The following is a 72,089-nucleotide window of genomic DNA, read 5'->3' on the forward strand; positions in this document are numbered from 1 at the left end:
GGTAGCTGTAATTAAACCTCTCCTAAAAAAGCCCACCCTGGATCCAGAGGTGTTAGCCAACTATAGACCAATATATAATCTTCCCTTTCTTTCAAAGATCCTTGAGTAAGTAGTCGCAGACCAGCTGTGTGATTTTCTCCATGACAATAATTAGTACTATTGTAATCCTAGGTATTCTTCTTCTTTCTTCTTCAGAGGAAATCATACTTCCCATGGGTGAAAACTCACCAAACTTTGCACAAAGGCACGCAACCTCAGCAACTTCTGCCCCAGAAATTGGACAACCCGCCCCTAAGACCCCCGTCTCTGTTTCCTCACTGGAATACGTGTTGGTGGGATTGAGGAGCTCCTCAAAGTATTCCTTCCACTGCCCGACAATGTCCCCAGTTGACGTCAGCAGCTCCCCACCCCCACTGTAAACAGTGTGAGCAAGTTGCCGCCTCCCCGAGGCGCCGGACGGTTTGCCAGAACCTCTTTAGAGCCGATCGATAGTCTTCCTCCATGGCCTCACCAAACTCCTCCCATGCCCGAGTTTTTGCCTCCACGACTGCCGCCGCTGCACTCCGCTTGGCCCGCCGGTACCTGTCAGCTGCTTCCGGAGACACACAGACCAACCATGCCCTGCAGGCCTCCTTCTTCAGCCTGACGGCTCCCCTCACCTCGGGTGTCCACCAGTGGGTTCGGGGATTACCGCCGCGACTGGCCCCAGCGGCATTGCAGCCACAGCTCACAACAGCTGCCTCGACAATGGCAGAGGCAAACAAGGCCCATTCGGACTCAATGTCCCCCTCTGCCCTTGGGACACGGTCAAAGCTCTCTCGGAGGTGGGAGTTGAAGATCATCTTGACAGCTTCTTCCGCCAGGCGTTCCCAGCAGACCCTCACTGCTCGTTTGGGCCTGCCAGGTCTGCGCGGCGTCCTCCCCTGCCATCTGATCCAACTCACCACCAGGTGGTGATTAGTTGACAGCTCTGTTCCTCACTTCACCCGAGTGTCCAGAACATATGGCCGCAGGTCAAATGATACGACTACAAAGTCGATCATTGACCTGCGACCTAGGCTGTCCTGGTGCCACGTGCACCGATGGACATTCTTATGTTCAAACATGGTGTTCGTTATGGCCTCTGCCTCTCACCCAGAGCAACTCAGCAAATGAGAGAGTCCAACCCCTCTCAAGGACTTGGGTTCCAGAGCCGGAACTATGTGTCGAGGTGAGGCCGACTATATGTAGCCGGTAGTGCTCAACCTCTTCCACAAGCTCCGGTGACAATCCATGTCCCAAGAGCCAACTTCCGTAGCCGAGGATCGGACCACCAAGGCCCCCGCCTTGGTCTGCTGCACAATCCACAAAGCACCGATCTCTTCTGGATCCCTCTGCAGTTGGTGGGCCTGCAGGGGGATGAGCCCATGTAGCCGGTTTGGGCTGGGCCAGGCCGGACCCCATGGGCGAAGGCCCGGCCACCAGGCGCTCGCCCACGGGCCCCAACCCCAGGCCTGGCTCCAGGGCGGGGCCCCAGTAACCCTCCGCGCCGGGTACACAAGTTCTTGTTGATGTCCATCATGAAGGGTCTTTTGAACCGTTCTTCGTCTGACCCTTCGCCCAGAACCAATCTGCCATGGGAAACCCTACCAGTTGCAAAATGCCCCCGACAGCATTGCTCTTAGGGTCATTAGGGCACTCAAACTCCTCCACCACGATAAGGTGATGGAGGAGGAGGAACTAGGCTTGTTGTACAGAATTTAAGGATGTCTGTCTTCCTCTAAGCATAAAACTTTTGTGCAGTCAACCTTTATGTCTGTCCTTGACTATGGATATACTCTGTATTGTCATGCTGCCCCATCAACACCTCAGCACTTAAATCCTTTGACTCATAGTGCTTTACTCTTTATCACGAATGACAAATTTTGTTCTCATCATTGTCCTCTGTATTACACGGTTGAACGAACTTTCTTACAGTCAAGAAGAAAAAGCCATCTCATGTTATTTATTCATAAAGCTCTGCTGTTAAAGCTTCCAAACAACCTCACATCTCTCTCTTCTGTTCTTCTGTCATTTAAATCTGGTTAGACAGAAAGGAAACTGACGTTGTTAAAAAAAAAAAAAAAAAAAAAAATCAAAGGGTGCATGAGAGAGAATGGATCCGGGGGGCTGGGGGGTTCACACACAGAGACTGGTGGTACCCCTCTGAATCTAGTAACTGCAGTACTTGACCCAGTAATATTACTGATGACTCTCCTGTACACAATAATGTCAGCAGAACTTATTTAAGGTACTATGCAGCTTATAACTGGAATGAACAGGAAATCACCCTAAAACTAGAGTCTAATGCCTCGTTTCTACTTACATATGTGTACAGAGATGAGTCAACAGTAAGCTCATTCATTCCTGAATCTGAAATTGACCATATTGAGACCATATGACAGTATGCTATCTTAGCTAACGGCCTGTTAGCTAGTTAGCAGCCTATTTGCTCCAATTCAGTTGCCTATGTTGATTGTCACGCAAAAAAAGAATTACTAAGATTAGAATTACTAATCTTGTTGTAACACATTTTGAATCTGAGTAATGTTATTCTGTTGAAATATAGTTATACGATACATACAGTCAGATTGTCATTATCAGTTTGATATGAAATACACACAGATTTATCGTTTACTATGAAATAGCCTAATGTTACAGTCAGGTTTATCAGTCTCATATGAAATACATTTATCATCTTTATCAGGTTGATATCAAAGTGCAGGCATATGACTCATCCAGCCATTCATACGTGTTTTTAATGAAATATTTAACAAAATATGCCAAATACCTGGCAGGCCAACATCTTCACTTATTTGTTGCCATGCAATATTGGTCCTGTTTTTGTCCTGGTAATGTTCAAAGCCAATATTCCAAACTATTCCAAACTACTGGATGGTTAAAAATTAGCCTCTCCCCCATGGCTACAGGCAGTTTCTATCAGGTGTCTATACATCCATAAAGAAATTCACTTCCTTGCATTGGACACTAGAGGCATCATCCCTGGGATCTACAGACACCAGTCACTATGTAAGTGGAAACGAGGCGTAACAGTGCCCTTATATTGTTGTTTCTCTTTTTTCTGACTGCATTCTTGTGAATGTTTCTTCTTCTTGGGTATCCTTGGAAAATAGATCTTAATGTAAATATCACTGCCTGATTAAATAAAGATTAAATTATATAAAGAAAGAAAGAAAGAAAGAAAGAAAGAAAGAAAGAAAGAAAACAGGTAGCACATTCATATCTTCCTCTCACCATTCACTCCAGAATCTATCCTCAGTCTATATATTGTTCATTCAGTATATATTCTGTACATTATTCTGCACTTTACTGCTTTATGCTATAACAATCAGTATACGTTAAAAGACTGGTGATAAGTTACATTCAAAAGCTACAGTGATTACTTTAATTTGGTGAAAGGAGGGTCAGCAAAATAAGGGTGCCTTTTATTCCCTTCTGACACTAGCATAGAGACTACTAAAAGGAAACTTAAATAAGGCCCAAACATGATTTATTTCAATATTATCTCCCTCCCGACAAGAAAAAAAAGCTAATTGGGGAATGTCTACTTTAATAATAATCCTCTTTGTCCAACGTGAAAGACTCTTTCTGGATGAATCCAAGCAAGGAAAGTAACGTTTAATGTCCATCCATCAAAATGCAACAATAGAACTGCTGCAATGCATTGCAAAAAAGAAATATATCAAGAAAAAAAAAAGGAAAAAAGAATCAAACTAACTGGGATGGAATCAGGAAAAGAAACATTCCCATCTTAACATGTTAGAAACACCATAAACAAGAGCCAACTGAGTTTTAATTTTTTTTTCACCACTGTCCTGTTTTCCCCCTCTGAAAACAAAATCAAAAAACCCTATGCGAACAATTTCTTGCTCCTTTGTTCCCAAAGGCCACGCCCCCTTTGCCTGTGTGCAGCAGCACACCTAAACAGAGAGAATTAGTTGGTGAGCAGGGGTGAGAGAGATACTGTGAGATTTTTGACTGCATATTAGGTTGTCCTAATTTAGAACCCATAAACAACACTAATAGTACTAGTTGTCACCCATCAAATTTTAGGGTAAGGAGGTCAGAATAAAGCCGCAGCTCCTTTCCGGGTATCAGCCAGCACAGTCATGTCACTGGTCTCATCGCCATGAAAAAGCTGAGCCATTACAGTGGCTCATTTCTCTGTGATGACAATAGCTCTGTTGAGCTGCCACAAATCTGCAGCCAAAGTCAGATGGTGTGTTTTTGGTACAACTGTGATGGAAATAAATAACCAGAAGGAATTTGATGAAGCAGTCTATATGGTCGCATGAGACCGGTGCTACTTAAGTCATAATTTTACAGTATTTTTAACTGTAAGTGGTTACGTCATGTTTGAAAGCGTGCAACAGCTGTGTTTGCTTCGTAATGCATTTGAAGAACAAAACAGGAACCTGACAGGAATCTGACATCTCTTGCATAAACAGACAGAATGCTGAGTTATACTGATTTTGTAAAGTGGTCATTTTATAGCAGCCCAGTTTAGTTGGCATGTAGTTTAAAAAAGGAAAACACAATGGACGACATGCATAACTGCACTGTGGTGTGGCTCGTCTTCCATCAGAGGCTGCAGATTTATCAACATATGTGTCCTGCTGCCTTCAGATGGCTGCAGGGTTTTAAGAACTTAAGGAGAAGCTTCACCAGCAGCTGTTGACAACAGTCACTGTAAGAATCACCATCATTATTATTTGTTGATCAGTGCAAACCACTCAGGGCCCTATTTAGATGGTCTAAAGCAGACGGCGGAGGGCGCATAATCCATGTCGCAAGTGTCATTGCTATTTAGATACAGGCGCAGTTGTCATTTTCACACCCTGCGCCCTCGTCGTCTATTTAGCAAATGAACTTGCGCTTCTCTGGACGTGTTCGTCTACAAATGAGGAGTGGTCAGGCGCAGTCATGGCGCGTTGCTAGTTAGATGAAGTAAAAAGCAAATGCGCTAGTGACCAACAAAAACCTGGTCTAAAGTCAACGGCGCAGTATTTCGCTGTTAAACAAGTTAGTAATACGCATCTCTAGGTGGGTGCACAACGCGCGTGCACTCTGCTCAGACACACACGGAGCAGCCACACATATGCAAAAGATAACAAATAAAAATATGATTACATTGTGAAAGGTTATTATTGTGCACATTGAAATATTTATCAGAATCACGCCTTAATGGTCAGTCATTAATCAGAATGATCTCATCGCAGTAATAATGATCATCATAATCTGTAATAATGACAAATGACATTGTGAAATTATCTGACCAATCAATCATTTCTTTGATTGAAAACCAAAGAGGGGCGGCACGGTGGTGTGGTGGTTAGCACTCTCGTCTCACAGCACGAGTGTTGCCGGTTCGATCCCGGGTGTGGGAGCCCTTCTGTGCGGAGTTTGCATTTTCTCCCCGTGTCAGCGTGGGTTCTCTCCGGGCATTCCGGCTTCCTCCCACAGTCCAAAGACATGCAGGTTGGGGACTAGGTTAATTGATATCTCTAAACTGTCCGTAGGTGTGAGTGGTTGTCTGTCTCTATGTGTCAGCCCTGCGATAGTCTGGCGACCTGTTCAGGGTGTACCCTGCCTCTCGCCCGATGTCAGCTGGGATAGGCTCCAGCCCCCCCGCGACCCTCAAGAGGATGAAGCGGTTAGAAGATGAATGAATGAATGAATGAATGAATGAAAACCAAAGCCCACACATTGCATTTATTTTAACATGTTATACTAGACTACATTATATTATATTATTATATTGTTATCTGAGTGTAGAGAGGACACACATGCAAATAAGAGGCAGAACAGGTCCTAGCTGCAGAATCAGCACCTTGGGGAGCTCTGCGGCAGTCCTGACAGCTGTGCTCTGTTATATGATGAAAACGGGTTTGAATAATATTCCACAGACATTTAGTAAGATCTTTCTTGTATTAGTGATCCCACGCCTGCTTTACCTCGGGGAGCTTGGGTGCCTGTCTGCTATCCCCGTAGATCTGGTTCTGACGGGCCTTCACCTCATGCACGAGGAGATCCGTCTCCTCAGCTGTAAAACACTCACTCTTTCCAGTTGGTAGGTCCACCATCTAACTAGCTCTCTGCCATGCGCTCCAATTGCGCCTCTTTTAAAGGGAATGAGAGGTGACACTCTGATTGGCTTATTGAATGATACGCCCAAAACACACCCATGACTAATTCACAGAGTAAGTCCAACCCTTTTAGACTCTCTGCCATGGCGCACAGTCTAAAAACACGCTGTCTAACTAGCAAGTGACTGGGACACGCCCATGCGCCGCATGCCTGGCGCTTCACATTTTAGACCATCTAAATAGGGCCCTTAACCTTTGACTGTATGAGAATAATGGACGTAGTCACTGCAATAACATCCATTATTTTGTGGTCTCTTGTTTTGAAGCCTCAAGTTTGGCAATTTGGCCATGACCAAGTTGGATTTTTTGGAGCCAGAATAATAATGACCATATTTGGACAAGAGGGTGGAGCTCTTGAGGAGTGAGGATTCGATCTGACTGAGGGCCCAAGGACACTATCTGCAGGCCTCCTCTTGTGGTCAACATTTGGTTTACTGTGAATTGTTATTCACAGTTAATAGTTAGCTGATTTCCAAAAGGCATGCAGGTAAAGAGTTACCGTGCTTTTCATCATTTTAAGCAAGATTATGTAAATATGTATACATATATAGTCTCTTTTTACACCATGCAAAAAGTGATGCAAACTTCAAAGCTTTATAAATACTCTGACTCCTGAAACCTTGTCCCAGCAATCAGCAGCCATGGGCTCCTCTAAAAGCTGCCTAGTACTCTGAAAACCAAAATAACTGATGCCCACAAAGCAGGAAAAGACTCTATGAAGATAGCAAAGTATTTTCAGGTAGCTGTTTCCTCAATTCGTAATGTAATTAAGAAATGGCAGCTAACATTACTGGTAAAGGTCAAGTTGAGGTCGGAAGACCGAGAAAACTTTCCAAGAGCTGCTCATAGGATTGCTAAAAAGGCAAATTCAAACCCCCTTTTGACTGCAAAAGACCTGCAGGGAGATTTATGAGACTCTGGAGTGGTGGTGCACTGTTCTACTGTGCAGCAACACCTGTACAAATATACCCTTCATGGAGGATTCATCGGAAGAAAACTATTCCTGTGTCATCACCACAAAATTTAGTGTCAGAAGTTCACAAAGGAACATCTAAACAAGCCTGATGCTTTATGGAAACAAGTCCTGCTTATGAAGTTAAAATCTAACTTTTTGGATGCAATGAGCAAAGGTATGTTTGGAGAGTTAAGAGTGCAGAATTTCATAAAAAAAAAGAGCACCTGTCCAACTGTTAATACATGGGTGGATTGATCATGCTTTGGGGTTGTGTCACAGGTAGAGGGAAGAATAGATTTAGTTAAATTCAAGCAAATTCTGGAAGCAAACATCACAGCATCCAAAAAAGATGAAGATGAAGAGAGGATGGCTTCTACAATGGGACAATGATCTTAAACACACCTTGAAATCCACAGTGGACTACCTCAAAAGGAGCAAGCTGAAGGGTTTGCCATGGCCCTCACAGTCCCCCGACCTAAACATCATGAAAATTCTGTGGATAGCCCTCAAAAGAGTAGCGCATGCAAGATAGCCCAAAAATCTCACATAGCTCAAAGCCTTTTGCACGAGGAATGGTTGATGATCACGCTAATGATCAGGGATTTCACTCTCAGCAGTATGTTACTGCGCATGCGCATCTACTTCCAAAACACAGTGGTTGGGAAGCGTTTGATTTATTGTACGGGGACGTTTGATTTTTCCACAACTGGACCACGGATGTCAAAAAATATCGCTTGCACTGGGACAGGACAAACAATAAATTAAACCAACAAAATTCCACACATTCTTGTGGTTGGCTCAAACGCTGTCAGTGTGATTTAAATATCTGTGATTGTTTTAGAATATCGTCAACTGAGAGAACGACATCAAAATAATAATTTTTGGTCAAACGAAAAGAATGAAAAATCATAATGCAGAGAAAAATAACTCATTCAAAAGAAAAGACACGGATACTGAAGATGATTATTTACTACAGAAAATCAGAAAACCAGCACCCAGAGAAGAAGCTGAGGGTCAGAGTGAGGCACAATGTTAAGAAAAAGAAGTGGCAGTTGCAGGACCCACAGAAACAAGCACAGGTGATGATGCTAGGCCTACTGCTTATCCCTCTATATGAACAAAGGAACAGTATGAACAGTTTAAAAGCAAAAATGAATGGTTGTATGTTCAAAATGGAAAACCGGGATGCACCCCATGCCATGATGTGAATAATCTTGGTCTCATGGCATCCCATGGTGTCAGTATTGCCAGCCAGTGGGCTGAGGGAAAGATTGCCCCATTTGGTAGTTCAAGGTATGTCCAGCTTTTACCACTGTGCAAAAAAAAATCCATGAGCACAGAAACTCAGCACATAATGGAGCAATTAAGATTGTTCAGACAGCAAAGAAAGACATACTTCTTAACATGAACGCCACCAGTCAGGAGTCTGCATTTGAGGCCACTGCCAGGGTATTCAGGACAGCATATTATGTGGCCAAAAACAATAAGCTGTTCACAGACTTTGAGTCTTGACTGAACTGCAGCAAGCTAATTCTGCTGATTTAGGTCATGTTTTGCACAGCAAAACTGTCTGTGTTGATAAAATTGATCACGTGTCATCACAGATGAAGAAGGAACTACTGAGGAAGATAACAGAAAATAGGTGTAAGATCACAGTATTGGCTGATGACTCAACCAGTGTGGCGCACAAATCAGCATTAATTGTATTTTTGAAAGCTAGTGCTGATGGAGATATGGAGTCCATTGCCTTTCCACTGGACCTGATTAAGCTGGATAGCCTGTCTGCTGCTCATATCAAAGAACAGCTTATGGACTGCTTGTTCAAGAGTGGCTTCACCACTGAATTACTGGAGGAAGTCTTCGTTGGATTTTGCAGTGATGGGGCCAATAAGATGCTGGGAGTGAAGTCAGGTGTTGGTGAGCTGCTCCAGGATGACTTCCCAGGCATTGTACTGTGGCACTGCCTTAATCACAGACTGGAGCTTGCTTACTTACTACTTACTGCTTGGATCAGGCACTGGAGGCAACATGGGGAACAAAAGACTTCCAGGCCTTCCTTGACAGCCTTTATTCATTGTATAGCCAGTCACCAAAAAACAGGTGGGACTTAAGTGAATGTGCTCTCAAATCAGAAGGATTGGAAGGGTGTTCAGTGTTCGCTGGGTAGCTTCTTCATGCAGGGCACCTGCGCTTCACCAACTGGGTGTGGCCAGGCGGATTTTGCAAGTTTGGCACACCATGCGCGCTGGCGCAACTACTCCTCTTTCCCACCTCCGTCCCTCCTACCTGCGTAATTCGGAAAGAGGGAGGAGAGAGAAGGCGTGGAATGGGTTTTACACTGCAGATTCACATCACACCAATCAAATGAGACCCTCTCCTCGCCCTTAAATGCGTCATGCGAAGGCGTAATGAGATTTCCGTCTGGGCCCGTCCAGACAGGCCCGGGTGCAGCCATGGGACCAGCCCTTCCTGGACCTTCAGGCCGGGGGTTCAGGATGCTGAGAGGGAGCTGGGCTCTCTAACCTCCTAGGTCCAGGGGTTAGAGGCCCAGCTCCAAGGAGTGGAGGACCGGCTCCGGGGCGTAAGTGACAGGCTGCTCCCGCTGGCCTCGATAGACGCCAGCCTGCATCAGCTGGCGGATGCAGCCAAGCGCCTGCTGCCACAGGGTTTGGCCACGGTCCCTGCACCCAGGTGGCCATTAAGGCCACGGATGCATGGAGGTGTCGCTAACCAGAGGAGAGGAGGGGGGGGCAATAAATAAAATATATTGAACGTTGAAATAATTTGTTTTGGGTGATTTGTTGTAGCCTATATTTAATGTGATTGAGTAAATTTACACCATCAGTGTGTGAATGGATGTGCAGGGAAATGCTCACATTTAAGGACAGAGCTGTGCAGCCAGGTGGTCTCTCCTCTCCCGTGCTCCCTGATGCTCTTCCTGCTGATTCGGCACATGCAGTTCGGCCTCTCTCTGTGTAAGTCCTCCTCCTAGCAATAATGTACTCCATCTTTGTAGATCACGTTAAGCATGAACATTTTAACATTTGTATAGGCAATCACATGAAGCACGTAAACCCTTAAGACACCGAACATAACTTAAAATTTGTTGACAGTGTATGCATGCGTGCTCTCTCTTTCTCTCTCGCAGTCTCACTCTGTTTCTTTTCTTTTGACTTTTCTAAGATGACAGATGCTGAATATATACTCCCTATCTGATGCTGTGGCTGTTTGTGGTTGGCTGAGAGGGATGTGAACTCATTAGTTTGCAGCTGTGTTAATCAAATCAGGTTGGGTTTCCATTACGCATGCCAAACGTGCCAAACGGTGCCAATCCCCTTTATTCTGACATCATATGTGACGGTACAGTCGATATAGAGATACATTTATGTGCTGATTACAGATAGTTGCATTGAATAGTGGTTTCTGTGGGTATTTATTGCATTGTTAATGTGCCTGACATTCTGGAAACCTGCCTGTGAGGTTTTGGTGACGTGTGCACACTGTCCGCCGGTCAGCCAAACTTCCCCTACACCGGCTGCACTCCACCTGCGTTGACAGTAGACCTGGTTTCAGCTGGCGAGCTTTTAGTGCACATTTATGCACAAACTGTCAATGCGCCAAGCTGGATCTGTCGACACCTCCCCCTGCTGCGCTACCACACCCATCTCAGCACACCTTGGTCTGCCAAACTACCAACCTGAGCGCGCCTCGGGTTTCGCTGCTCGAAACTAGCTCTGCGTGGGGTTCGCTACCCTGCACTGTGCCGAGAAACTAGAGGCCAGACTCTTTACAACCACAGCAAACAAAGCACAGGGCAGTGTCACAGCCAACAGAAAAGAGGCGTACAATAGGTTCATAAATCAAATGACAGTCCTTAACCTTGTCCAGTGGGACCAGGACAATCCTTGATATGGAGAAGATGAGGTGAGGGCTTTGTGTCATGTCCTACATCAGGATGAACAGGAGGCACACCTTGGATTCATAGAATACAGGGCCAGTGGAGGAAGAAGCATTCCCAACAAGATGAGGAAGTTGCTCGTGGCAGTGAACACACTATCAGCAAGTAATGCAGACTGCGAGCAGGGGTTCAGTGCCATGAACAATATCATAACTGAGTACAGAAGCAAACTGACAACAAACAATGCAGCAAACCTCCTCTTCATCAGCTCAGTTGGACCACCATGCATCCAGTGCAATCCACTGCCTTATGTAAAGACTTTGGCTGGGCAAAGGAAGAAGAGCAGCTCACACAACAAGTGGCATGGCTCACCATCACTCAGAGGAGGATAACCACTTTAGGCATCTTTGGAAAATATTTTAAGTGATTTTTTTTATGAGGAGAACATCCATTTTGGGTTTTGTTCATGGCCATCTGTTCTCTCATTTATTTCTGTGACACTTATACGTCCGAAAGTCGAAAGACAGACTTGTTAACTGTTCAGGTGTTAGATTAAGATGTTGAAAATATTTTTTTGGGAAAAATTTTGTAATTTTTACATAAGCCTGTTAAAAGAGGCACTTTAACTGTATTTCCCGTGGGGATAGTGCCATGAAAAGCAGTTGTTTTTTGCAGAGACACTGCTGCGTTTCTAGCTGGGATTGTGCCACCAAAACTGTAAACCATGATCTTATCCTAACCATAACCAAGAGGTTTGTGCCAAAATCTAATAACCTAAAGTTTTAACGTGAAGTTTCTATGTATCTGCTACATTATAAAATGCAAATGTAATATGTCTGTGGTTTGCAGAAATAATACAATGTCAATACCAGCAACTGGGTTGAAATTCCACAAAGATGGGCAAAGAAACTTCAGTGTCAGAAAAGTAGCTAAACTGTCAGAGCATTACCTAGTCTAGCTCTTGTACTGCCACATGATAGAGCCTCATAATTGACACTCTCCATAAATAAAATTAATATTGCCCTCACTGGAGGAAAATAAAACAAAAAACAGTTGGTTATTTAAACAGTTACTGCAAACTATCTCAACATTTTCTTTAAAAGCTACATCTTTTGGTCTATCCTCTTTCAAAAGCAAAGGTGGAAGTAGTGTTGCGTTTTAGCACCACAGAATATCTTATCAAGACGGTTGGAGTCGATGGATGGCAAAAGTGTTGGACCACTCTCTGTGGCCTGTTTCCTACCAAAGTCAACTACAACCAGCTCTAGTAATGACAGATCTCTTCTAGCCTTAACCCAAACCCAAACCATTCAATGTCAACACTGCAAACTTCTGTACATAGGTGAAACAGGCAGAACTTTAAAAACACGCATAACCGAACATGTGAACAACATCAAAAAAGGTCACACTTACATGGTTCTATATACTCATTTTACAACTCATGGTATCCAAACCTTTAAATACATTGGTCTAGAACATAATCCACTTTGGTCCAAGAACCAAAGAATTAGAAGAGAGAGCCAAATTATCATTAGTCTGGCCATGGTTACACTGGGCGGTCTAAACGAAAGAACTTGATACAACTCTGTTTAAATGGACTGTGTGTTTGAGAAAAAGGACAAAACTCTCTCTCGCTGTTTTTCAGACCACAAATGAGACATGAATTAGCAAGCTAATACTAGCTTGGGAGATGTACCTTCGGTCAGTGGCTGTAGTGGCTTGTCTAACTTGTTAGCTGATCCGGCGACGAGTCGGAAATATGTAATACCCTACAGCTGGGGTTTGTTCAGGCTGAGTTTGTGTTGCTGCAGCTGCTGACTGGGGGTCTGTCTCTGGAGCTGTTGCCAGCTCTACTCCCGGTGAGGTGGTCTGTAGTGGCAGGGAGTGAGGCGGAGGACACCCTTCGTGCTTCTCAAAGTCAAGGACAGATGCTTAAATGGCTGAATTTCAAGGAGTCTACATCATCATGTCCCGCTGAAGGATTGTTACAATGTCAGGGATCCTTCGAATTCTACTAAGGACCGAGTCCTTCCTTAAGAGAATTTTCAAGGATGCACGTGTGTATGAAGTACCTACAGTTCTTTGCATAGGATTTGCCGGACTAAGGCAGAACCTCTTCAGTGATGCACATGTGGGCACTTCCTAGCTTGTTCCAAGGTGTGCTCATCGAATGCCAGTGAGAAGTCTTGTCTAGCTTCTGTATGCCCGACTTGGAAGGATCCATTCTACTAAAGAAGCATCCTTGACTTTGAGAAGCACTGACTGTGATCCAAGGCTTTCGAAATGATTGGATGGGTTTGTTACAGGCCTGCAACAGCTACAGATACCAGATTATTTTCTTTTCTTTTTTTCAGAGCATTTCTTATGACTGATATCGGGATGTAAAGATAATTTCAAGAAATATGACAAAAAATGCTTCTAAAATAAGCCGCCTATCCAAGCTTTAACTATAGGTGTGGCAGATCGGGAAATAGCCACATGGATAATATTGGATGACAAACCAACTTGTTTAGTCATTTATGTATAGATACAATTCTACAATAAAGATGCAATCAAACAAGCTGTTTAACATCCATTTTGTCAGAAGTGAAAGGCCAGAATTAGATTTCCTAACAGCAGGCCCATATGTCGGGCACACTCATCTAACAGTAATCTTATCATTACTTGCTATATTTGCTTGTTCTAGACTGCACAGTGAGTCCACACAGTACAGTGAGTCGTGGCTTTTTAAATAGCGCTGTGTTGGAGTTCATCTTGTTGTTTGATTTTAGCCTGCGGGCTGCATAGGGCAGCAGAGCGCCCCGTCTCTATCAAAGGGGAAAGCATCACAAAAAGCAAACAGAGCCTCAGTCATTTGATTTGTGAGTCAAATGGACTGAGCTGCGGTGATTCACTGCAGCCTCAGCGGCTCACTGCAAGGTGATTCATGGAACAGGAACATGAGAGAGTCCAGACAAAGCTCTCTGACTTCAATCCAGGTCCTCCCTCCACCTCCCGACTCATTGAGAGGTACTGTCAGCCTTGACCTAAATTAGACCCCTTCCTCTCCTCTCGCCCTCCATCTCCCTCTCTGATTTCATCTCAGGCTCTGCTGGGTTTTGTCTCTCTGAGAGGCGGAGCGGTTTGGGAAAAAAACTGTCAGTTCCAGGCTGGCGTGCCACGAAGGGTAAGGAGAGAAATATGAGCTAATGAAGTCAGACCTGAGTGCGAACAGCAGTGCTTTCTTTTTTTTTTCCTGAGCTCCACTTCCACTTGTTAACATGACATGTTAGACCTCTGTAACTGCTCTTGTCTCTCCTCTTGCCGTCTCTCCATTTTGGTTTTCATTATCAATCAGTCTTCATCCACTGCCTCCCATTTTCTCCATTTTCCCCTCATGGCTTGCTGTGTTCTTTTTCTCCTTCCTTCCATTCTTCCGACCCTCGCTGTCAACCCGTATATACGTCTATCCCCGTTAATATGGGAACTGAAAAGGGCCTGAAGGTGACACTGTGACAGGCGAATCAAGCTCTTGTTGTTTGGCATCACTCACACCCGTCAGGGACTTTAATATGATTTCAAAGGCCATTTGCATTCCATTTGTGGCTATCGAAAGTTATCAATCTGCCTCTTTCCCTCGGCGATGTTGACTGACTACTGAAAGTCAGCCCGGAAAAAGAAAAGAGCAGCAGAGAAATCGAGCAATACCACTCTGATTTGAACAGATGATCTCCTCTAGAAATATACAATGTCTGGAATGCACACACTGTAAATGTGTGTAGTGTATTTAGAAGGACCTTTTAATGCATGACAAATCTGTAGACTCAGTAATGCAAGTACAACATGAGCATATAGAGGATTTTTCTTTTCCTCCTCTTATCTGTCTCATCATTAAAACAACTTTTTAGTCCTAAACAGAAACTTATGTTTGTTTGTTACTGCACATTAAAATATCCATTAGCATTTCTGATCCAATGCAACTGTGGTCAGTGTTTGTTACCTAAAGTTAAGGCAACTAATACTTGGAGAAGGTTAGGAACATATTGTGGTCATTGCTCCAAGACACAGCCATCTCCCATGCTAGCTTTCCAGGTTTGGTGACCCAGCCATCTATCTTGACCTCATTTGCGGCACTAGAAAGTCATCCTACCTCTATGTAAGTGATAGAGGGATAAAGGGTTTGCAGTGGGCGAGGGTGATGTATCAAATATACTCAATGAGTCGTGGCTCATTCCATGTGCAATGTATAAAATCACTTTATCCCAAACACTGAGTATAAACTGTAACGTCATATTGTTAAACCACTGGCATGAGACCTGTTTTTGCCTACCAGCTCTCTCTCCCTCTCACAGACACACCCACGAAGAAAGACTCACTAACATGATACGATATGATAACCTGGTCTCACTTTGAAGTTGTTGAAATCGGGCACTTGGTCAGTGACTTCTGGCATCAGACACAGACGAAAAAAGCTGTCCTTTCACGTCGGCATGATACGTGGGAGGTCAACATTATTGTTTAACAGTGTCCACTGGCGTAAGGGGGAAAATGCATAAGGACAACAACAAAAGTTAAGGCAGCAGAAGTCCGAGTAGGGTAGGTATGAGGGTGCATGGGTCCAACAACCACCAACTTTCATCCGGGAGGCCGGTGTTCACTTCTCATAAGACTGTAAAGCCAAACCCTGTTATTTTTTCCGAAACCGAACTACATGCTTTTCCTGCCTAAACCTAACCACGTGTGTGTTGACTTTAACATAACCAAGGGTCTTTGTTGTTAGAGAGAAAAAAACCAACTTGAATTTGTGGTGGTGTACCAATATAATACATCTATTTTGAAAGAGACTTTATGGAAACTGTACATTTCCTGTGAAAACGGAAGTGTATTTTGAAAACAGACAATGCATGTAACAGGCAGAATTTGACACAGTGTCCCAGAAGGTCAGCAACCAATGCACCCAAAGTACCTTCCACGTCATATCTATAAGTGGAAATTCCATGACTGAATGTCAATATGTGACGAGGTCAGAGTTAAATCAAATCAAATAATCAAACATTATTTGTATAGCACTTTTCATACATTAAAAATGCAGCACAAAGTGCTTCACAACAAAAATACTACATACATATTGAAAACCCGCCCCTCCCACCCCCACATATAAACACACACACACACACACACACACACACACACACACAATCAATATAGTCAATATAGTAACATGACTGGGTACTGAGGAACCAGGTGAGCAAAGAACCACCTATGGGGAGCTCATGCACACTGAGAGGTGTCACAGCCTACGGCCACAGGGAGCGCCGCCACAGAGACCACCCCGACCCAGACAGACCGCGGTAGACTCCACACATGGTGCAGAGCCTCCCAGTTCTCTGGACTTGAGGGATCTCCAGGACGACGTCCCTGCAGGCAGACCGGACACGCCTCTCAGTGTGGAGGCCCCCCATGAGGAAACACTGGAGCTAAAAACTAAAACTAAAAGACTAAAAGGCAGTATGATAAGATAAAACAAGTATAAGATAAAATAATGATAAAATGCATAAACATTTAAGGATTTAGAAAAAAAATAGAGATTTAAAGATTAAAAATCATAATAATAATAATAATAAAAAAAAACATTAAGATTGTGAAATTTAATAATAATAAAATGCATAAAGATTTAAAAATAAATAATTTAAAAGCATTAGAGATTAAAATAACATATAATAGAAAATAAAAAGAGTAAAAGAAATCAGTTAAAAGCCAAATTAAAAAGGTGAGTCTTAAGCCTCCTTTTAAAAACATCAATAGTCTCTGCAGTCCTGATGCTCTCCGGCAGACTAATCCATAAGTGAGGGCCATAATGGCTGAATGCAGCCTCCCCGTGGGTTTTTGTTCTGACATTTGGAACAATTAAAAGGCCGGTGCAGGAGGACCTCAGGGTCTGCGAGGGGGGACCATGTCATTGGTTCGACAGCCGATTGGTCCGACTGTCCGCGGTGCTGAACGGGTCGCGGCGGGTGTATAGGGTGCGCCGCGACCGGCTTGAGGCGGAGCAGGCTCATGGCTTATGTGTTTGCCACTTTCTTTTTCATTTTAACCCACACCATGATCTTTTCCTAACGCTAACCAAGTGGTTTTTGTGCCTAAACCTAACCAGACCTTAACCACAGGGCATCTTGATGATTTCGGAACGGACTTAGGAACAATGAGTTTAATATGGTCGGAACAATGGCATGTCGAACCAATGGGCTGTCGAACCAATGGGCTGTCGAACCAATGGACAGTTCCCCCGCAAGGGTTGATATGATAAAAGCAGGTCAGATAAATGAGATTGCCCAAGACCGTTAAGACATTTAAAAACTAATAAAAGAACCTTAAAATCGATCCTGAAGCGCACGGGGAGCCAATGCAGTGATCTTAAAACCGGTGTAATGTGCGACCAGACCAGAAAGCAGGGCATTACAATAATCTAAATGACAAGAGATAAAAGCATGCATCAGCACCTCCGTGTTAGCCTGAGAGAGAAACGGGCGGACTCTGGCTATATTCTTAATATGATCTTTGTTACATTTTTTATGTGTGGAATAAAACTAAGCTCAGAGTCAAAAATGACGCCCAGGTTCTTTACACATTGTGTTGGTTTAAAATCCTGTAGTTTTGGTAAAAGTTTCTCTCTCTGGCCTTCAGGACCAATGACTAAAACCTCTGTTTTGTCCTGGTTGAGCTGTAGGAAATTTGCTGCCATCCAAGACTTGATATCTAAAATGCAGTTAAAAAGGGCATCAATTGGCCCTGTGTCATCAGGAGACACGGCAATGTACAGCTGTGTGTCATCTGCGTAACTGTGGGAGCTGATGCCGTGCCTCCTGATGACGTCCCCCAGAGGAAGCATGTAGAGATTAAAAAGAGTTGGACATAAAATTGACCCCTGGAGGACCCCACACTTTATTTCATGGGTTCCTGAGGAACATGTATCCATACTTACAAAGAAACATCGATCTGTGAGGTAAGAGCTGAACCAGTTAAAAACAGTACCAGAGAGGCCCATCAGGTTTCTGAGTCTGTTTAATAAAATGTGGTCATCTACTGTATCAAAGGTGGTGCTTAGATCCAGTAGTACCAAGACTGTGAGTTTTTGTGAATCTGCATTAAACCTGATATCATTTAAAATCTTTAAAAGGGCTGTCTCGGTACTGTGGTTCATCCTAAAACCAGATTGATATTTCTCTAGAATATTGTTTCTTTTTTAAAAAAAATCATTTACTTGGTTAAAAACCAGTTTTTCTAAAATCTTAAAAATGGTAAGTTGGATACAGGTCGGTAATTTTTAAAAATGTTGGGATCTAAATTACTCTTCTTCAGAAGGGGCTTCACCACTGCTGTTTTGAAGAAAGTGGGGAAGACACCCATCTGAAGAGAGTAATTTACTATATTTAAAATCTGTTCCTCAAAGAATCCATAAAATGTTTTTAAAAGTGATGTGGGAATCGGATCTAAAAGGCAGGTTGTTGGGTTTACCTGGGAGAAAACTCGACCAAGTGTCCTCGCATCAACCAGGGCAAAACTCTCCAGTGTTAAAATGTGTTGGTGACAAGCACACTCCTTCGCCTATCAAGATCACTTTCTCCCAAGCTACAGTTTGTGAGCAGGGTAAAGTGTGTTTCTAATCTGCAGGGCTCCAGACCACTTATGTTATATTTAGTTGCATTTTGCAACTATGGTGCACAACTTGCAATTAATGATGATAAATATATGGACTGGAGAGCTGTTGGTTTGTTTCCAGCCCACAGTGAATAAATCATCGTGTTTAACTTAATGAGTTAAACAATAGCGTATGCAGAGTAATGTGTGTCTTTGTGCCTGTAGGGCCGTGAATATTAAGCCAGATTTTGCAACCATGGAGCACCAGTGCGACTTGAAAATATTATTAATATATGAACTGAAGAGCTGTTACTGTGCTTCCAGCTCACAGTGAATAAATCCTCATGTTTAAAGGTGCAGCAGCTTAACTTTGTACTAACTGCTAACAGCTGTTGAGACTTAAATTTCACAGCAAAATCATGAACATTTCCAGCCCCACACAAGCTGGTGCTTCAAAAGAAAAGCACCAGTGGTTCCGCTTTATTTAATTATAAAAATACTTTGAACAACTTTATTACAACAGTATTTCATTCAACTCTATTGTAACTGTATTTTATTTAACATTATCATAACAGTAGTTAATTTAATACTTTAGTATTTAAGTTGTCTACAATAGTTGAGAGGAGATTTCAAAATTTTGTGATATATATCGTGTATCATGATATAGCTTTAAAATGTCGTGATATTATTTTTAAGCCATATCACAGCCATGGCCACTGCAGACCACTGTTCAAGACTAACAAACAACAAACCTGATTGTGATATTTCCTGCAGCATTTTAGGGACCCATTACTGTTTTTCCAGTGGGAATTGTGCCACAAAAAGCAGTTGTTGTTTTTTTTACCAAGACATTGCTGCTTTTCCAGTAGAGATTGTGCCCCCAGTAGTATTATATCTACATAGAGAGCAGGTCCTCATTAATGGAGATCTCCCTGTTCACTGTCATGTTTCTACAGTAGTCCAGAAAGGACAAACCACACAGTGACTCTGGACAAAGCCATTCATGTTTTTGGCATTTTCCCTTAGTAGTTAGTAGTTTTATACTTTATTCGGTGCTTTTACTAGTTTAAATCACCTGGTCTGTTTGTTTCAGAGAGGAAGAGACCTCTGTGGATATATCGACTCCCTGTCAAAACCTCCTGAACAATGAACACTGAAGGAACTCTAACCAGAAACAGCATGCTTGATGCTTAATGCTTGATGCCACAAAATCTCCTTAAATCTTACACACTGCTCCTTTAACCACAGCAGTGTGAAAACATATAGTTCCAACGTATCTGCTACATACTTTTAAAATGCAAATGTAACATATCTGCCAACATATTTTCTGCTGATTGGGTTAGGTGTGCCTAATAAACTGGCAAGTGGTTGTACATAACCATTATTTTTTTGGGGTGAGTGGGTAGAAAGGGTTTCCCTTGATGGTGCGGTATCTGCAGTGATACAGACACTGCCCTGGACTGCCATGGTGAAGAGGAAGCTGAGCCAGAGGGCAAAGCTTTTGATTTACTGGTCCATCTACGTTCCAACCCTCACCTATGGTCATGAGCTCTGGGTAGCGACCGAAAGAATGAAGTCACAGACACAAGCGGCCATAATGACTTTCCTCTGGGGTTTTCCTGGGCTCAGCCTTAGAGATAGGGTGAGGAGCACAGACATCCAGAAGCAGCGCAAGTAAAGCCACTGGTCCTTTGTGTCAAAAGGGGTCAGTTGAGGTGGTTTGGGCATCTGATCAGGATGCCTTCTGGGCGCCTCCCATTAGAGGTGTTCCAGGCATGACCCACTGGTGGGAGGCTTTGGGGTAGACCCAGGAGGAGCTGGAAGGCGTCGCTGACCTACTGCCCCCACGACCCGGCCCCAGGCAAAGGGATGAAAATGAATGGATAGATGGATGTTTTCTGTTATTGATGTTTACTTTATGCAGCATCTGCTGTTCAGCCATGAGCTGCACTAACGCCATCCTAATCTCCTGAGTTAATCACTACCTATATGAGTTGAGGAGTTGCAGTTTCTAAACGCCAGATCATATTATTCCACAATGGAAGTTTCTTGCTTTTACCAAAGTAGGTTAATTTGTCTGACACACTTATTCATATCATCTTTGTGATCTAAATGTGCAAGTTTAACTTTTTATGTCCTAGATAATGTGCCCTAGCTATGTCCCTCTCCACTCTCCTCTGTCCTTTGGACCAAAGACCCTTTGTCTGGTTTTCTCTCTTTGCCAACTGGTGCGTCCTTGATTAGCCAATGCCCCATGCTGCTGTAAAACTCTGATGAATCTCTTCGTTTAGGAGCCTCTTAAACAAGCCTGGCCTCCAGAGGAGATCCTTAACAGACTCTTCCTCAATTACAGGATGGGGATAGAGTTAGAAAGCAAACCATTAAAAGCAGCCAGGCAGCGGCAGGCGCGGGCAGAACAACTTGTTAGGAGACAGTGTTGTAATGAGGAGCGTTTAAGGCTTAGGCGAGACGAGAAAGACTGTTAAAAGGATCTTTACTGGGTGCCAAGGCCTCTCTCCCTCTTTTTTTCCTTATATACACACCCACACATATATACACACGCACCACCAAAATTGTCCTTTGTGCTGTTAGAGGGTGCAGGCAGGCCTGAACAGCTTCATTTAGCTGTGTGCTGTACTGATTACTAGCTTGTCTCCTCGCTACCTATTAGAGAGCAGAACAGGGGAGAAAATGGAGGAGGATGCACACGCAGCATATTTTTCATATTATGTACTTCATACTTAAAGGACTATTCTAGTGGTTTTACATGCGCTGGCAAATTTTCATTTAAAGTTGATCTGCTGCTCGGCATTCATGATTAAAATAAAACCGTCAGATTGAGGGAAGGTAAATGCTGGTATGAAAAAATGTGAGCTGTGGGCTCCTACTGACCTCTTGTTTGTCCCACTGTCTGTAAATGGTGTGTATATGTTTATCAATTCAATGTTTATCTAGATTAAACACAAATAAATATATATTGAAATTATGACACCTTCTAACCACAATTTAGGGCCCCACTTAAACATGTGACTGAAATAATAATGATAATAAAAACAATAAAAATAGGACAAGAATAACCCAGTGACATCACACATGTCGTGAAATACGACCAGGGATGATTGGTCATGGACCAGTGTGTGGTCTCTCATGTCTGTTGCCAAGTCAGGACAAGACAAACTCCACAATCGTCTAAACTGACATAGTGACTGTCTGAACAGACAAAATTCTCGTGTACTGAACCCGGCATAAGGACAGAGGTTAGGGTGGTGGATAGATCACAAAACACAGGATTATCCCCAGACCAGTGTTTGAAACCGTGTGAACTTTGAGTCATTTTAAAGAATGTTCTCACTATGTTTCTCTTCCTAACCTCCATAACTTTATGTTAATTACGTAATTTAACATTAGGAATTTCACGTCATTTGTAGGGTACTAATTTGTAGGACATCATACGAGCCATTGTATGAGGATACATTGCTTGCCGCATTCACCCATTCATACACACTTTAATACACCAGTGGTCAAGACTACTATACAAGTACCACCTACTTGTAAACATAAACACACATTCACATGCTAATGGCACAGCCATTGAGAGCAATACCAGGCTTAGTATCTTGCCCAAAGACACTTAGACATGTGGAGTGGAGAAGCCGTGTATTGAACTGCCAATCTTGTCATTCCACACAAATTTGTTTGAATGGGTGTGCTTTCTTTGCCTTCATCTATGTTTCTCATAATATTTGCATTGATAATAACCTCTTTCATCATTTTTTAAGAGGTGCCTGAAAACTATAACTGTAAACCTACTGGCAAGCCAACACCAGCCAGCTATCTGAAAAGAGCTACATGTGGGACTCAGCTATGGCCCTGCTGAGGACATGATGCTGGTGTTCTCATTGGTAGCTACATCACATCCCTGTGGCCTACACCGGTGTCAGTCATACTTTCCTTGAAAAATGAAAACCACCATAGTGTCACTGTGTTTGCTTTGAAGAGCAAGAAGATGAATAAAAGTTAATAGACAATACACTGTGACAGAACAGAAGCTGCCAGGGGCTGCCGCTCTGCTAAGCACAGACTGTTTGTTTACGGTTGTTATACTAATGTCTCAGATTGAATATGGCAATAATTTATTGATGTTAAAAGATGATTTTAAAGTTTCATCTTATCTGAGGACGGGAGGAGATGTGAGCAGACGGGAGGAGCGCTGAGAGGAGGAGAAACAGTCATTGTGTGTGACCTGCTAAGCGTTCATGTCAGGTGAAAGGAGTCTTCTAAGGTGAGCTGATAGAAAAACAGCCTTCGGCTATGACTCTGTCAAAGCTGGGGATTCAACATCACTGCTCTCATGGAGAAAATGATCCATTCAAGCATTCATTAATGGGGTCACTTTAGATAAAGATGTAGGGGATGGGATCTGAGGGCACAGGAGTACAAACAGTGACACACACTAATAGCATGGGCAAGAAAAGGGAGGACTGTTACTATATTGGTATTTAAGTATAATTGTAGTAAAGCCGTAATAAATAAGAGTATTGTTGAGAAAATGATTAAAAAAGATTATTTTAAAATGCCAGGAAAGAGCTAGTACGTGGAATATGAATGTTGAATTAACTTATTTATTTACTTATTTATTTATTAATTTATTTTTAGTCAAAGTATAAAACATGTTTCTTTAATTACTTCACTGGATGAACAGTATGATTGCTAATATATTATTAATCCAACGTTTCCATGTGCTTTGATAATCAGTCAGACAAGATAATTAATTAATAAGTAATTCTCACCTATACCTGACCTAATTTTAAACCTTACATGTAATCCAAATTATTTCCAATTTTTTTTATTAATCTCAAATCTTGCTATGTCCTAAACCTAATTTTAATCTGAACTGTGAATCTAATTCTTAATGCATAACCTACTTCTCTAGAAGATTTGCTTTATCTCACCATGTGAGAACATTTGGTCCTTACAAAGATTAAAAAAAAAACCTCACACATGCACATGCCTCACTTGTCATTTATAGAAAGCACTTGGGGGCATGATGTCCAGAGAGTGGCAACAGATTAGTCACACCTGATCCTCTAAAAACTCAGGTGTGGTTTTATCAAAATGGCCGCTGGCCCTAACACGTTCCAGAACAGCCAAACCAGGCACGACAAGGAATCTGGAATCTGTGAGTCTCCTGGACCGATCCACCCGCGGATATTTTTTTTCTGTCTGTGTACGATGAAGGTGATGTGAGTATTTATAGAAACACCCACTGCTGAACTCAACTCTGTGATTTGAAGCTTTCTGGGCCAATTCTCTAATCTGCTCTTTGTCAGCATTTTGATTTAACCCTCAGATCCAGAACATGTTTAGGCGGTTGTTTGCTAATTAATACAGACTCTCTGGTGGCAGATAACACAGCGTGTCATTCATACAGACAGCCACCAGCGCTTTCATCTTCAAGTATAAAACAGGAGATAAAATGGAGCAAAGAGTATGCTTCCACTGAACTAATTTCTCATTTCTTAGAGTGTCTAGTCAAGGGCCTCACTATGCACTTCGTTAGTGAAGTGCGAGGGGAATGGAGAGTGTGGGTTTTTTGCCTTCCAATGAGCTAATACCACAAACAGATGATTGGTCCTGTGGATGACACTGCTGTGGAGTGGCTGGCAGTTGAAAAGCCAAGCTCGCTCTTTTTTCCCTTCACATTACTGATGACACGCTTAAAGCTTGCATCCAACTACAGCACAGACTTAATTAAAGGAATTTATGAACGATTATATAATGTGAGATTTTTCTGATAACTTTTATTATAAAAAACAGTTTACAACACAATCTCTATTTTGTCAAAAAAATGTTTGTGTCTTAATTACCAAATGCAGCTGCAATAAAGCAAGTTTGGATCGCTAACCTGTTAAAGAAGCAATGGCCCAAGTTTCACTGAATGTCACTGGGTTTATGGTGATTTTATTAAATGAAAACTCAACCAATTTTACACATCAAAGTCTGTTTACAAGAGTTAATAATGAAAATAAGCTGAAACACTTGGCATCTCATTGTCTTCACAAAGCCTGCTCATACACAGACTAGTAGACTAGACTACACAGACGAGTAATACAGGCACAGCCTCATTGGCCATTTGAGTGCTATATATTTATAAAGTCAGCTTAATGGAAAGAACAAGGTCTGAACCATCAAAACGTATGCCCTGCCAGGCATCGGATACCCTGCTGGTATGATAAGTGGGCCAAAGAAGGAGATAGAGGCCAGTAATATCAAAACAAGGTGGCTTCTCACAAGGCATGGTCCAGTCCAGAACCCTGAGACTATACACCAAGCACCAACACCAACCATACACACACACATATTTATATATACAGTACAGGCCAAAAGTTTGGACACACCTTCTCATTCAATGCGTTTTCTTTATTTTCATGACTATTTACATTGTAGATTCTCACTGAAGGCATCAAAACTATGAATGAACACATGTGGAGTTATGTACTTAACAAAAAAGGTGAAATAACTGAAAACATGTTTTATATTCTAGTTTCTTCAAAATAGCCACCCTTTGCTCTGATTACTGCTTTGCACACTCTTGGCATTCTCTCCATGAGCTTCAAGAGGTAGTCACCTGAAATGGTTTCCAGTTCACAGGTGTGCCTTATCAGGGTTAAATAGTGGAATTTCTTGCTTTATCAATGGGGTTGGGACCATCAGTTGTGTTGTGCAGAAGTCAGGTTAATACACAGCCGACAGCCCTATTGGACAACTGTTAAAATTCATATTATGGCAAGAACCAATCAGCTAACTAAAGAAAAACGAGTGGCCATCATTACTTTAAGAAATGAAGGTCAGTCAGTCCGGAAAATTGCAAAAACTTTAAATGTGTCCCCAAGTGGAGTCGCAAAACCATCAAGCGCTACAACGAAACTGGCACACATGAGGACCGACCCAGGAAAGGAAGACCAAGAGTCACCTCTGCTTCTGAGGATAAGTTCATCCGAGTCACCAGCCTCAGAAATCGCAAGTTAACAGCAGCTCAGATCAGAGACCAGATGAATGCCACACAGAGTTCTAGCAGCAGACCCATCTCTAGAACAACTGTTAAGAGGAGACTGCGCGAATCAGGCCTTCATGGTCAAATAGCTGCTAGGAAACCACTGCTAAGGAGAGGCAACAAGCAGAAGAGATTTGTTTGGGCCAAGAAACACAAGGAATGGACATTAGACCAGTGGAAATCTGTGCTTTGGTCTGATGAGTCCAAATTTGAGATCTTTGGTTCCAACCGCCGTGTCTTTGTGAGACGCAGAAAAGGTGACGGATGGATTCCACATGCCTGGTTCCCACTGTGAAGCATGGAGGAGGAGGTGTGATGGTGTGGGGTGTTTTGCTGGTGACACTGTTGGGGATTTATTCAAAATTGAAGGCACACTGAACCAGCATGGCTACCACAGCATCCTGCAGCGACATGCCATCCCATCCGGTTTGCGTTTAGTTGGACGATCATTTATTTTTCAACAGGACAATGACCCCAAACACACCTCCAGCCTGTGTAAGGGCTATTTGACCAAGAAGGAGAGTGATGGAGTGCTGCGGCAGATGACCTGGCCTCCACAGTCACTGGACCTGAACCCAATCGAGATGGTTTGGGGTGAGCTGGACCGCAGAGTGAAGGCAAAGGGGCCAACAAGTGCTAAACACCTCTGGGAACTCCTTCAAGACTGTTGGAAAACCATTTCAGGTGACTACCTCTTGAAGCTCATGGAGAGAATGCCAAGAGTGTGCAAAGCAGTAATCAGAGCAAAGGGTGGCTATTTTGAAGAAACTAGAATATAAAACATGTTTTCAGTTATTTCTCCTTTTTTTGTTAAGTACATAACTCCACATGTGTTCATTCATAGTTTTGATGCCTTCAGTGAGAATCTACAATGTAAATAGTCATGAAAATAAAGAAAACGCATTGAATGAGAAGGTGTGTCCAAACTTTTGGCCTATACTGTATATATATATATATATATATATATATATATATATATATATATACACATATATGTATATATATATATATATATATATGTATATATATATATATATATATATACATATATATATGTGTGTGTGTGTGTGTGTGTATATATATATACACACACACAAGAGGGTTGCCGGTTCGATCCTGGGCATGGGAGCCCTTCTGTGCGGAGTTTGCATGTTCTCCCCGTGTCAGCGTGGGTTCTCTCCGGGCACTCCGGCTTCCTCCCACAGTCCAAAGACATGCAGATTGGGGACTAGGTTAATTGGTAACTCTAAATTGTCCGTAGGTGTGAATGTGAGCGTGAATGGTTGTTTGTCTCTGTGTGTCAGCCCTGCGATAGTCTGGCGACCTGTCCAGGGTGTACCCTGCCTCTCGCCCGATGTCAGCTGGGATAGGCTCCAGCCCCCCCGCGACCCTCAAGAGGATGAAGCGGTTAGAAGATGAATGAATGAATATATATGTACAAAATACAATCTGCAATCTGCTGTAGCCACTCTATAACGATGCAATTGTTAAAGGCTAAAGGTTAAAGAGGGAAGAAGCAGTGGGTCTGTTGGGCAGCTGAGTGAAGTGAAGCCTGAGGAGGAAGGTTTCACTACAGGCAGATTCACTTGCTACAGGGGCGAGGAAATAAAACCTGAACAGCCAATCAGAGTGATCTCTCTCATGGACATGCTCCGCTGCTGATTCAACATGCTCAACCGGCCAAAAAAACGCCGACGCCGAAGTGCTGACGTGCAAACTAGTTTGACAGACGCTCACCGACGGCCTGACTTTGGTCGACGGCCGACCACCAGCTTGGTGTGTCAGGGGCAGGGCCTTTACCCATCACTCTCTAGCTGCACTGTAATAAAGGCAATAAAAGCCCAAAAATGATCTATAAAAAAAAAAAAAAAAAAAAAAAAAAAGTAGTGACCATATTTGGGTGAGAGTTTGGTGCTGTAAAGGACTGAAGACACTTTTGGCAGCCTGTCACTCAAAGTGGCCCACCCTTATTTATGCGTAAGTTTAAGCCTTAAAAAAAAAAAAAAATGTATGAGTTAAATAAAAATTCACCCCCTGTGCAATTGTCATGAAAGGGCAAAGTAGCTATAGAGTCCAAAACTGTTTTTTGTATCAAGTTGTAAACATGTAAACACATAAATTTGGGCATTTTAACATGGGATCTATGGGGAGAGAATGGCTTCTGGAGCCAGCCTGAAGTGGCCAATCAAAGAACTGCAGTTTCTGGCAATTCAGTGTTGACTTAAGTGCGATATGATAGGCAACTGGACTTGCTTGAGTTTTGTGAGGACATTTCACCTCTCATTATGACCCCCTTCACCGTCACCTCATTTGCTGTGTGAAACTTTTGACTCCACTCTCTAGTGCCATCTATTGGCTGTATATATCCCATCATAAAGGATGCATGGAACTATGAGTGTGGTGAAGATTACAACATTTGAAACAGACGTATCTATTTCATATGTAAGGGATTTATAAATAGGCCTTAAGTTGAAATAAAAAAAACAACAACATAGCAATATTGTAATATAAAACAGATGAATAAAAACCACCTCAGTTTGACTTTGAGTTGCTCATTCTCAATAACTCGTTGTGCTTTGCCCAGCTGACCAAGGCCTTCAAATATAATTAGGTTCCTAAAGTTTATTGTTAAACTTTTGAACTTGCTGATGCACAGTGGAATAACAGACCATGTGGGATCTTTGTTTCCTGTATAAAGGCTTTCCAGGAGTTGTGAGAAAAAACAGCATACTCTTCAACCCATCCATCATGTTCCTAATTTTTTTCCCCATCCCTTCCTAACCTGTGTTGATGGGACAGGTTAGCCTGGTTCAGCAGGGCTCCCTCCATTCAGCAGGTATGTCCTCTCTCCGCTGTGACCAGCATCTGGTCAGCCAAAGGTTGCCGTTATCATCCCAGCCAACAGCAGCAGTGACCGGGCCAAGCCCTGCCAGAGCTCCCTTCAGTGGCTTGGCTCTGGGCCGGAGAGGCTGCTGTACGGACCTCTACCTGGAACACTCAACACTTTCTACTGTATATCAAAACCTATGAGAATTTAAAATGTACATGTAGTATGGGTATACTGTATAACATTTATGCAATTGTGTTGGTAAAAAATGAAAATATGCAGATGAGTGACAAAGGTAATTGGAAACCAAAAAAGTTTCTTAGTGTCTTGCCGAAAGTGCACACTGCTCCACAGCAGCAAGCCTCATGACTTCCACCCTGCTGCACTCACCCCCACTGTCATAAAGTGCTTCAAGCGGCTGGTTCTGGCTCACCTTAAATCCTGCCTACCACCCACACTGGACCCCCTCCAATTAAACTACCAACAGAACAGGTGTACAGAGGATGCTATTTCCATGGCACTACACTACCAGCAACATCTACTGAATGTGATCAGGCTGTTCTCAAGCACTGTTTGTACATTTTCATACAAAAAGTAATGCAACAAAATCCATCCATATATTATGTAATCATGAGCAAGTAATTTGTGCATAACTCATGTATTTGCGAAGGCTGCGATCATGTCACCAACATGCTGATGGAAATAGAGAAGGAAGTGGTCCCATAAGGTGCAGGTTGGGGTGGTGGATGGGTCACAAAACACAGGACTTTCCCCCAGGAAATTCACGAAGAAACTTGTGTTCAAAACTGTGTGAACTTTGAGTGAACTTTGAGTCGTAGCCACATTTCTCTGCCTAAACCTAACCACAGAAACTTTGCTTCCCTAAACCTAACCTTTGTAATTTTATGTTGAGTAAATAACTTTATGTTTAGGGCATAATGTCATCCGTGCGGTGCTAATTCCTAGATCATCATAAGAACCACTGCACATGCCTTTTCGTAGGGTATCATAGTCGTTGTATGAGCACACGTTAATGTGAGAATGCTGAATGCTGCATCGGCTTCAGTTAAGCATTTAACACCATCGTTGCTATCAAACTGATCACCAAAGTTTGACTTCGGCATTAACACCTCCCTCTGCAACTGGATACTAGACTTCACAAAAAATAGACCCCAGTCTGTTAGGTTACACAAACACACCATGATCCTCACCCTATCGCCCTCAGCTGTGTGCTCTCGTGCTGAGTCCTCTCCTCTACTCACTCTTCACCTCCAGGACTCTCCATTCCAGGACCAGGAACACCTTTCTCTCAAAAACTATTCCAAGGATCAAAGGAAAATGTCAATGTCACTTTATTATCACTTTTTCGAAGATTTGAAATAGCCTTAGATCAAAGGAATACACAGAAAACAGGCATGTCAAAAAAGTGACTGTCAAGGCCATATCATGATTCAAACCAACTCTCCATTTTTCTTTTATGTTAACAGAGAAAGTCCAATCTTTATTGACACGAGGAATCTTGCTAATAGATTAGCAGTTTTAAAATAATAGACATTAATACTGCAGATGAATGATGTTTGTGATCAGCTGCTTCTGTAGTTTGTTGGATGAAGGTTCACTAAGCTTTTGTGGCAAGCTGGCACATTTAATTCCCAAAAAAGAGTTGGTATACTAAGTTTATATGTGTTAGAACCTTCTGCACTGCCTCTATGAAATCCAAAGGAACTGGAGCTGGTATTTCAAATTCATGAGTGTGAGCCCTTCACCCACCACATGTTTATGTCGATGATGAAAGTTCATCCAGAGGAGTGGTGTTTTATCTGTCTTTATATTAACTGAATCAAATTTTTATAGTGTTAGTAAAGCTGTTTTGTTTTCTTTAACTCCACTCAACTGCATCCAAGCATATTCCATGCACAATTGTTTTGTGAGAAAAAAATCTGCAAGCGGTTTAAGGTTAATTTATAATTATAAATTAATTATAATTATATTTATACTTTGATGAGAGATAAACATTATGTTGAAATTGCAAATGCTTGTAATGAAACATTCAGTTTTAAATACCTCAACTAGAACATTAAGGAGTTTGAATTAAAAATTGCAATCAAAATGGAAAATACAAAATCATGACCAGCTAATTAAATATCAGCTTCCTGTGTTCCTGTGTTTCAAATTCCTTATCTTTTTTCCATTCACCTGCTTTTCTGCCACTCATGTTTTGTTTTTTTATAATTTACTGGAGTTTGTAGAGGATGTGAATGGAGACATATCCAACATGTACTAACATCACCCAGATGTGCCAATCACAGGGACAAAGAAAAAACAAACCAGGGGCCAGCTCTTTATCCCAGCTACATTAAAGCAGTCAGCAAGTTTGAATGCTAGAATTTTTTGTGTTGATATTCATACATGTGAATAAATCGCTGAAATGATTAACTTCCACCGTTACGTCCTCAGCATCATACGTCCATGAAGTATCTCAGCGCTGATTGGTTATCATGGCATGAATCCGTTTTTGAAGTTTCGATTTTTCATCTCTTGCGAATAAGCGTATGATGCAAAATCGCACTACTCACGTCATTCCGGCTGCTTAAATCACGTATTTTGCATTAATGATGTCACGTCCATTGCAACCATCGTTCTGGCCAGCATGAATTCGCATTGACTTTATATGTAATTCTTGCATGTAAATTGCCTGGTGTGAACACAACATTAGGAAGCAAAACAGATATATGTATATCCCAGCAGAACGGGATATGTTTTAGACATTGCAGGTGTATTAATGTAAACACACTGAACATGATAATGCACAGTACAGCATCATCCAGATGTGCTGATCACCTGTACCCTGACAACACAACACAACAAAGCATAACAACACACAACAACCTTCAGGGGTATTTTTTTTGGTGGCACACTGGTGGAAGTGGAGCAATGTGGATCAGCATGCATGAATGAAATTTGTTTTGGGTGGTAACGCATTATGTAACATTGTAAATGTAATATTACCAGTAATACTGTTAGTAACACATTATATTATTCCGTTACTGCTAAAACTGTCATGCATTACTTTTGTACCCCGTAACCCCCAAAACTGATGATAACCACTCTATAAAGAAGAATAAAGAAGATTCCCAACACTTGTAAATCATCATTACATATCCCAGCCAACACTTGTATGTGGGGCTCATGTAGGTAGTAAATGGGCTAACAAAATGGGCCCTATATGGGATTGTCCATGGGTTCCATAATGGCCCCATTCCATTTGCCCACATATCAATCAATCAATTTTTCAATCAATTTTATTTATAAAGCCCAATATCACAAATCACAGTTTGCCTCACAGGGCTTTACAGCATATGACATCCCTCTGTCCTTATGACCTTCGCAGCGGATAAGGAAAAACTCCCCAAAAAAACCCCTTTAACGGGGAAAAAACGGTAGAAACCTCAGGAAGAGCAACTGAGGAGGGATCCCTCTTCCAGGACGGACAGACGTGCAATAGATGTCGTACAGAACAGATCAGCATAATAAATTAACAGTAATCCATATGACACAATGAGACAGAAAGAGAGACAGAGAGACGGAGAGAGAGAGATGCAGGACAGACAGTAATGACAGTAGCTTACAACAATATTATTGAAGGTAATAATATTATAGTTATAGTTCTGGCTACTGTGGTACAATATGTTGAAAGTATGTATTAATATCTGGCAGTATACATGTGTGACAATAGTCATATGTGTATAATAACAGTAGAAGTATGACTAATGACTAATGATGGCAGCAGCAGCAGCAGGAGGCATCTGGCAGGACCACGGCAGCAGCACAACCACACACGTCACGCTGGCCAGGCACCGCTGCGGACCGCAAACAGGAAGATGATTCCACAGGAGAGGAGCCTGATAGCTGAAGGCTCTGGCTCCTGATCTACTTTTGGAGACTTTAGGGACCACGAGTAACCCTGCGTTCTCAGAGCGCAGTGTTCTAGTGGGAGAATATGGCACTATGAGCTCTCTAAGATATGACGGAGCTTGACCATTTAGAGCTTTGTAAGTAACAGTAGGATTTTAAATTCAATTCTGGATTTTACAGGGAGCCAGTGCAGAGTAGCTAAAACAGGAGAAATATGATCTCGTTTCTTTGTTCCTGTTAGTACACGTGCTGCTGCATTCTGAATTAGCTGGAGAGTTTTTAAGGACTTACTAGAGCTACCTGATAATAGAGAGTTACAGTAATCCAGCCTTGAGGTAACAAAAGCGTGGACCATTTTTTCTGCATCTTTTCGGGTCAGGATAGGCCTAATTTTCGCAATATTACGCAGATGAAAAAATGCAGTCCATGAGGTTTGTTTTAAATGAGAATTAAAAGACAAATCTTGATCAAATATTACTCCGAGGTTTCTTATGGTAGTGGCAGAGGCCAGAGCAATGCCATCTAGAGAAACTATATCATCAGATAAAGAGTCTCTGAGTTGTTTGGGGCCAAGAACAATAACTTCAGTTTTGTCTGAATTTAACATCAGGAAATTGGTGCTCATCCAAGTTTTTATGTCTTTAAGGCAGTTATGGAGTTTAGTTAATTGATTACTTTCTTCTGGCTTCATCGATAAATACAACTGAGGATCATCCGCATAACAATGGAAATTTATAGAGTGATTTCTAATGATGTTACCTAAAGGAAGCATATATAGAGTAAATAGGATTAGTCCGAGCACAGAACCTTGCGGAACTCCAAAACAAATTTTGGTACGTAAGGATGATTCATTATGAACGTCAACAAACTGAAAACGATCAGATAAATAAGATTTAAACCAGCTTAGTGCAGAACCTTTTAGGCCAATTAAGTGATCCAGTCTCTGCAGTAGAATCTGATGGTCAATTGTGTCAAATGCCGCACTAAGATCTAATAAAACAAGTACAGAGACAAGTCCTTTGTCTGAAGCAATCAGAAGGTCATTTGTAACATAGTTGGGTTTAAGTAAGTAAAAAGTAAGTAAAATTTATTTATATAGCACTTCTCACAGAGAGGACTCACGAAGTGCTTCACAAGATAAAATACAAAAAATACAATAACAGAAACAATGCAAAAAACACAAAAACAAATAAAAAGTAAAGTGCAGCGAAATACAGAGATAATACAATGGACAATTAATGGAACGCAAGCCTAAACAGATGTGTTTTTAACTGCTTTTTAAAAGTGTCCACAGAAGAGGCCGCTCTCAGCTCATGAGGTAGTGCATTCCACCATTTCGGTGCAACAGCCTTAAAGGATGATCACCTTTCGTCTTTAATCTTGTGTGAGGGACAGTAAGTAGGTGGCCTTCAGCGGACCGCAGTGACCTGACAGGGCAGTGAAAGGACACCAGATCCGTCAAGTATGCAGGTGCTTGACCATGGAGGACTCTGTAAGTGATGGTTAGAATCTTGTGCTGGATCCTGAAATTAACAGGGAGCCAGTGCAGGGATGCCAGGACTGGAGTGATGTGAATGAACTTATGAGATCTGGACAGAAGCTTGGCGGCAGCGTTCTGGACCAGCTGGAGGCGGTCTAATGAAGTTTTATTGAGACAGGTGAAAAGAGAATTACGGTAATCCAGACGTGAAATAAAAGCATGGATGATCATTTCTAGCGGGGAATAAGTTAACCTGGATCTGAGTTTGGAAATGTTTTTGAGGTGGAAAAAGCAGGAGCGAGTGACAGTTTTGATGTGGTCATCAGAGAGCATGGCCTGATCAAATGTGACCCCAAGGTTTCTCAACTTGGGGCGCACATTTGCACTGAGGGACCCTAAGCAGCTGGCCACTTTAGATGCTGAGGCATCAGGTGCAATAATTAAAATCTCAGTTTTAGCTGCGTTCAACTGAAGGGAGTTAGAAGACATCCAGTCCTTAATTACATTCATACAATCGTACAGTGAGTCAATTCCATCGGTCCTATCAGGGTTAAAAGAAAAATATAACTGGAGATCATCTGCATACATATGGTATGAGATACCTTCAAAATTGCTGATGACATCTCTGAGAGGGAGCATGTATAGCGTAAAGAGGATAGGCCCAAGCACTGAACCTTGGGGCACCCCGCAAGAAAGGGGGGCAAACTCTGATTTATTAGGGCCAACAGCCACAGAAAAGGATCGATCAGACACATAGGATTTAAACCAATGAAGAGCGGCCCCTGAGATCCCTACTCTGTCCCTCAGCCTGTCTAAAAGGATGTGGTGATCAACAGTGTCAAAGGCTGCACTGAGATCAAGCAGAACCAGGATAGTGGATTTACCGGCATCGGAGACCATCATGATGTCATTGGAGACCCTGAGAAGAGCAGTTTCTGTGGAATGTAACTGACGATAACCGGACTGAAATTTATCTAAGGTATTGTAACTGTTCAACGCTGTCACTAACTGGTTTGCAACTGTTTTTTCTAGAATCTTAGATACAAAGGGCAGCTTGGAAATGGGTTACTAAGTTACTAAGAACATCGGGGTCCAGATTGGGCTTTTTGAGAAGCGGCTGAACAACCGCTTGCTTGAAATGGGACGGGACACGACCAGAAACCAGTGAGCTATTGATTATGGAGAGCAGAGATGGACCAATAGTGCTGAAAACATTTTTCGGCAAAGTTGTGGGCAGGATATCCAGCGGACTAGAAGAGATCTTCATAGTGCACACAAGATCTGCTAAGTCTTGTAAGGAGACAGGTGAGAAATTGTCAATAATTGACTGTTGTTTGGGAGGAAGGAAGGGAGGGAGGAGGAGGAGGGTGTTATACTGGCCTTGACACTGGCAACCTTATTCACAAAATACATTAAAAAATTGCTACAGTCCTCATCAGAGGACACAGGTAGAGCAGGCGGTTGCGCACCAGTAATGCTACTTATAGTGTCAAAAATGACCCTGGGATTTCTCTTGTTGGAGATGATGAGGTTTTTAAAATAAGAGGCTCTGGCTACCCTAACAACAGAATTGAATTCAGCTAACAGTTCTTTAAAATAAAGACAATGTACATGAAGCTTGCTTGATTTCCACAAGCGCTCAGCTCTCCGACATTTACGACGAAGGCAGCAGATGTCGTCATTCAGCCAGGGAGTGAGATTAGCTGTGGGGATAGTTCGAAGCTTTAAAGGAGCAATCTTATCAAGAATAGCAGAGCAGTGTGAGTTAAAAGTTAAAACTTGGGAGTCAACGTCACCATTAATACTATCAGGCTGCGCCACACTGTTAAAAGCGAATGAGAATTTCTCAGCAGAGAGGTTATTTAACATACGGGTGAGTTTTGTACGCTTGCTGGTTGAACAATCAGAAATAATAGACAAATTAAACAGGATGCAGTTGTGATCAGTGATGGGCAGCTCCTCAGAGACGATACAATCAATGTCCAAACCAAGTGTAAAAACAAGGTCCAGCGTGTTTCCCTTAATGTGTGTCAGGCCATTGACATGTTGCACAAAAAGAAAAGATTCGGTGAGATTTATAAAATTATTAGCAAAGGAGTTTGTGATGTCATTTACAGGCACATTAAAATCCCAAAGCATTAAGATTCTTTGAAATTTAGTGATGGAAGCCAAAAAGTCACTGAATTCAGCCAGAAAGGCGCCACTAATACCAGGAGGGTGATAAATTAAAATACAATAAAACGGGTTAGAGCGGCCAACTTTAGAAATAAGCAGTTCAAATGAGGTAAAAGAGGAGGAGGAGGAGAAACTGTCTTTGTACAACAAAGCAAGGCCACCACTGCGGCCAGTGGTCCTTGGGCCACATATGAATACGCAATCAGGCGGGCATAGCTCCTTCATGGACACATAATCTTCATCCCTTTGCCAGGTCTCGGTGAAAAACATGAAATCTAAATCTCCAGCGATGAAAAAATCATTCAGCGTGAATCATTTGTTGTTGATCGAGCGAGCATTCAACAATGCCAGCTTAAGAGACTTGGAACCAGCTGTGCAGACAGATTGTGATTGTGACAGTGGTTGCAGATACTGGAAATTGTGGGTTGTGTGGTTTTGACGTTTGTGATGTCTGTTCATTACTACGGGTATGAAGGTGGGAGATTGTGGGACAGCAGAGACTAGCCCAGTAGCTGGGGCAATAGGAAAGCAGGAGGGACTGTCTGTAGAGGTTAGTGGCGGCTGGAGCCTGTAGGGGGAGCTATGGGAGGCAATGTCTACAGAATGCTCCGTAGAAGAAGAGGCAGGCACTGAGAAGGGGGTGTAGCACGTAAACAGTCACGCATGTGTGAGTGGCGTTGTGTGTACGGTATGCTGTATGTTGGCTGCTAACACGCAGCTTCCTAACTTGCTCAGGTGAAGTCCGTCATGTCGATAAAAGGAGGGGCGGTTCCAAAATAAGTTAAAATTGTCTATGAAATAAAACCCGTGGATATTGCAGGCAGTTCGGAGCCAAGACTGGAGTTGGAGGAGCCGACTGAACCGTTCTGCGCCGAGGCCGAGTGTGGACTGTTTGCGGAGTGTGAGGAGAGGTCACAACCTCAGCGGTGGCTGGGGACTCACACGACCCTTCACGGCATGGAAGACCGCCGGAGTGTCTCGCCCTGAGAGCAGCCTCCTTCACGATCCTGCGCCTGGAGGAGGAGGTCGCGGACCTGAATGGGGGTCCCGAAACAGACCCCACAACCCCCCAGGCTGCTGGCAGTGAATCAGTTGAAGGGCAAACGGGAGGAGAATGGACAGTTTGCAGCAGAGGGAATTCCTCAACACTCAAGATGTTATATCTGTTCTCCAGTTGGAGCTCACAAGGTGAAGCATGTATCGGGCTGGACCTCGCTGGCTTTTTTCCATGTACTGTGGACCATGGCTCTTGGTTGGGAGTGGAGTTGTTAGTTCTGAACCTCAGATTTGGACTGAAGGTGAAAGTAGCTAAAGTTGCACTGCTGCTCGCCCATTTAGGCTTCGCCCCCAGCAGCGGCCACGGGTCCTCCGCCGGAGGATGTGGGGCTGCAGCTGAGGAGGCCGGTCTGGATGTCGCTGTGGCGGCTGGATCATCAGCTCGGAGCTGAGGAGCCAAGGCTGACCGCTCAGCTGGGGCCAAGCCAGTGGAGTTGGGATCTGCTGTATCCAAGTGGGCCCCACATAGATTATGCTAGGGCTACCTGGATTCCAAGTGGGTATGGGCCCAAAATTGGCATCTTATCCGGGCTCTTATTGGATAAACCCACTCATGTGTGCAACTGGCATGGGGCCAATATGGAACCTGAGGACAATCCCACATAGCGCCCATTTTCATATCCATTTATGACCCACATGGGTCCCACATACAAATATGTCACCACTGACAGGTGTGCTGGCAGGTCACTGCAATTTATATGTTTGTCATCCTTAGTGCAAAGGTGAAACATTGCATTGTGGGAAAGTCAAGAAGAACACTATACTAAACCCTTTTATGATGTGAACCCAAAAAAGAATGGTTGTTACCAGTGTAAACTACACTGCAGGTAAAATGGTTGCTACATGGTGTAATTGACCTATGGCTAAGTCCCACCCTCAAACACGATGAGTCAATCACAGTGCGTATAGCCATTCCCATACACTCGGACATTCTCTGCCTGGACGTTCATTGAAATGCATTACAGAAAGTCAGTTTTGTTCGGTTTTATGAGCTTTTTCGAAGATTTGAAGTTTAAAAATGGTCAAACGGTGTGCATGGCGTACATGCAACTCTGACACAAGGTAACCTGAGAGGCTGGGCGACGGGGTGTATTTTTTACACTTTAAACCACATCTCAACCGAGAAAAATGTCTCCTTTGGACCGAGAAAAGTGTCTCCTTTGGATAAAGTTATGTGGTAGACCACAACACCAACTCAACGTGAATAAGATTCATACATCGGTTTTAAGGTAAGACAACATCGTGTTTGAGGCAACATATTGTCACTTTGCTGGAAAGAAATATAAAGTTATCTTTGACATCTCTAGCTAACGTTAGCTACAGTTAGCCTAACGTTAGCTCCTAGCTGCGTTGTTCATCATGTCACCTTGTTTGCTGGGAGTTCATTAGCCTATTGTGTTCTATTTTTGTACTTTCGTGATCGTACATCATTTTTAGCTGTTGTCCATAGGGCTCTAGTTAAGCTAACATTAAGTTCTGGAGCTTAGCTTCATTAATTTATCTGCAGTCGCAGAGGTAACAAAGGTTGGCAAACGTTATGCTGAATGATTCAATGTAAATACTGTAGCACCAAACTAACGGAGGGACACTCTTGGTAAAGATGGTAAAAGGCCGTTATCCCTTTCTCATATTCTGAGCCAAAAACCTTATCTTCAGTGGCACTTTCACTTGCTGTCTTTGATGGCGACGGCAACAAGATGCGGTTTACAAGCATACACTGTGACCTGTAAATTTTGGCTTGTAATTTAAGCTTTTCATCGACCTTCTCAACAATAAAATGATGAATATATCCCTCCAATGTGTAGTTTAGGCCCTTTTGGTTACTTCTCAATGGCATCTGATCGTTATGTCTCCAAAAATAATCAATTGCCTCCTGCGAAATGCCGTGTACTGTGACAACTGCCATAGCACTGGTCACTGAATGTTGATAATTTGTCTGAGTGAGTGCTTAGCCATAGGTCAATTGCAGAACAGCTGTGTGCCGTGAAGAAAAGTTATCACAATTTCAGTGCAGATCTTTGATGATAATGACAATAACCTTCTTTTCAACTCAAGGTCCACTTACTAGCTTTTTCCCTGAGCTGTATATAGTGTTTGTAGCAGCAGATGGAGTCGCTCAGTTGTCATGGTGAAGGGGTTTGCTGACATTCACAATTTGTTGTTAAATCAAATCAACAAATGGCACTGTAACTAAAATACTCGCTTTCTACATTATCCTCTCTGAAAACCATGTGGTGATGGCAGAAATAGAATGGTTATGTTATAGTTAGTGACTGTGTTTACAAGGTCTTTAGTATCCCGGTTTTGACTGGGTTTTTTAAGTATCCTGTTTTTGTGTTTGTGCATGTAAACACCATATCCTGAATTCAGAAACCGGGTTATGCCCTTTTCCCGGTTTCAAGAAACCCAGTTTTGCCACCTGGAGTACTCCCATAGAAGCCGGGATACTGGAGCATGTATACGCCTTATCCCGGTTTCGTGAATGGTTCAACTACGTCACGCAGCCGGCTGAAGAATGCCCTGCTCATTCTGAAGTTTTCTCTCTACTCTGAATCTGTAAACTCCATGAGAACGATCCTATCCCACCAGTCACAGCTACGTATTTTCATCCACTGTTGCCTTGTACTGCGTGGTGGCAGTGACAGCCGAATACCTATCAAAGTTGGTAATCAAAGTATCAAATATTTGTTGTTGCTCTCTCCTCCCATTGCTGAAGATGAAGTGGATGAGCCATAGCTGTAATGCAACGTGAGTATTTACTAATGCTAAGCCCGCCAGAAGCCACAGAGGTCTCATTTTTGTCTTACTTCTGAATATAATAAATATATCACATTTCCCGCTCAATCTGTTGCAAACAAAAGACGTAAAAGACGTAACACGTAAAAGACGTAAAATGGGTTACTGGTATTTATCATGTATACAGGGACTGTGTTCCATGTAAACATCATATCCCGGATATGCTCAAAGCCGGGATAAGCCTCAAAACCGGGATACTAAAGACCTTGTAAACACAGTTAGGCAGCTCAAAGACGTACTTAAAGGGAAAGAACAATAAAAGCACTGAATGTAAAAAGTGAGGTGTAGATTTGTCCTACATAGATGTAATTCCTATGCAGAGTGTATCTTCAGCCATTTCTTAGTTAGGGATTCCTTAAAAGCCACCAATAGTTTTCTCAGTAGGATTTTCCTTACCTTTTTTTGAGTCCCTCCAGCTTGCTCAGGTACATTCATTTAAAATCAATCCCAATTTTACTTTGAAAGACTGTTTCCAGGAGGCTTTTCTCATATGTCTAAAACTCCAGCATATATTAAACTGGTTTGCATCCTCATTCCCACAGGATTTCCAGCTGACAGTCTGATTTGAAATAGGGCTATTTTGGTTAGAGTTACAGTGCTATCAAATGTGCTGGATGGCTTTCATTGTGGAACTTTTGTGCAAGAAGTGTTGAGTTTCATTGACAGTAATGTGGATAGAAATGGCAAAATAGATAAGAAATAGTGAAGAGAAACCCACAGTAGCAGAGAGGTAAGTATGACATGACATTGTGGTTGTACTGATGGAATTATTGTTGTGGAAATATACATTATACTAAATTAACACTATTATTATGGCAAATGTATTTTAACAATTTATGGTATCCCAAGTCCAAGCTTAGTCACATTCTAAGAAGAGACTTTGACATATGTTGATTAAATTGAAGTGTTAGTAATGAATGTCTGACATTTAAGATACCTGTTTGGTCTGGGCGGATTAAATGGGATATGACTGATTCCAGCCTGTTGGCTAGTACTTTGCTTATCATTTTAAGGTCACAGTTGATTAAGCTGGTTGGTCTGTAGTTGAAGGTGAGTGTCAGATCCTTTTTCAGGTTTGAGCAGAACTGATATGATTGTGGTATTCATGTGAGGTGTTATATTTTTTGAATATTTAATTCCGTTTACCACTCTGATAAACAGAAGAGACATGAGTTGCCAAAACCACGAATGATGTTACACACTTAATCTAAAGTTAGGTAAGTTCTTAGCGCCGTAGGTTGGGTTTGAGCAAGTAAAGTTACTTAGGTTGGGTTTGGGTAGGGAAAGAAACTTTGGAAAAGAAACATGGAAGGGTTAGGGAGTGCACTGTTCAATTTAAATAACTCAAAGTTGGTTTTGCGCCATTCTGAACACAGGTGTCCTGCAGGAAAGTCCCGTATGAACAATGTATGTGAACAGCTTGCATGAAGAAGAGAGCTTTATTGGGTTTGTCTGAGGTTATGGATTGGTCTCATGTGTTGGCCTGTTAAATGGACACACATGAGGTGCAGTATTCTTTATCAGAGTGATAGAGTTCCGTATGGAAATCACAGGAAGAAAAGGAAAGATGTTTAATGAAGTTCTTGTAACCCTTATATGTTAGGATTGAGGTTTTGAACCGCCAGCTAGGCTACTTGAAGAGGTTGGGTCTGTTACATGCACCAGGTCAAGGCTGACTGGCCCCTGGTCTGATATAGCCTAGCTGTCCAAAATTCATCATGGTCTGAAATAATAACTGTCCAAAACTCTCCATGGTCTGAAATAATAACTGCCAAAACTCTTCATGGTCTGAAATAATAACTGTCCAAAACTCTCCATGGTCTGAAATAATAAGTGTCCATAACTCTCCAGAAACATTATCCTACCAATATGTGCTGTTCTTCACTATTTCAGGCTGTATTATCAAACCACTGTGTGCTTATTAACTTCATCAACCTCCATAATATGTCTTTTTCTTCGGTATGTGTGTGTAAATGATTCCCTTACAATGTCTTAGAGAATGCAAATGGAAAAAATACCTTTATGTTCTCTAAATTTGTACACAATACAGTACATCATTGTCCAAAACTGTGATGTGACAAACATGAGACTCAACTAAGGTTGATCGGTATGGAAGGCAGAAGAGCTCAAAACGTTTATTTTGATGTTTGTATCAATAAATCAAATTTGTTCATCTTAAGAAGTAAAATATAACATCTTAATGCATCAAATGCACGTTAAGGCGACAGAAAATGCCCTGTTAACAAGTACATTTCTGACATTTTAAGAGGTTTAGAACATTAAATCTTCCATGCCATTGTGTCACCATAACCACCCCTTTTTGACATAGCGACTGTGTTGGCCATTGTGGGCTCCTGTTAGTGGATACATTTTGGCTATGTACCTATCACCTGTCTATAATCAAGGCCGTAACTACCATTGAGGACACAGAGGTCATGACCTCGGTATTTTTTCCCGACCTAAATGAACGAATAAAATGAAAATAAAAATAAACCATTTCATTTGTGCGGTGAAAGTACGTGGGAGGACTGATGGAAGGTGATTGAGTGACTCTCTCTTCTCTATAATAACAGTTATTTAAAAAAGAAATTTCTGGTACTCCTGTTTGATCGATGCAGCTTTCATACAGCTTTGCACACACATTATTCTTAGATGGATTATTCACGAATGCAGAGTCGCACAGAAATGCCACACATATCATATGAAAGTACAGTCCAGAGCTTTCCAAGGATACCACACACATCATTGTGCTGTCATCCCATCATGCTATAAATACAGATCAATTGTCTACAAAATAAAAACCTGACGAATTTCTTTACAATCCATTATACAGATCTTGTTATCAGTCACTTCATATAGTGAGGAATATCATATCTTACCATGTCTTAGGCTTGCGTGTGTTTCTCCCTGTCTATCCACATTTGTAGTCCGGCTTTCAAGATGCAAATATCTCCATATTGTCCAGTTGACACTCCATCAAACTTTGTATGACAAGACCAGCGCACTTCACCTTTGCGCACCCAGACAACTGTAGCCTAATTATGCATGCATGACAGGGCCGTAGTCACCATATACAATGAGGGGGACACGTCCCCCCCCCCCCCCCCCCCGCCCAATGCCCAAAATGTCCCCCCAATATATAACTGAAACTGAAAAACAACAACAAAAAACGTTCAGGTCAGGCCAAAGAGCAGCGCAGAGCACAGAGTAGTAAGTCAAGATCATGTCGACAAGAAAACGTTCAAAAATTTTTTTACTGCAAAGTGGCAAATATTATCTTGGAGAAGATCACTGCACTTGGTTGACTATTTTTCCATTATCTTAGATGTAAATATTGCATGTTTATTTCAAATGAAACACATTTTTGTCTTGTGAATGAGTCAATGGAATTTCTTGCAATAATGAAAAAATACTGGCAATCATGTCCACCTGGCACAAACCACATGGTTTGGACAGCTGTGAAGTGACAGAATGTTCCAGCATCATGGTTCTTATATTGTCAGATTCCAGAGAGTCTCCCCTCTTCATATGGTAGGAATATGTCTTTTTCCAACTTGCTATGGTGAGATACATGTAAAAATGTAAGAATTTAGGCACACAGATTTGTTTTTTCATTGATATAAAAATTTATATAACTGACAACTGACAGATGAAGAGAAGTAGTTCTTGCTAAAGAATAAATGGTTCCAACAAAATTATAAATACCCACAAACAAAGTTTGGTGTGGGAAGAGTGAGAGTGGGAAGAGAAACATGATAAGATGGGATTAATCTAATATGATGTGTGTAGTTTTTTATAGATGTAGCCTCTTAATTTGGCTGTCAAAGTACACCAGATTGAAGGCTTTTGATATATAATTGACAAAAATTTCTGACCCCCCCATGTGCACCACAACTAAATGACCTCGGTATTTCAAAAATCCTGCATACGGCCCTGTCTATAATGCAACATTAATTTAGTATTTGGTGGCCTCTGAAAGCTTTTTAAGCCACTGTGGACCTAACATAGCACAGCCTATGTGTGTTTTCATCCAATATGAATTTATTTAAAAATTTCTTCCGAAACACAAATGTGGTGTTTTACTCAGGAAAATAGAGCATTGTATCCACCTCATTCCAAGCCCACATGACACCTTGCGTGGACTATAGATGCGGCTTCCAGCGCTGAACCGGAATCTGCATTATATTATCTGCAATAGTATGGAACGATTTGCTACTGGTATGCTAATCTTCTTTCCTAGAGCAATTGGAAAATAAAACATGTGGAGCACACCACCTGTTACACCTCAGACAGTATAATGTGATTATACCTCTGTCATCACTGACAGCCATGTCAAAGCATTTGTTGTTTTTCTTTTTAAAGCTATAGTGCGTAACTTCTACAGGTCCGTAAATGTCCGTTTCACCCAAGCCACTACTAGAGGAGATGACACAATGCTGATTAAGCCGATGGGCTCCTCTAACATCTTGCAGTATTTTTCAATATATATCATTTTTAGTTTGAGTTCGAGTGTTACTCTGTGTACATGGAAGTGCCGCCGGCTTATTAGCTGTAATAACGCATTATCAGCTGGGAGGCGACAGAAGTTACGCACTATAGCTTTAACCAAGCATGTTATTTATTAGTTTGCTTTGTGTGTTAGCATACTGGTAAATTTAACAGAGCCCAAGCCAGCTTACAGTAAACATCTATTCCTAAAAGATGATTTATGATTTCTTACAGCTCAGAAACAGACAGTAACACATGAAGCAAACAATTTAGATAATTCTGTATTAATCTTGGCTCCATGTGAAGTGAATAAATGTGATATTTACCAGCTAATGCTTGTCTGCCTCAATGACACAGTTTACACATTTTTATCACTGCTGACTTATTAAATCAAAGCTCTACCAAGTGAAACATAATGCCCAGTTGACCTATGGCTAAGCCACGCCCCCCTCCACTCGCTCGGACAAAGTATCAACATTCAGTGACCGGCGCTATGGCAGGTGTCACAGTACACGGCATTTCGCAGGAGGCAATTGATTATTTTTGGAGACATAACGATCAGATGTCATTGAGAAGTAACCAAAAGGGCTTAAACTACGCATTAGAGGGATATATTCATCATTTTATTGTTGAGAAGGTCGATGAAAAGCTTAAATTACAAAATTTACAGGTCCCAGTGTAAGTGTGATAAACCGCATCTTGTTGCCACTGAAGTTAAGGTTTTTGGCTCAGAATATGAGAAAAGGATAACAGCCTTTTTACTTTACCAAGAGTGTCTCTCCGTTAGTTTGGTGCTACAGTATTTACACTGAATCATTCAGCATACCGTTTGCCAACCTTTGTTACCTCTGTGATTACAGATAAGTTAATGAAGCTAAGCTCCAGAAGTTAGCTTAACTAGAGCCCTATGGACAACAGCTAACAATGATGTATGATCACCAAAGTACAAAACTAGAACACAATAGGCTAATGAACTCCCAGCAAACAAGGTGACATGATGAACAACGCAGCTAGGAGCTAACGTTAGGCTAACTTTAGCTAACGTTAGCTAGAGATGTTAAAGATAACTTTATATTTCTTTGCAGCAAAGTGACAATATGTTGCCTCAAACACAATGTTGACTTACCTTAAAACAGATGTAGACATCATTATTAATCTTATTCATGTTGAGTTGGTGTTGTGGTCTAACGTTACCACACAACTTTATCCAAAGGAGACACTTTTCTCAGTTGAGATGTGGTTTAGGAAAGGGTAAAATACACCCCATCGCGTTGCATGTACCCCATGCACACCATTTGACAATTTTTAAACTTCAAATCTCAGAAAAGCTCATAAAACCGAACAAAACTGACTTTCTGTAATGCATTTCAATGAACGTCCAGGCAGAGAATGTCTGAGTGTATGGGAATGGCTATACGCACTGTGATTGGCTCATCGCGTTTGAGGGCAGGACTTAGCCATAGGTCAATTACACCATGTAACAACCATTTTACCTGCAGTGTAGTTTACACTGGTAACAACCATTCTTTTCTGAGTTCACATTTTACATGATAGAGTATCTTTAAAAAAAAAAAAAAACTTCATTAAAATCATCAGTTTTGGGGGTTACAGGGTACCAAAGTAATGCATGACCGTTTTAGGGCTGTACCCAAATATTTCAATATTCGAATATTCGTTTCTATGGGTAGGTATTCGTTATGAAAATCTGGTATTCCATATTCGTTTTTTCGTCTTTTTTTTTTTTTATTACATATTTCTTTTGGTGCTAAATGTAGTCTTTTTGTTGTTGGTAAATGTAGGTTATCAATAAAAATCAAAACTTTTAAATTGCATTGTTAAAAATGTGAAAATATAGTATAGCCTACCAACGGAGCTTGTGTGCACGGCACGCTTGAGCGCGTCCGTCTGAAGCTGTGGATCAATGCCAAGTTTTACCACTTTATCACTATTCCCTCGAACTTGTAGTTGTTTTTTCATTATCTTTTGAATTTCTTTTGAGTAACCAACTGCAAATCCATGCAGCATAGCTTTATAGCTAGCTGACTAACCGTAGCTTAGGTTACAGTTTGCTAGTTGGCTGCCTAGCTAGCTGTAACTTAGCTACTCTGCATTGATCAGATGTTGGTTGCTTTGTAACATTAGCAGATAAAGTGATTTGCAACCCAGCGGATTCTGGATGAATTTGCTTAAGTTATTCATTCAAGACATAATTTTGCCTCAGTAGCTAGTTATTAGTTAATTTGCTTTGGCAAGAAAGGTAACATTTGCCACATTAGCAAGCTAAAAATGCAATATCACATATTATTTTACATAGCTCTTCCTCTGGGATTTTTTCCAACACCCAGGGGGGCAATTAATTTATTGAGCACTGAATTTACTGTTTATCAGACCACAAATGAGACCTGAATAAGCTAGCCACTGTCCACCACATGGAGACAACTTTGCTAAGGAAGACCGCGGACAGCAGTTCCGGAGACAGACCTTCAGTCAGTGGTTATAGCAACTCAAATTTCTCCAACGCAAACCCCAGCACTTGTTGCGCACTGTTGGCGCTTGGGAGGGTGCAGGTGCATAAAATTACAATTAAAATTTTGTCAGAAGACAACTATGGTTAAATTTGATAAGACGTAAGGACTGAATGGAGGCGATTATTGAAAGTCAAAGTATTACTGTTGAGGGATGTGTAGTAAGGGTTATAATGTCCACCTAATCAGAAATTGGGGAGGTATTAAGAGGAATATTGGATTTCCAAGTGTCGCTCCCCTTTGTAAGACTGGCATAGTTATCAACCACAGAGCCGGCCATCCCACCTTCAGCAATCCTGTCAAATAATCCATCCACTGAGTGAGAGCATACGGGTCGAATTGTTTAAGTGGAGAATTGTTTTGAATGAAGCTAAGCTACGCCCACCAAAAACATCAGACTGTTAACTAACAGTAAAAATATCTATACAGATGTCAATATGATGATTGCACCACAAAGATTGCAGGTGACCAGCTCTTCATTTGATTAAAAACAATAGATTTCAGCTGTGAGATATCTGGAATGATAGAGCAAACATTAAAACATATGAATGACAAATAATAATAGATCAGTATCTTACAGTGATATTTAAGACAATGGTGTGCTACCAGCTTTGTGTCAGCAGTTTCCGTACGACCATTTGTTATTTCAAAATGACAGTGCCCCAGCAAAAGACCACATTAACAGGTACAGAGCCTATCAAAGTGTTCGTCTTTGTTGGACATCATTCAGCTAGTTAAACATCAGTACACTTTTACCTAGTGGGCTCTATAGTTAGTATTCACAAAACAGAACCAAAACAGAAAACTTGGCCAGAATTCTAGCTTTTATTGTTTTATTACGAGAAAATTTATTCTCCAGCATTATTTTTTGTTATCTAGTTTTAGCTCTCTTTCTCAGGCCTGCATTGTTCACCCCCCCAGGCCTCCCACCAAACCCACTCCTACGACCACTATTGCGCCTCAACCCCCCCACCCTTTACCACCCCACCCGATGAGCAGAGAAGTGGAGCTAAATACACTTGACCTTGGCAGATCAGCAGGGGCCACCCTGGCATCTTGGGTCCCTGGCTTGGCGCCAGAGCTGACGGTGCTGGGAGGGTTTGGCAGGGATTATGGTCTTTGGGTGAAGATCACTATGGCATGTTCAAATAGGAGAAGAAGCTGCCAAGAGGAGAGAGCAGAGGCCTGGGCTGTTTATCTGAGGCTCTGACACAAGCATCCACACACACATACGGAAATACACATTCATAGTTACACACAGACACAACAAAAATACATATTAAGTATTTATATGAATGCATGGATAGGATGTCAACCATTCACTGAGCAAACACAGTGAAATCTAAAGGGCAACATACTGGTAACATGTAAAGTACATCGAAAACAGCCACAAAAGCTCGCAAACTGCTGGCATCTTGACACAAGTTACATCACTATCCTATTGCCTTGCAATGATGTCAAGGCTCACCAGTGCAGATGAGCTCTACCATAGCGCCTGATATACTACATGCGAATCATTCATAATCTTTTTTTCATGATGGCTGCAGGTGTAATTACAATCCCTATCCCAAAAAAAGTTGGGATGCTGTGTAAAGCATAAATGAAAACAGAATGCAATTATTTCAATTTTTTTGACCCATACGCAGTTGAAAACAGTACAAAGACATGATATTCATTCAGAATTTGATGCCTGCAACACATTCAAGAAGTTGGGGCAGGGGCATGTTAACCACTGTATTACATCACCTTTTCTTTTGACAACACTCAAAAGAAACAGTATTTTGGAAATGAAGACACACATTTTTGAAGTTTTGACGACTTCAGTTGTGCAACAGTCCGGGGTCTCTTGTATTTTGCACCTCATAATGGGCCTCATTCACAAACAGTGCGTACGCACAAATCTGTGCTTAAACTGCACGTGCAATCGTTTGATGCACAAATCCAGGATTCATCAATATTTTGAATTTGTTCTTACTCTGCTAACAAATTTAGAACTGCCTCAGACCATGCGTACGCACAAATGAGGAAGGCCGAACTGACTTAGAAAATACAAACACATACCTTTCAAGTACATGCAGAGCCTATAAAACCACATTCATTAAAAAGAGATTTAATTAACATTTTTCAAAATCATTAATTTACTAATATAGTGGCCAAATGTATTAAATAACCATGAAATTGACACACTTTCACCCTCATTATTGTGACAATTAAAATATTCAACGATAACAACAGTCCTAGTTTACAAAGGAATATATGAGAATGTACATTTCGAAATGTAGGCCTAACAGTTTTGGCTTTCATTTAATTGTTTTGGCCTATAATGATCACCCACTCCCAACAATTTCTAGTGGCATGAAATTACGCATCTGTGGCCAAAGGCAATCGGTAAACTGGTAGCATGATAAAGGGCATGCAGGGTATATAAACTATTCTGATTCTGAGCCTTGCTAGATACTGCAGCCCATGCCCTGAGGAGAGAGCGCGTATTCAGGGACCAACACAACATGTTCGAGGTAAATGATGAATGGCTTATCAGCCGTTTCCGATTGCCAAGGCATGTGCTACTGCAACTATGCGATTCTCTGGAGCATCTAAATCACCCGACACGCCATTCTCATCCGATACCTCATCAGGTGCAAGTCCTGTCCACCCTCGGTTTCCTGGCTACAGGTACATTTCAGAGAGAAATAGCAGACCGGGCTGGGATTTCACAACCCTGTCTGAGCCGTGTCATCCCACGGGTATTAAATAGCATCTTAAGGCTATTTCCTGAATATATCAAATTCCTATATGATGAACATAATCAGACCGATGTGAAGAGGGGGTTCCATGGCATAGCTGGAATGCCAAATACAATAGGTGCAATAGACTGTACCTATGTGCGCATCAAAGCTCCATCGATTGACTGCAATACATGAACAGAAAAAACTATCACTCCATCCACGTGCAGGTGATCTGTAATTAGGGGTGTAATGGTACACAAAAATCATGGTTCGGTACGTACCTCGGTACACAAGTCACGGTTCGTTTTTTTTTTTTTTTGGTACAGTAATGAAAAAAATAGACGACTATTAAATATCTTTTACTTACTGGTAACCTTATTAAAACATACCACCACAGCAACTCTTTTTACACAATTTTTGGATGAAACAAGTATATATAAAATCCTGCTTTTTCACGTTGTTTGAATGAAAATAGAAATATAAAAGTAAAAAAAAAAAACTGCTGTTTTTTAACACATTTTTTGAATGAAAAATATAAATATACATTTCTGCTTTAACAGATTTACTCAATTAAAATAAAAAGTATAGTGCAGCTGGTCAGCTTTAAAGCCTGCTCAGATTCAGTTTTACTAGGAACTTACTTAGCTTTCCCACTTTGTTAAAGTGCAGTAAACAAAACATGCTTATATCTAAAGTGCAGCTTAAACAATTTTACTCAGCTCCAATGGCGTTGGTTATTTCTTTAGCGCGATGGTCAGGGAAACGCTCTTTCTTTTTAAACGACGATGATATCCTAGTTTGCACCAGATTGCTTTTTCTAATCATCGTTCAAACTCGGGTGGTGTTGCTTTAGATGCGTTAGCATGTTAGACGTGTTTCCAAGTACATACCCGACCGCTGTTCAGCAGTGTCGGCACACTGCTTTTGTCTTGTCAACTTGTTTATTTCCATCTTCGTATTTTACCCCGAAACCAAAGTGTTCCCGAACGGAGGACTTAAGGTTTGCGGGTGGGTCTTCAGGTTTGTCAGGCTCACTTGCCATGTTGTCAAAATGCGAGAATGCACTGCACAAAGTGAAAGCGGAGATTTACGGGACTCGGTCCGTCACTCAATTATGTCCGTTGGGGAACTAGATATTTTAAATGGTTCGGCTCACAAAAATGGAATTAAAATAAAACAAAATAAAATAAAATGTTATCCTGCGCCCAGTAATTCGGTACAGGGTCGTGCCAAACCGAAAGTTGCGTACCGAACGGTTCGAAACAAATACATGTACCGTTACGGCCCTATCTGTAATGCCGACTGCCATATTCTTAACGCTGTGGCCCGCTGGCTAGGTGGCACCCACGACTCATTTATTTTGCAAAACAGTACAGTGGGAATGTGGGCTGTGAGAAGTGGATGGCTTGTTGGTGAGCATCTTTTGTTCTAGTCTTTTATTTCAGTTGTTTTTAGTTAGCATTTTTAGTAAGTCTCTATTCCGTTAATGCTAAAATGTTATATTGTTTATGTGACCAGGAATATGGCCTTAAAACATGGCTGATGACACCATACGCACACCCTGAAACCCCTCAAGAGGTGCGCTATAATAACATACATGCCCACAAACGCGCCGTAATAGAGCGCACTTTTGGCGTGCTTAAGGGCCGTTGGATGTGTTTGGATACAGCCAGTGGCAAACTACTTACACCCCTGAGAAGGTGTGCAAGATCATCCTGGCATGCTGTGTCCTCCACAATCTTGCAATGACCCATTGCACTCCTGTAAGACCTAGCACAGAGCCACAAAACTACGCACAAGAGGATGCGCAGCCGCATGTGGGACCTCCTGCCAGGGCTGCAATTCAGGCCCGTCATGAATTGATGCAGCGTCTTTAATGATGGTAAGTTACAATGTGTAATTTCAAAATGCAAACTGAATAAGTTACAATTCTTCCTTAGGCTTTGTCTACATTTTTATTAAGTAAATTAAACACACAGCACTTCAATACACATGCACTTATTTATTGGCGAGGACATTCAATAATCGTTTCAGTGTTTCATTTATGTTATTTATGCCTGTCGCTATTTCCTTCACTGCATCCAGGAGAGCCAGCTGATTTTGGACAACCTCGTCAGTCTGGATGTGGGCATGCCGACGAGACTACGGCGTGCTCTGAGGCGTTGACTGTGGGGCTGGCAGCTGGGAGTGAGAGGTCAACGGCACTGGTTCATCCACTGCATCGTCTGGGCCTACGATTCATATTAAGTTGTTAAATTGTTGCAAACGGATTTGCCATTTTCATTTGAATAAAATGTTTTTCGGATTGACTTGTGCCCATTAATTAGGAACACACATAATTGCAAATATAACAGTAAAGTTACCTTGGGGTTCTCCTTGGATGTCATCACTTTCACCTTCATTTCGTGGACATATTCCATGAACGGATGTTTGTCCAATTATTGCTGCTAGTCTCTCATCCTGTGGCGTTAGATCAGGTGGACCTTGTCCTCCACCAGTTTCCTTCTTTTTCTTCTGGTCCGTAATGCAATTTTTGGCATCAACTTTTATGTCGAACCACTTTTTTTTTCACCTGGGCCACAGTGCGCTTCTCCGGGCATATTACGTTGACAGCCTCGGTTATTGCAGTCCAAGCATCTTTTTTTTTAACCATGGTCACCCCCGAGGAGACATTCTGGAAAAGTATTCCTATTCTGGCTTCCACCTCGGACACAATTGTTTTGATTTCTGTGGTTGTAAAGTTCTTTTGTTTTTTGCCTTTTGGCGCCATCGCTTCTAACAAACTGTGAATGCATATGCACTTATGCACTTATTTTGTGCGCAAAGTAAGAAATTTCCACACATATATTAGTGAATGAGGCCCAATGTGCCACACATTTTAGACAGGTCTTTTTTACTACGAAGCCACGCTGTTGGAACGTGCAGAATATCTCATTGTCTTTCAGCATTCATGGTGCTGTCATAGATGATAGATGCTGGCTTTGAACTTTATGCTGGTAACAATCTGGATGGTCCTTTTCCTCTTTAGCCTTGAGGACATGACATCCATGATTTCCAAACAAAATTTGAAATTTGGACTGGTCAGACCACGGTACACTTTTCCACTTTGTTTTGCCCATCTCAGATGAGCTTCAGGTCAGAGTCCTGCACTGGGTCCCCGATGGGTACCCGCAAAAACAGCTGATTTGCGGGTGGTTTTTAAAAAAACATTTTTTCTCGGGTTCAGATCTGGGTGTAAAAAATAACTTGTGGGTCGGATCGCGGGTTTTAGATAAACACATCAGTCATTAGTTCGGTAAACTACAGATAACTATCTTGGTCATTATTTACTCTCTGAGGATCACTTCCGCTATTTCGCAACGGTCACTGGTTCAGCTGTTTACATGCGTTTCACCATCCAATAACACATTTTGTGATTGGACGACAGAATCAACATGGCTGCCACCGTCTAACAAGCGCCGCTTCCAAAACAGTAAATCATTATTTAGGTATTTGAGAAATAAGTGGATAAAACATACAACTATCACTTTATAATGTTTCTGAAGTGTTTCCCTGATGGATTACTTCTCTCCTCGATGGATTCTAAAAACACTTGACGACTCGTAACTGCTGAACGTCGCTCTGGACAGAAAGTAAGTCTATTATTACACATGTAAAGTTCCTTTACATAGATTAAAAGTTTAAAAGCATTAAACGTAACAAACGAGTGCTTTTACACTCGTATGGGAGAAGAACACAGAGGGTTGATGATGGAGCTGAAGTCAGGTTTTTATTGTGAGAGCTGCTTCATTCAGGTCGTTGTTTACTCACTGGCACCTTAACTGTGGCAATATGCTGTTCAATATTCAGCCAATAAGAGCCAAAATGATTACTTTAAATCCGGGTTACGGGTCGGGCTGTGGGTCGTGTTTCAACGGGTCGGACCGGGTTGCCGTACTAATTGGCCTGATGCGCGGGTTTGCGGTTCGGGTGCGGGTTTGTACGTTCCCGGGTCGGGGTGGGGCGGATCTTGAAAACTGGACCCGTGCAGGACTCTTCAGGTCCAGAGACGTCTTGGCATTACTGAATGTTGTTAATAATTGGCTTGCACTTGCACAGTAAAGAATTAACTCACATTTGATTGGAAAACAATTCTCAGTAAACACAGGTCATTGCTGCATCTACAAAGTGTTCCTGAGTCCATGTAGTAATATCGTGTATACAGTCATGCTGGTTTTTAATTCAGTGCTGTCTGAGTGGTCGAAGGTCATGGTTATTCAATACTGGTTTTCAGCCTGTGCAGAGATTTTTCTGAATGTTTACATGTTCTTATGGATTGTAGACGCTAAAATCTCAAAACTTCTTGCAACTGTGCATTGAAAAACGTGTTATCAAACTACTGATCTATTTGCCCATGCAGTTTTTCATAAAGTGGTGAACCTTGTGCCACCCTTGCCTCTCTCATACCCTGTCATGATGCTATCACTGCCTACCTGTTACCTATCTGTGTAATGTTACAAATGTGTTTTTCTTCAGCATTCCACCTCTTTCCTAGTCTTTTGTTTCCCCTGTCCTAGTTTTTTTGGAATGTGTTGCAGCCATCGAATTCAGAATGAGTGTGTATCTCCAAAGAAAAAAAGAAAAAGAAAATAAGATTCATCAGCTTTAACTTTGCTTGTTCTTTGTGGGGAGTGCTGAGGTCAGAGCCAAGAGAGACCAAATATGACCAAAAATCATGACCATTACCTTCACTGTTGAAAGAAACCTTTGAAATTTTTGACTGCAGGTATTATCTTCATGTAGTAAATGTTCCATCTTCTTGGAATAAATGTAGATTTAAGGGATAGTTTGGATTTTTTGAAGTGAGGTTGTATAAGCTACTTATGATAGGCATTGTATTGCCAAAAGTTGGCAGTCGGCATGTTTCCCAGGTTTGCAGAAGCAGTCAGTACCTCCAAGGAACCTAAGCAATCTAATGCTGTCAAAGGAGTCTCGTAGGTTTGAAGACAGCACAGATGGATATATCATAGTGATGCATGGGTCGACTCACAGCCCGCATTTGGGATGGGATCATGGGATAATCGTGTGGATCAGGCTGTACGGGTGAGCTTGTTAGAAAATATTGCGTGTTTCGGGCGGGTGGGTCATGAGGTGACAAGCAGTGTTCTGAGCAATTTATAAATAACTTACAGTACAGAAACATTGTGCAATACTCCAGTTTCTGCCTTCTATTCCCTTTATCTCTCTCTCTCTCTCTCTCTCTCTCTCTCTCTCTCTCTCTGTCTCTCTCACACAACAAGCAGCTTTATCGTTGGTGCTGCTGCGTTCAGGCTTTTGTTATTCAGCTTTAGACAAGGGAAATCTGTTTAAGTCCAAAACATTAAAATCTCTCCTGGCATAAAGTCTGGTAGTACGTTTGTACCTTTTAAACAAAAACACACATTTTATATTGCGATAATTATTGGGAATGACAACAATATAGTCAACAGCAAGTAGGTCACTAACAGAAACGTTTAGCTCCAGTTTGTGGGTTTGCAGTTTGGGTTCAGATTCAGGTTCAGGTCATTGATTAACGTTTATGTTTACAAGTCAAAGGGGGTTTGGCTCTCATGGTGGGCTGAGTTTGTACAGATTTAAAAAAAAAAAAAAAAAAAAAAAAAAAACCCCGACCTGCACATCATCAATAAATCAGCTTCAGTTCCCAAAGGGCTGTCTGTGTCAAGGTAAAGCAGTGAAAATATTGTAAATACAGTATTGCTTAAACTGATTTTGATCTCTTTAGGCAGGACGTTATTTTTTTTTAGGAGGCTTATACGTTTTGCTGCTGCCCTCCATTCAAAGCAGTACATTGTTTAGCTGTTTTGCTGGTACTAAACTGGGGGTACTGACTACGGACAAGTACTGTACCTCATAGAACCAATAGGAACTATCCCTTTAAACTTTGTGTCAGACTCAAAGACAACAGAGGAAGCCGACCTGTTTATCAGTCCCTCTGAAAAAAAAGAGTCTGACTGCTTTTGAGGACACAGGGGCCACAGGATGACTCTGGCAGACACGTCCCCCTCCCAGCACTTGTTCAGTGAAGGGGAGCAGCAGTTTGCCAGGCTAAAAACAGCCATTTGGAGCCACTTGCAGGGGCAGCAGTAATAACGGCAGACATTGGCAGGGGGGCAGTGAAACTCATTAGAGTCATTAGTTTCAACTCATTTCTGTGTCAAGTCTCCTTTGCCATGCTGGCTAAGAGGGGGGTGGGGGATAGGGTGTGAGTGTGTCTGTAGGTCTGTAACAGCCATTAGCATCAGGGCGTGATGGATGCGGCTGGCTGGGGTGCCACCGAGGCAGAATCTGCACAGTCAGCAGCCCAACTTCCTTTCACTTTCCTTCATCCTTTCTTCTCCTCCTTTTTCTTTTCTCTCTCCTAACTGGCTGGAATAAGCCAAAAGAATGAGGACGGATGCTGGAGAGCAAACAAAAAACATAAAAGAAAAAAAAACTGTCAGCGGTCCAAGAAGTGTGAAAAGGCTCTGTTGATAGGAGCTCATTACAAAAGGTCAAAGCACAGTGTGAACTGGGCAGCGACATTAGTAGGTCATCTTTTTAGTCTCTCGCATTCTACTACAGGGACTCCAAAAGAGAAGCAAGGGCTCCGTGGCTATTAGCTGCACCAGCATTTCTGCTACCACTGAATACTGTATTGAGATCTCAGAGATCCCCTTTTAGAGTGTTTTCACAGTTGGTTTACAACAGTCTTTTCATGCACTGCCACACTTTCTTTCTCAAGGTGCACACACACCAGTTGTGCATGCTACAGATCAGACTGTGCATTGTGCACTCCTTTAGATCAGTTCTTTCAGCCAGGTGAGACTGATGCTACCTGATCCAGATCACACAACAGGTTTGTTAGGAGAAGGGAACACAGTCTGTGTCAAAATCCATACAATATACCACAACATATATTAATTAGGGATGCATCGAAATGAAAATTTGTGGCCAAAGCCTAAGCCAAATAAAATTAAACGCTTGGCCGAATACCGAGTACTGAATACTGTTGTTTAGTTTTTCATTAATTTTTGCAGATGAACCCCCTCCAGATTAGTGTTGTCACGGTACCAAAATTGGGACCCACGGTACGATACCAGTGAAAACATCATGGTTCTGAGTAGCATTACGATACCACAGCAAAAATGAGGCAGATGTGCCTTTTGTCATTTATAAAAAGATAAATCACTTTTCTATAATACATCAATGATATTTCAATGGAATAAATTACTTATTGACTTATTCATACTTCAAAATCAGCATCAATAAGTGATTACCATAGGGGGGATCAAAATAAAATAAATTAATAAAATAAGAATCAACCAGCCACCCTCCTCCCCTGACAAGTAAAGAACAGTCCCTAAAGTGCGGTGAGGTTTGTGGGCCGTTACCTGCCACAAAGACAGAAATGTGAATGGCTCGTTTCTCCTCTGACACGTCACATACCTGTGTGCCGCCACGGCTCGGTTGTCCAGGTACTTTTAGCCAGTCATTATACCAAGAAGAAGACATTATTGGAGTCGGACTTCTCCATCGCCGGTAAGCCGTTATCTTGCGCCGCGGAGCACTATGGCCACCGTATTTGACAGGACTACATATTCCAGTCTGTGTCTGTGACCCCCATTCAACCCACAACTGGCGGGATTCGTCTTTCATTTCTGCTGCTGCACACCGTGCTCCTGAATGATTTCTTTTGCTCGCACAGAACTATTTTTAGTCGCAAATGCGAGTGCGATGACGGACAGAGTAAAATATCGCCACACTGACAACATTTTACTGTAACATTACAAAGGGATGCAATTTGTTAAAGTCTGCAAGTCATAATTAATGGCTTTGAATGCTTTGTAAATCTCTTAAACGCAATAAGAACAACCTCTTGGATTGCAAGATTGTGCGAAATTTTTGTGTGTTTATCCTCTGCCAGGAAGCTCGCTCTTTAGTTCATGGTTTCTAAGTTTAAAGTATCTTAACAGATGAGTTAAAAGAAAAATTTATAGGGTGCCAGACTGTGAAAACTCTCCCTGACCTGTATTCATCCACCTTCAGCGGCACACTCGCTTTGTCTTTTTTTAAGTAGCTCTGTAGTTCTTTAGAAGGACCCTTTCAAAGGACTAAAAAATACCTTAACCCTTTTTTATTCGCAATTTATCAACATTTAAAATTCAAGACTTAAAACCCCTTTGTTAATGACTCATTATTTACTAGCTTCTTCTTATGGCTTATAGAATATTGTAAAACATGCCACCTTTTATCAAGTTTGTTAATGGATTTAATTAGTGCCCGAGCACCACACTGTGAGACGACCCTCTTGAAACTGTAGGAATTCTTATCAGTATTCCTTAAAATGAATTTGAGTTTTGAATGCTGAGAGATGCTCAAAACCTCATAAAACTTTACAAATGTAACAGGGTTGATAATTGATTATTGATAATTGACCCTTCCCTATGAGTCCTGCAACAACAACAACACAGCTGTTATCCATTGATTCTAATGCAATCGTTTCAGATTTCCTTCATTTTCAGGCTGGTTTTGTGGATTTGGAGCTAAATGTTGTGCCTGGGGCACGTCGTGTATTAATGATGCTCGTTACCTGGAGAGGTTGTAAAAAGATACACGTTTCGTCCCTGTTCCAAAACCAAAATCTAACCCTGAAAAGTGTAGGGTTAGCTAACGTTAGCTAGCTACTGAAGATACAGCCTACTGAATGTATACACATGCTGCTTTTGCTTTTTAATGATTATAACAGTGAAACAAAGACCAACCCTGCTGTACAGGAACCAGTGAAGGGAAGCAGGGAAACTTTGCTGATATTCAACCAGTTGTGTGTCAACGCACGGTGCGCAGATGAACGTTGTTTGACTTCTTCTGCAGCCCACCGACAGTCCAGCTGCCAGTCTGGGTGCTGGCAGCGGCACGGGGGTGAAGCTAAACACCGTTCATCTGCACACACTGTGATGCCACACAGCTGGTTCAATATCAGCAAAGTTTCCCTTTTTATTCATTGTCTTCTGTGGCGATCAGCAGTGATGTGGTGGCTCACTTTTACTCTGTGATCTGTAGGCTTTAGCTTCAATGTTTATTTCGTTACCTTGACTTCGTTGCCGTGTCAGTCTGACACCCTGAATATATCCTTCAAATGCGTATTGTAGACCCTTCTGTCTGCTTCTGTCTGAAATCGCTTTTTTGTTTTTCCAAAAATTTGAGAGTATTTCTCCAGGGAGTGCAGTTAGCGACAGTGGAAGCGCCATGCCATTCTAGCTCCAAAACCGAAAGTTTGTCGGACTTAGCAGCAGTAATTAAGGGGGGCACCCTTGGCAAAGGGTGAATTGAAGTTCGTCAAAATTAATTCCTGTATTCATTCAGTGTTCATTTTATTTTGCAAACAAGTTATCTTGCTGGCTTTTATTTTCATTGTTTTGTGTTTGAGAAATGGGTTAATATCATGTTTATCTATGCAAGGCTTCTTTAACCCATTTAATCCCAAATTTTTCCCAGACACAAAAATATCCAAATCATGTGTCATTAGTATCCCTTTGAAACAATCAATCATAATTTTTAGAAATTTTCATGGAAAAGTGTGTGGAAAAAGTGTGTTTTATGATCGGTCACAATTGTGACCGGTGGGATACTGTGTGGTATCAACCATTGGACAGACTAAATATAGGTCTATTTGACCTGTGCAGTGTGTTTGTGTGTGTGTTTCTGTGTGTGTGTGTGTGTTTGTTTGTGTGTGTGTGTGTGTGTGTGTGTGTGTGTGTGTGTGTGCGTATGTGCGTGTGTGCGCGTGAGTGTATAACATCCTTATATATAAAGGCTAGTCATTATCACTTTTAAAAGTTCCAGCATTGCCTCTAAATGCTCTCTCATTGTAGTGTGAATATTTTACATATAAGCCCTATACTATCGGCTAGCAATATGAATACTGAGAGCAACGTTATGAATATTGAGGGCAAGACAAAAAACAACAACAATCATCAATGTATTTCAACATTGTAACTTTAGTGCAACTTACTCATTCATTCATTCATCTTCTAACCGCTTCATCCTCTTGAGGGTCGCGGGGGGGCTGGAGCCTATCCCAGCTACATCGGGCGAGAGGCAGGGTACACCCTGGACAGGTCGCCAGACTATCGCAGAGCTGACACATAGAGACAAACAACCATTCACACTCACATTCACACCTACGGACAATTTAGAGTTATCAATTAACCTAGTCCCCAATCTGCATGTCTTTGGACTGTGGGAGGAAGCCGGAGTGCCCGGAGAGAACCCACGCTGACACGGGGAGAACATGCAAACTCCGCACAGAAGGGCTCCCACGCCCGGGATCGAACCGGCAACCCTCTTGCTGTGAGGCGAGAGTAGTGCAACTTACTTTAGTGCAAAATTCATTTGAACACATTCATTTTTAGTGCAGTATACATTGAGCACACTGAACATGAAGGTAAACATTTAGGATAGAGGTAGCTGCTGAACATGCTTTCAAGTATAGGCCTACACTGACTGACTGAACAACAAAATAAAATAGGTTGTAGAACAAAGAGCAAAGCAATGCCTTGAATGACTAAAAAATACCATCTTTTCCTGGAACATTTAGGACATTTTGATGGTTTTTTTCAGCTTTTTTTCCCTAGACTCCAAAGTACTGTTTGTTTGTAACTGTATGCAACCACTTGTGTGTGTGTGTGTGTGTGTGTGTGCGTGCGTGCATGCTTGTGAACTCTATGTCCGACTGCATTCTCCTGTCTTTACTGTTTTTCTTCTACACTCCATGGTACAGCTTGAAGTACTCAATGTGCAGTGGTACTTTGCATTTCTCACATGCATAGGTAGTACGTTTGTCACAATGGCGACATCTCTGGAACCGGTGCATCGTGTTAATTGGCCAGTGGGAAGCTTTGTCGTATCTTGCCTGATCTTCAACGGTAGCACTCAGTAGAGATCTCCTTCCATGGCTCAGTGGTTTCGTTCCAAACCTTTGCAGAAGAGACTGTGAGACTATCTGTGAGAAGGCGAGCAGGTCGATGGTCCCTCCAATAACATCTCTGTAAAAGAGATGGCCATTTACAAGAGCACTGTTGATAGACCATGCAAAGATGGGCCACCACCACTTCTTTGACCTGATTGAGATATGGTATCGTGAAACCTGTAGGTCGTGAAGGTCTACACCACCCATGTGCTCATTGTATCGGCTGATGCATTTTGGTTGTTGGACATTGTCAAAGGCACGTCAATGCCTGTTCCATCTCTTGACAGAGGTCTCAGTGTATTTTTCATCCATGTTTGTTGCCACTGTGACAATGTTATTGTCTTTCCAACGGACCAGCAGCTTCTCTCCTTGGCACAGAACCTCAGAGGTTCCCCTGGGTAACTTCATGAAGGCATTCAGTGGTGTGAATGGGACATCAAACAGGCGGTTCTGCCTCATGGTTCCAGAGCTCCCATATCCTCTTTTTGTCATCTCATTCATGAATGAAAGAGTGGTAAAGAGGTTGTCATGGAAGAACTTGCAACCTTGAGGCACCTGAGCTTGCTCTGCCAAACCTATGACAGCACTGGGTCCCTGACCCAACCCTGTCTCTGGGAGGAGAGTGTGTGATCCACAATATGGCTCCATGTGGTACATGTATCCACTGGATGAGGCGAGGCTCCATACCTTGTAACCAAAGCGAATTGGTTTGCCTTTGATGAATTGTTTACATCCATGTCGGCCGTAGTATGGGATCTTGCTGTCATCCACTGACAGCCATTCCTGAAATGGCATGATTTTGTATGAGTGATTGAGCTCAGAGAAGATGGGTCTAACCTTAAAAAAATGGGTCATCAGTGATCTTGGTGTTGTCAACCACATGAACTGAGGCCATTATATCATCAAAGCGGTTTCTCCGCATTGCACCTGCAATGCTCTCATTGTGTACATCATTGTCAACTGACCAGTACATGTGTCTTCTTGGGACAGAGCTGTATCCACTTGCAATTAGGATCCCATAGAATGTGAGGAGCTCATCCATACTTAGATTCAGTTGCTTTCCCTTGGTCTGGGTGGAGTAGAGGTTGGACATTTCAACTGTGATCTCTCTCAGGGTGGGTGGATACATCAGTAAGAAAACATCCAATGGGTTGGGGCAGCTTTGTTTTACACATTCTGCAGCATTTGGTCTGTATACTGTGTATTCTGGAATAACAGCAGTGAAAGGCCTCTTGGATCGTTTAAATACTCTTTATTTTTGACCACTTGCAGTTTTGCCCTTGGTTCTTCTGGCTGACTTGGCTGAACCCTTTGGCGCTTAGAGGCCCTTGGGTCTTCTGTCTGGACCCTCAGGCGCTTAGAGGCCCTTGGGTCTTCTAGCTGGCCTTCATTGTTATGGCGGGAAGTGGGGGAACTGGAACAGGGGAAGGGGGAAGGAGGTTGGGGAGGAAGGGGTGTGGTGAAGGAGGCCATCATTCCAATCATGCTCTGTTTGCATAACTTCGGCATATGCATTCAACAGCCTTGCTGGCAAATGGCCTGTTTCCCCCTCATAGTCCATGTCAGACCCATCACTGTCACAATCACTGAGTACAGCATCTTTTTCATTTTGAGGGATGATTGCAATGCTGCATGCCTTGTCTGGGAACTCATCTTGATCCAACAAATCAAGAACTTGACTCAAAGTAAATCTAAAAGAAAACACAGCAGAAAGTTTGGTAGTTAGCTAGCTAGTCTTCCTGGGGTCCGTGTGTGCGTGTGTGTGCCTGCCTGTAATTGCGTGCGTGTGTGTGCGTGCGTGTGTGGAAAGTTAGGTAGAATTAGTTAGCTAGCTAGTCTTCGTGTGTGTGTGTGTATGTGTGTGTGTGTGTGTGTGTGTGTAAAGTTGCAGTAGGTAGGAAGTTAGGTAGCAGCAGAATTAGCTAGCTAGCTAGTCTTCTTTGGGTCCGTGTGTGTGTATGTGTGTGTGCATGTGTGTGTGTGTGTGTGTGTGTGTGTGTGTGTGTGTGTGTGTGTGTGTTTCTGTGTGTGTTTCTCTGTGTAAAATTAGGTAGGAAGTTAGGTAGCAGCAGAAAGTAAGGTAGAACAGTTAGCCTACGTGTATTAGCATGTAGATACAATGGGTTATCCCACCAGTCACTATTGTTGCCGGTGACATCTTTGTGAGTTCTGTGACCACATTAAACAAAGTTGAGTAATTGCAAATGCATATGTCAATACTAGACACATGATGTGTACCAAAAATCTATGTCCTATATTTATGTTAACATACTTTACTAACCTTTTCTGTGTGAGCTTCCTTGCTGCCATCCTCTTCTCTTGGCACAAACAGGAAGTAAACAGCTCTGGTCATGTGACAATGTACAGTAAACATGCGACACTGCACATATTTCATTGAGACCCATTATTATTTCAATATCTGCTGGAAATGCATTGATAGATCATTCAGTAACATTTTTATAGCCTTAGAAATTAAACTTTTTTTTACGGTCACTATTGTGACCAGTGGGATTAAATGGGTTAAATGTGTTTTATTTGAGCGCCCTCTTGTGGCGGTGGTGGTAACTAGCCACAAGAGCCACAAGCCACAAGAGGCCTAGCGACCGGGAAATGTCAGCTCATCCCCTTTTGCTGCTGATGATTTCCACTGTGGTGCGTACTGTGAACAGCTCTGTGATTTTCTTTCAAATATTACCCTGTAAACCTCACTTCCCTCAAATCAAAGTGTGTATTAAGTGTCATGAGTTGTCCTGTCATGTTTTGTGACTGTCAGTAAGCATTAATTATTTTTATTTTTTTGTGTTTTGGTTGAGTGAAGATGAGTTTGCTAGTTTGTGTAACGGTTAGCTGCTGACAGCTATTAGCTGCTGTTAGCAGTGCCGCTACTACCCCAGCACTACTGCAGCATAACAAAGTCCCACTCTTTGAGCATAATGCAGGATCATGCTTATGCAGCATCACGGGAGACGGAATCCTTGTCGCCAAGAAAGCACCAAAGGGAATCAAAAAGGCAACGTGACTGGCAAATTCAAAAAATGCGGCGCTGCTAACAGTGGTGCAGTGATGCGAGGAGAGGGATGGGGTGTGTGAGGTTGAGCCACTTGTCACTGTAGGCTGTTAGCCACTGTTAGCTAACAACTGCGCTGGCCTGTGATTACATTACCTAACGTCCAAAACTGACTCTGAGGAGATACCTACAGCATCATAGTTTGATGCTGTAGGCATTCCTATGCTTTTTGATTATCTGCCATAATGGTGGCAGCTGTGGCTCAGGAGGTAGAGCTTGTCCACTAAGCTCAGCAGTTCGATCCCTGGCTCCCTCAGTATCCCTTGAATTGTCCTTGTGCAAAATATTGAACCTCTAAATGGCTGTGCCACTGGTGTGTGAGTGCGTGTGAATGTAAAACTGATGAGTAAGTGCCACCTTGTACAGTAGCCTCAGCCACCATTGTGTGACTGTGTGTGTGACTGGGTTAATGTGGTAAGTAGTGTAAAAGCAGTGTAAGCCTTGAGTGGTTGGAAGACTAGAAAGGTGCTACACAAATACAATAAAAAGTCCTTTACTGTTTACAAGGCCATGACTGCTTCTGGGGCACATTGACAAAATGAAATTAGAGACAACTGTACAATATGTGCCACGATATGTGCCTTCCTTCACGCCATTCCATATATCCACCTTGATATTCAGATTGTCCTTGCAGATTCAGCCTCCAGAAGAGGAACTCTTTGAATGAAATACCTTTCAATGTATTCAGTTAAAAAAACGTAGCCACTTAAACCTATAAATTTCACACAAGCTAAAGCTTTGGTCTACCTCCAAATTCAGGATGCTGAGGCAAAGAAGAAGGTAAAGAACTGTATATGCTGCTGACCCCACAGCCTCACTGCAGCATCAATTAAAGTGATTGCTTTTCTCAATTGTTCCTCCTGTTGTTAATGCCATTAACATTTTAGTCAGATTGCAGCCATCATAATTCATCCCTGAGGTTGTAAAGTCCTCACACAGGCATTAAAATCACACAGAGGAAAACACAAAGCTGCATGAACGTCTAAATGCAGCTGAGCTCCCCAGCATTGCATTTGTTTGGTCTCCATCTCAACTGTGTGGCCTGCAGTACAGGACTGTGGTTGCACTCTACGTTCCTAGTGGGCAGCAATCTTTCACAGACACCTCCTGTTTTCTTCTCATCCTTCTTTGTTTTCAAGCTGTTTCTCACACTGGGATCACAAGCCTTTAGTGTTCGCTCGCTCCTTCTGTCTCAGTTTCTCCCTCCCTCTCTTTCTATCCCAGTCTCATCACAGTCAATCACCCGCTTTCCTCCCTCTCTTGCTTTCTAGGTTTGGCTGTCACTCTATTTTCCTTCTGTGGCATTTGGTTTCCTCTGTTTGTCTTGAAGGTCAAAAGCTTCCAAATGGATTTGCCTCATGTGGCTCAGTAATAACAGTAACATGACATTAAAACACACACTTAGCCCAAACACTGTAGCTTGCTTATTGTCTTGCTTTTACAAGAATGTTGGTAACGCACACACACACACACACACACACACACACACACACACACTTTGTATGTGCAACATCCCAGCCAAATGCATCCTTTGAATAATTGTACATTTTGAAGGCACTACGTTGTGCCTTTACACATTATATGGAATATATTAAGGAAGCCAGGTTTAATAAATTAGATTACTTGCCTGCAATTGCTACATCCCTCCTCTTCCACATATACTGTATATAGACTTCTCTGAACTCATAGGACCTGACCTGAACCAAGTCTCAGATCCAGACTTTCTAGACTGTAAATTAGACTGAACCTTTGTCATCTAGAAGTCGAAATTAAGTTGTTTTTCAGCAAGTTATTGCTGCATTTCCAACAGCTTTATAGGCACCAAATGTTGTTTTTTTAGATACCTGTCAGTGTGCCTCCACTTGGAATAGTGCCACAAAAATATTTTTTCTTTCTTTTCCTGAGCCACAGTTGTGTTTTCTGAAAAGTGCCACAAAAAGCCTTTTTTTTTTTTTGTTTTGTTTTGTTCTTCCACCAGGACATAGCTGTGTTTGCTGCTGGACCCATCACTGTATTTCCACCAGGGACAGTGCTACCAAAGGCGTTTGCTTTTTACCAAGCCATTATTGTATTTTTTGCCAAGATGGTGCCACAAAGAGCGGTTGTGTTTCACCAAGCAACAGCTGTGTTTTCCACAGGAAAAGTGCCACAAAAAGCATTTTTTTTAAAATGAAACTTGCTGCATTTGCTGCTGGGATAGTGCAATGTAAAGAAAAAAGCAGGTATTTTATGCCAAAACATGATCTTTTCTTAGTCATAATCAAGTGGTTTTTCACCTAAATCTTACCATATATTAGCCACAGTGTTGTTGTAATGTAAAACATATCATACAAATGTACCACGTGCAAAACTTGCACATGTATGGTATCCGTGGTTTGCAAAAATGTACAAAGCAGTAGCTTAATGAGACTCCTATAGGGCTGAAAGCATACATCTTCTAACCGCTTCATCCTCTTGAGGGTCGCGGGGGGGCTGGAGCCTATCCCAGCTGACATCGGGCGAGAGGCAGGGTACACCCTGGACAGGTTGCCAGACTATCGCAGGGCTGACACATAGAGACAAACAACCATTCACGCTCACATTCACACCTACGGACAATTTAGAGTCACCAATTAACCTAGTCCCCAATCTGCATGTCTTTGGACTGTGGGAGGAAGCCGGAGTGCCTGGAGAGAACCCACGCTGACACGGGGAGAACATGCAAACTCCGCACAGAAGGGCTCCCACGCCCGGGATCGAACCAGCAACCCTCTTGCTATGAGGCGAGAGTGCTAACCACCACACCACCGCGCTGCCCCTGAAAGCAAGAGAAACTTAACTCCAAACCACAGAAATTCAGTCAGAAGCTACTAAAATACTGAGCTAAACACACAGTGATTTTTAGAAACACCTTTCTCGGGGTGCCCAGACTAGGCACCCCAAGAAAGGTGTTTCTCTGGGCAGCCCAGTGGCTTAGCGGGTAGAGCAGGAGTCCCATATACAAACACAGTGTCCTTGCCACAGTGGCCGCTTTCATGCTTTGAAAGTCCTATTCAGTAAAGGCAAAAAGCCAAAAAATAATCTTAAAACAAAACACCTTTCTCTCTGGTCTCCTACACAGACAGAGGTGAGTGTCTCAACGCGCATTCTTGTTTCATGGGGAGAAGGGGGGTCGTTGAGGGTTGGCTATGTTCAGCGAGGTGTCACCACTTCCTGCTTGGGGGCGGGTGGGCAGCTGGCCTTTGGACCTGCCACACAGACGGTCAATTTCTGATGCAGCTCAGTGTGGCACGACGCGCCTTAACTGATAATGGAAACAGAAATCAGTGTGGTATGGTTTCACTCGGTGCAGCCAAAAGTGATAATGGCCAACTGTACCACTTCCATGGTGCATGAATACAGGCACAACTCGCGAGCCTATACTGTTTGTCTGCTGTATAGATTTTGGTATTAGCAGAGTTGAATTTAAATAATAATACTAGAATAATAGAGACTTGGACTTATTTTAGTTATGATCAAATTGTACCAAAGTGCAACAGCTTAGCCAGTTTAAACACTCAATAATAATTTCTCAGTGCAGTACAGTAGACACACATAGGACACAGTTTCTATTCTCAGGAACCACCAAAGGATTTATACATTCACACTGTCCCAAAGAGATGAAATCTTTTGTTTGATAACATGTAACATGTTCTTTCAGTACACCATGACACTCTTTCATATTCAACTAAAGTGCGTGTGTGTTTATGGAGGCAGATGTCTGTGTGATTCAGCCAGCATTATCTTTGATAACAGCTGATTTGTCCCAACACTGTGGCAGTGGTCTCCACGTCACATCACATGATTCCCGCAGCTCTCTGCAAACCATGAAGATGCAAATCTGTCTCCACAGCTCATGTCACCAATAGTAAAGGCTTTTTTTTTTCTGTTTAAATTAGGTCGCAGTTAATTTGTGACAGTCATGTGGTGTGTTGGGAACACAGAAACACTAACTGTACTGTGTGAAAGTACTAATTCAGACATAATAAGGCTCCCATATGTCACTGTGTGTGATTGTGTGTTTTCTCTTTTATGGAGGGCTTTATTATATGTGCAGTACAGATGATTCCTTGTTTGGTTGTTTGTGTTAGGGCTTTTTTTCCCTTACAGTCCATGATGTATTTATATTATCTTTGAAATTATTCAAATAGTTCAAACTCATCCTATTCAAAATGATTTTGAATGGACTCCCATTTTTGTTCCGATCAGACCCCACCTTCAGCTTCCTGAATCCCCTATTCCAAACTATAGACAACTAAATCATGTTTAAAATCACTTTACAAAATACTAAGTAAAAAAACAAACATCATAAGACATCTTATGTTGATAGTAATTTTGCCAATGAGACATTTACTGTATAAAGACACTATTTGCGTGAATTTTTTGCATTTTGTCAAACTGAGTTTACACTGTAATGTTCTTCCCCCTCCCCAGAGACCCCCTTGCCTAATGTTTACTGATTACTCAGTTTGCTGCTTCCTGATTTGTGTTGCAGAAGCACATCTCCTTGGTTGTTAAGAATTTGCATTCATCAAATTTCACTATTGGCATGAGCCAAGACTAAAAGTGTGTTGTAATATTAAACTTATTGGTGTGCAACACAACTTTAACAATTTTTTTTATTTTATTCTGACTTTTATGTTGCATTTGTAGCTCACTTGAGTCATACAATAAACATAGTGAGAGAAATTTAAAAATGTCAGCCAAAGCAAATGTCTTAACAAGAGAAGGAAAGATTCAGATAATGGAAGCCCCCTCTGCATCATGCAATATTCTCCTTTGGGAAAATAAGTTTAAAAGATTGTCCAGCAACACTGGCATATCCTGAAATCTCATCCTAATCTCAGTCCTTAAAAATGCTTTATGCATTGTTTACAAATGTGCTCTACACCTTTGTGACCTCATAGTCTGAGCTGGCCTACTGCCAGAACGACCTACTCATTTTCCGTCAGCCATCCCATGGCAATTACAAATGTGCGTAGTGTGCACTATGTAATTTGACTTTTAAATGCCATTCATTTACTCAACCACATTCTGATACATATTAAATGTATCATCACTTGTAACACCAAAAACGATATATATGTAATTATGATCAAATGTCCTTTGACATCCTAGCCTATATAGCAAAAGCAACATTCACTCTCAAGACCTGTATTTGTATTGTACCTATAACACAGGAGTAGCATACAGACTAACGACCAAAAGAACCCTATGGCTGTGCATTTCAGCTCATTCAAACACAACTTATCCACACTGAGATACACCGGCATCGAACATGTGGAAACACACAAGAAGAGGAGGTAACATCAACATTATGCTTTTACAAAGAGAGGCATTCTACATTTCTACCCTTAATACATTCTCACCTAAAGGTATAAATGTAGAGTTTGATCCTAAACCCTTTTTGTATTTGAATTTATCTTGAATTAAGACAAAACACTTTTTTTAGTATGATAACGGGTTTATACCTCTATGAATTTAATTGTCTTTTCAAAAGGTTTACTTCTGTTGTTGGAAACCCCCTATTTTCACATTTTTTGTATGTGTTTTGGGACTTTTGGGAAAGTTATTTATTATTGGTTCCGTTATTTATTTATTTATTAACTTACTTATTTCTACTTTTTAAATGCATTTTTCTATATAGTAGTTTTTTATGATTAGTGTTTTTTCGGATGATTTGTGATATGTTTTTGATGTAACTTCTGATGTGTTGTATTCAGTATATCCTTGTATAGTATTGCTTTTCTTGTTTTTGGTTCCTTTTCATGGAGACATGTTTTGCCCCCTATGTGGAAGTGTCAGAGAGCTCCATTCAGCTCTGCTCTGACTGGCCCAATCTGATTGTCTCAACCTGTGAGTGGACTGGTCTTAATATTTTTTGTTCTGCTTTGTGATGCTGATTTTGAAATGCCTGATGAAGATCTCTGTTTGTGGGTTTCCTGTCTGGTTCTTGCTTTAGTTTGAGTTTTTGATCCAGCACCTGTAAAAGTTTTTTGGCTGCGCGTGCCCTCCATCCTGTTCATTCTGACATTGGAAATTTGTATGCAGCAGTGAAACTGCTTGAAAAGTTGTTATCAGATAGACCGATATTATAAAATTACATTACCTCCAACTGCAAATATATTGACACACTATCACTGGGAATTCTTAGAGTTCACCTAGCTGATATATTAGAAAACAGTTGCCTTTTAACTAAAGTTCAGTACAGCAGCGTAGCAACCTCAGCACAGGCCCCAGTGCAAGATATATTGACAGGCCCTACACGCATGTTACTAGTTATTAGGCGTATGCGCGCAATCACGCACATTCACGCGCCCACCCACACTATGAAGTCTATATAGATTTTAACAACAGTGTGTTGGATTTTACAATCAAATAAATGACTTGGGTTATTGTATTAGAATTTTTTTAAGAGGTCAAGAATCTAGATTTAACACCCCAGCTCTGACTCGTGTGCACAACACATGTGCACAACAGTCTGCAGGTCAACGTACCTCATCATCACATCAGACAGCAGGGGAGGAGCTGTCTAATTCATGGCGGTGCTGAAATGACTACAAAATCATTTTTCTTGTGAAGTCAAGAGTGCACCCCTACATGATAAACCTTAAGGCAAGAAGAGATGATAATAAAATGAAGCCTACTGTGCCCCCGGAAAGCTAGGTTGCAAGATGCCAGTGTTAGTGTCACATTCACTATGCGCTCCAAAACTTGTTTCCAAAAGAGTGCTGCATTACGCACGTCCCTCCCCATTGCGCATCGATAGTACTGTCGTGTTTCCACTGCTCATACACCACGCAGGCTGCAACATGTACAGGAGATGACTTGTGGAGTTTAATTTTTTCTGTCAAATGTCCCCAATCTTTGATTCCATTCACCCACGCACTGTTGTAAAGGGGTGAACTGCGGTCTCCAAATAGCCAACATGGCTCACAGTATGCACAATCCAGTTTTGGAGAGTAGCAAAGCCAGCTGCGCGGCAGTTTGATCCTGGCTTTTGTAGATGTGTGGTAAAACGTTTCAGAAAAACAATGATTATTTAGATTTTTTGGAAAAGGGCCACAAGGTTTACAGGACTCCGTTGCTACGATATAACGTTTTACAGCAGCATCTAAAATATTTTCATCAAAATGCCCTCTGTCTGTGGGGTAAGGCTGCAGTGTCTGTGGCAGTGGCTCGTCATCCTTCTGCTCATATTCTTTATTACTGTCCTGGCTTCTGTCATCTCCATGATGGCCAGCAGAAGTAACGTTAGCAGAAGTAGTAGGTGGCACTTTTTGTGTTGGGACATTTAAAGTGCTGCTGGCTCTGGCTGCATCTGAACTGCCTGCTTCTGACTCTGAGTCTGACTGGTTAACATTCGGCCTGCAATCAAGAATATGGAGATTGTAAAATGATTGCTTTTTGCCAAGTAATGAATGGAAAAACTAAACACATATAGCTTACAGTTTGCTGAAAAGAACAGCTGCCTGCTATTTAACTTACTGGTAGTAAGTAAGGGTAGTGTTAATAACATTACTTATTAAATGTTGTGTAGGCAATAACTACATCTAGTTTAGCTGCTTGCTACTACTGTAAGGCTACCTGCTGCCTGATTGTTGACCCACGGCCAGTAATTCCGATCCCTGCAGATCAGCAACAATTTGGCCCGGGCCCGGACTCGTCGTTGGGCTGCTGGTGCTGGCTACTGGCTGTGCTGGCAAAAACTGTCTAATTTAGTCAGCTTTGCTCTCTTCTCTTTCTTTTCTGTCCTTTCTTTTATTACTGTCGGATTTATGTTTGTAGGAAGACATTTTTCCGCAAGTTCGTTAGGTGTCACTAGTTGTCATAAATCTAGCTATGTCATTGATTGACATGGAGGCAGCGTATAGTTTACCCAGCATTCATCACTGCATAGCATCTTATGAAATACCCCAAAAAGAGACGTTATTCTTTTAACTGAGTTTTCTTTATTGTAAATTTAGCCTATTATTCATTAAAAAACACACCATTTTGGAATATATTGTGCTTAACTATTTCACCAATTGGGAAACCATGACAGAGATAGGTTTGCTTCAAGGCTATAAGGTAATGAATCAGCTGTGTAACGTGTACAATGTGTCGTGGGCATATCGTGCGTAAAAGTGTGATTGACTGTGATAATATAAATTAGTGCAGACAAATTCACGGGCCCCTGTATGTGAGAGAGAGAGAGAGATGCAGGTAATGACAGTAGTTTACAACAACATTATTGAAAGTAATAATATTATAGTTATAGTTCTGGCTACTGTGGTACAATATGTTGAAAGTATGTATTAATATCTGGCAGTATACATGT

Source organism: Epinephelus fuscoguttatus, linkage group LG9 (genome assembly GCF_011397635.1).
Source record: "Epinephelus fuscoguttatus linkage group LG9, E.fuscoguttatus.final_Chr_v1".
NCBI lineage: Eukaryota > Metazoa > Chordata > Actinopteri > Perciformes > Serranidae > Epinephelus > Epinephelus fuscoguttatus.